Consider the following 72,089-nt stretch of genomic DNA (forward strand, 5'->3'; position numbering starts at 1 on the left):
AGATGATCTTTTAATGACAGGGAACAATGAAAGCTATATTGCATCCATAAAGAAAGAATTAGGAAAAAGTTTTGAAATGACTGATTTGGGCTATGTTCATTACTATCTTGGCATTGAAGTAACCCAACATCCAAAATCCATATTTCTTTCTCAAAAGAAATTGGAGATTTGTTAAACAGATTTGGCATGACAGAGTGCAATCCTCTTTCTACTCCAATGGAACAAAACTTAAAGCTCACATCTATTGAAGGAAAGGAATTTGAGGATACAACAAAGTATAGACAGCTTGTAGGAAGTCTCATCTACCTCACTACTACCAGACCAGACATTTCATTTACTGTTGGAATCCTCTCCAGGTTCATGCAAAATCCTTGTGAGGGACATTGGCCTGCTGAAAAAAGAGTTCTAAGGTACTTGAAGGGAACTCAAGACCTTGGAATCAAGTATACACAGGTGGACGACTTCAGCTTGATTGGATACTCTGATTCAGACTTCGATGGAGACAAAGAAACTAGGGTATCTACTTCAGGATATGCTATGAGTCTTGGATCAGGAGTTGTCTCCTGGAGATCACGCAAACAATCAGTTCCAGCAGATTCCATAACTGAAGCAGAATACGTGGCAGCAGCTGAAGCAACGAAAGAAATTGTGTGGCTCAGGAAAATTCTTGAAGATTTGCAGGTAAAACAAGTACAATCAACTCCACTCATGATTGACAACACCTCTGCAATAAAGTTTGCCAAGAACCCAAAGTTCCATGATCGTACAAAGCACATCAATACTAAATATCATCTGATCCGACATCATGTTGAGGCCAAAACAATCCATCTTCGTCATTGTTCCACAAATGAGCAAATTGCAGACATCTTCACCAAAGCGCTTGGAAGAGAAAAGCTTGAAAGATTCAGAACGATGCTTGGACTCACCAACATCCCTTCATATTAAGGGGGGGAATGTTGACACCTAATCCTCTGCGATTGGGTGAATGTGGAATGTGAACAGTCATCAAGAAGATGAACTGATCAGTCACATTCATGTATATAACAATAGCTACCTAATGAAATAAACGAATCAGTTTTTCTGAGTTTTCTGCCAAACTGGAGTTACTCCTGGCCTGACACTCCACCCAGAATTACAGAAAAAGAACATCCATGTGTCCATATTCAAGAAGAAAGATACGAAGCATTTAGAAAAAAAAAGTAAATTGGAAATATTATGCGTAATGCTTGGGCTGAATAACAGGGTTCTAATGGCACCTATGAATGTCCCAACAACGATCGACCCTCTTACCACAATCCTTATTGCGAAATAGCTCAGTGTTGTGAGTCTGCTAAGCCAGTCAACTCCAGTGATTGGGGTGTAAATTCAATTTTGACCTCTAAACTGAAGGCATCTAAGGAAGCAAAGACAATATTTAACATGAATCAAGTTATAGAACCTAAATATGCGCATGGAGATAAGGTTTCTATTCTGGATGAGGAACGGGCAATCACTGAAATTTGCATGGGGAATGCTTCACATGCTTAGCTAGAATCACAAAGGGATCCAACAAATTCAAGTGATAATAATCAAACAATGGGTCTGCCTAAAATTTATCATGAAAATCATTCTAAAGCTACATTGTTAGAGGAAGCAACCAATAATAGTGAATTCAGCATGCCCACTCGAAATGAGATGGAAGTTGTAACTTTGGATTGTTCACATCATGTAGTTACAGTCAGCATGTGAAAAGGGGATGATACATGGGTTGGAAATTTGAGAAACTTTCATGCAAATCCTAATGTTAACTCTGAAAATTGAGCTGTGAAACCAATCAAGGAAGTCCCAGTTGGTGAACCACAAACTGGTGGGTCAAGGAAGAGAGTATTAACCAGACATGGTGTACATGATTGTGACAGGAATGTGCCTGATGGTGTTTAGTTGTCCTCACCGGATTTAAGTGGTTCTTTGGTTCGCTTCACAAGGCCAATGATTTTTGGAGTGCGATTGTTAAAGGTAAGATTGGTGCCCTCTTGCTGTATATATGTAGATACGTTTTGAGAACCACCAAACAACCTCTTCTTCTGACAGCTCTCGAGGACAAATTAATGAAGTATACATCAAAATAAACTGAGAAACCTTAGCAATTTCCTATTTTCTGTCACGGAACTCCTGGAAATTTCTAGTTTTCTGTCACAGAACTCCTGGCAGTAAAAACCCAAAATCATTAACAAAAAATTATTAAAAACTAAAAACAGTCGTTTCAAGACTACCCATTCCATTTTGAAAATTACTTGCACAGTGCCCAACAGATTTCATCCAAGATCCTGCATAAACTGAGAAACCTCAACAATTTCTAGTTTTTTGTCTTGGAACTCCTGGCAATTTCCAGGTTTTTGTCACAGAACTCTTCACAGTAAAAACCCAAAATCACCCCTAGCAGTAAAAACCCAAAAGAATTAAAAAAATATCATTAAAAATTAAAAACAATCGTTTCAAGATTACCCACTCCATTTTGAAATTTACCTGCACAGTGCCTAACAAATTTCATTCAAGATCCTGCATAAAATGAGAAACCTCAGGGATTTCCAGTTTTCTGTCAAGGAACTCCCAGCAATTTCCAGTTTTCTGTCACTGAACTCCTCGTAGTAAAAACCCAAAATCATTAAAAACAAATCATTAAAAACTAAAAACAATTGTTTCCTCCATGGGAGAGCCATCGGTTACTTGCAGCAGGATTCCATTGAGTTAGGGATTCAACAGCTTGAGGACTCGTAATTCTCATTTGCAGTGTGACCTAACTCAAACGACTTGGCTTCGGTCCCCTCCCTTTGTCAACTCCTCTACAGAGAGCAACTCGCATATACACTTATTATTTATAGTCTGTGGTCACTCTATGTCTTTATGGTGCTTACTTCCTAGAGTGAACTTAAGGGATCAAGCCTGGAAGGATGTCTAGTTTAGTGCGGAATGAAAGGATCGTAGAACAATGTTTCAGAAAATCTACAAAGTAGTTATTTAAATGGTTTCAAGGAGGTACAATAGGTATAGTTTCAGTTATAACGAGAACTTTAATCTAATGGTCAGAAACATTTTAATCGTCTAACATCAAATCAGACGGATCATAGTAATACAGGTAAGGTAAGAGGGGATTTGATTTCAAAGGGGAACGCCTTACGGCGTAATTACAAATGAGATCCAAAACCAAAGTCCATTCCCCTACAAGAGCAAAGGAATAAAAATAAGAATAGAGCAATCCTACAGAGTGCAGAAAGCTCAGCAAACAAGTTGATAGAGGAGCCAAAAACTAGCAACAGAATAGAGGATTATAGCTTAGAAAACCCCACACCATTACTCTGGTCATTTGAGAATTTTCAAAAAACAAATAGCCCAGATAGAGAGAGGGGTCGAGCTTAGAGAGAGCATCAGCCACCGAATTTTTCTCCCTAAATACATGCTGAAAAGAAACTTCCGAGATAAAAGAGATAATGTTCTTGATCAACAACATCCAATTATAGAGAGCAAAAACATCAAGGGAACAACAACCCTGCACCCACTTGATCATGGTGGAGAGCAAGAACATCAAGAAAGCAACGACCCTACACCCACTTGATCATGGTGAGGGAATCACCGATGATAAAAATCTTGTCTAACCCAAGCCAATGGTTATTGCATTCTTGTCATTGCATTGTGGCAATACAAAAATGAGGAGGATTAAAATCCATTGAGAAAATAAAATTCCTTTTCTATTTCTACATGCACAACCAGACAATATTCAGGAAACCTAAAGCGTGAAGCATATGCCAAAATTTTGCACTCGGAAGAATTTTATGTTTGTGGGGGAATTTTTGTTGCTCAAGCCATTCTCCTAACATGTTTTAAGATCTTGTGAGGGTAATAAAATTGTCAATTTGTATCTCTATATATTGTCTTTTTGGACTGCATAATAATGTGATTAAGCATTTTATTTTTTACTTTGTAAATTTGTAACTATTTCTATAACCTTACAATTCTTATTTTATTTTCAAAATTCTATACATATTCACTGTTATATAGTCATGTTTTATATTATTTATTCAATTGTATTACTAATATATTAGATTAATTTATTTCATTATTTAACATGTATTAGTATTTGTTTAGTTATTAAATTGTAATTGTTTTGAGAATCTTGTATAGAAGAGATGTTGTAATGTATTTCTTGTACACGTTTTGACTTTGTCAATTTCATAAAAATAAAAATAAAACAAAATAAATTAATTAATAAGATGTTTTCATGTGATATAAAGATTAAGTCTTTATACTATAAGTTTTGACAACCCATAATTTATGAGAGATTTTTCGGCATAAATCACATGATATTTCATTTGTCGACACGTTTTGAACCAACCGGTGTGGTTCATCATCAAGACAAGTTGAAAAATCATATCTAGGTTGCATGTTAAATAGACAGAGCAAAACCTCCAACGGCTATAATTTTTGACGAGGCAAACGACTATATTGACTAGCTAACGGCTATATTTGACTAGGAAACGGCTAGTTGGACCGGTCTCAGGGAAAAAGTAGCATAACTGTATTTAATTAAAAATAAAAAATTAAAATAAGTTAAAGTTATGGATTTAAATAATTATTAAACTAATAGTTAGTTATACTATTATTAAATTAAAAATTAATTAGAAATATGAATTTACATAAAAAGTATTAACAATTCAATATTTATTTTAATAATAATAATAATAATAATAAAATATTAAAATAAATTAATTTAGGTATTATATAGTAAGAATAAATATTTATTTAATTGTTAAATTGTTTACTTCTATATTAGTGAGAGTGGACGCTCCATTAATCAGAGGATTAATGAGCACGTAGCTGATCTTAAACATAAGAGAACCAAGTCTTCCGCTTTAGCAGAGCATGCAGAGAAAACCAAACATCATGTTTGTATCGAGGAGACCAGTGTTCTTGCTAGAGTTTCGTAGTTCCATCACCGTAAATATAGGGAAGCCCTTGAGATAGAAAAAATGCCAAGCAATCTCAATAGAGAAGACGACTGGAAGATCAGTAGTTGCTGGATCCCAGCCCTCACTTCCTAGTCGTGTTCTTCACTTCCTCCCCTCCTTTTTAATTTAGGTGTTAATTTATTTTAATATTTTATTATTTTATATATATATATATATATATATATATATATATATATATATTAAAAATTAAAATAAATATTGAATTGTTAATACTTTTATGTAAATTCATATTTCCCATTAACTTTTAATTTAATAATAGTATAACTAACTATTAATATAATAATTATTTAAATCCATAACTTTAACTTATTTTGATTTTTGATTTTTAATTAAATACAGTTATGCTCCTTTTTCCCGGAGACCGGTCTAACTAGCTGTTTCCTAGTCAAATGTAGCTGTTAGCTAGTCAACATAGCCGTTTGCCTGGTCAAAAATTATAGCGGTTGGAGGTTCCGCTCTGTCTATTTAACATGCAACCTAGATCTGATTCTTCAACTTGTCTTGATGATGAACCACACAGGTTGGTTCGAAACGCGTTGACAAATGAGATATCATGCGATTTACGACAAAAAAACTCTCATAAACTTGATATGGATCACAGAAGCCTCAATTCAACAACCCATAATTTTTTTCACGATATATTTTTTTAATCTAGTCTATTTAAAAACAAAATTCCAATTAATTTTATGTTTTTCCAAAGAGAAATTAGTAAACTTTCTTCAAGCGTAGGCTTAATTTCGCCTGCGCATCAGTTGCCTTGACTTGAGTAAGTTCTTGGAATTTATTTTCAAGATTGGCAAAACTACCCAATTTGAGCCTTCATTTTGTGGAAAAATGGAGGCGGCCCGTCAAAGGGCAGAAACCTCTGTCGCATGGTCGTATGGACAACCTCTCCACAGTAAATTTAGCGAACTCGGTCATGAATTGCGGCAGCACGGGAGGCTTGTCCTCTTACTGGCCCTCGCGAGTGGCCAAATGCAGATTTTGTCTTAGCTTAACCTTGCCAGAGCCAAAGAACCCTAATATCGAAATGTCATTTAAAAAAAATTGGAATTAGTATCAAAATTCCATATTGCGGAGAATCTTGGATTAATGCATGTCATAAAATTCTGAAAACTGGCCAAACGCTCAAACAATGTAATATATCACAAAATTGATGAATTGAAATAATATTTCAGTGGGAAAGAAAACTTTGCTTGTGAACATTTAAGTCCATCTTCAAACACGGACAAAACTTGCAAGAACTGTATGCTCACAATCAAATTGAGATTTCATACTAAATTTGTACGGAAGTGTTCACTAATACGGAGGAATTGTGTTAAAAGTCGTTGGAAGTCTAGTAAAAAAATTCAAAAAATCTTGCTTTTTTTTTTTATGGCAGAAATAGATTCAGCACCATCAAAAACCTGAGGCACCTAAAATCTTGAAGTTTGACAATTGTAACCTAGATTTACAAAAATCCCTACGAATTTTTGAAAATCTTATCAGAATTTTTATAATTCTATAATTTTCAGCGCAACAAAACAACCAAATTTCTTTAAAAATAACATGCACTTGACCTAAAAAGGTGATAAAAAAGGATGAAAATGAGGTAAAAATAATAATCTTTTCCTAATTTCTGGCAGGCTGACACCAGAATGACTAAACAACAAGCCGAAAATGAAAATTTGTTAACAAAATATGCGTTTGGCTACATAAAACCTGAAAAGGGGATAGAAGTAGTCAAGCTTTTCCAAGTTAAGACAAAATTTCACCAAAGCAGTTCAAAATGTGCATATGATCACAAATTCGACGAAAATGTGAATGAACCAACTAAAAATACACGTGGAATTTGCAAATTTAATAGAAACTTTTATCGACCAGGTGAAATTAGAATTCTATAGAGTAGCCTTTCGAACTTAAAAAGCATTTCCTTGTATCTCACAGGTGAGGAGGAAACCCTGTGATAAACTAAGGAAATTCAGCCTCTCCTTCTATTCATTAAAGCATATCACCTTTCCTTTCTTTTTGTTATTCCTACTGCCAATACAAACACAGACACACATGGAAAAAAAAAGCATCCACTCCACCTAAAACTCCACACAAACAGGAAAAAAACGCATCCATTGCACCTGAAATTCCACTATGAAAGAGTGTTGGTGTTAGAAAACCATTCAACTCAAAACCGCTAGGAAACAGAGGTTTGGGTCATAGCAAATGAATGGAAGGTGAAGCAAAATCAGTTGAGGTAAGCGGAGAATATTTAGGGCCGACAGAACACCAGTGAGATTACTTGCAAATTAATTCCAAAAACCAAAATTCTAGAGGTTGGAGTTGGTGATGGATTCCCTTTCATATTGCTTTCCATGGTCTTTTTCACTGGTCTTTTGAAAAAATCAGTAGAGAGGACAAAACAAACCTTTGGTCGTAAGAGAATATAAGTGCACATGGGAAAAACTCTAGAAGTGGAGTTGGTGATGGACTCGCTTTCATATTGCTTTCCATGGTCTTTTGAAAAAATCAACAGAGAGGGCAAAACAAACCTTTGGTCATAAAAGAGTATAAGTGCACATGGGCAAAACTCCAGAGGCCAAAGCTAGTGATGGACTCGCTTTCATATTGCTTTCCATGGTCTTTTGAAAAAATCAGCAAAGAGGGAAAAACAAACATTTAGTCATAACAAAATATAAGTGCACATGGGCAATACAGATTAGTCAAATGATGATATAACAAAATCAATTACCACAACAAAATCAAAGTTCACATCCAAGTTGGTTCACTATACCAATTTAGGTTCACATCCCCGTGGTTCATTGTATCAATTTAGTAATAGTTATATGAAATTAATGCAAATAATTGAGTTATAGCAAAACATGGCATACCATTAAATTACATAGTTACCAAATTTCCCTAAATCTACATGGCTCTACTTATGATGGGTGGAAAAAGATGTCAAGGTCTGAACATATATGGATTATTGTGTGCACTTAAAAAACTAAGAAAAGAAATAGAAATAGAAGTAATTGGAAAAGTTGGAAAATTTTCATATTTTGATTTTATTTTTGTTTTTATTTTGACAAATTTTAAATAAATAGGTTTAGAACAATGATTTTTGTATTTATCTATTAGATAAGAATTCTGGACAAATAAGTTTTGAAACCAAAGGCCGTGTTAGATTTAAGTTTTTGGAGGGAAAAGAAAGTATGAATATTTTTTTGTAACATGTATCTCTAAAACTATTATATTATGTAGAGTTATTATAAATTGTTGAAAATTTAAAATGAGTTAGAAAGAAAATCATCATCGTTAAAGGAAAGAAAGTATATATATCCAAATATTTAAGATATATATTATCGATTTTTTATTTTTTATTTTTTTTTGTTAGTGTTTGTATATAATCTTGCTATTTATTTAAGTATTGTAATGTTTTATTTGGTTGCTGAGGGTTTAGACTCTGCATTTAAGGAGGGCACCTTATTTGGGTCTTGTTTTATGCTGGTTCTAGCAAGGTGTTGACGTTTTTTGTTATATATTTGCATTTTACAAAGCTTGAGCTTGTCCTCGAATTGGTGCTTATATACTCTAATTCATCTCTTAGGATAGCTAGTTTAGAGGTATTTCTTATCCATGCCCTGTTATGGTTTGTGGATGTTGGTATCTAAGCTATTTCTCAATCTGGTTTTGAAGCGGAGGGTTTTCTAGCTTTATTTGTAGATGATTGGCTTTTATTTTGGGTTTTGTGTCGATTTATCTGGTTGTTCGCTTTAAGACTCTCTGGGCTAGAGAATTGGGTAAGTCTCAATTCATTTGTGGCTCAAATTTGTTTCCTTCAGTTTGCCAACATCCTTTTTACGTTGTCAATTGTCTTTGGGGTTGTGCTTGTTATTGTAGCCTGTGTGGGTACCCTCAGTGCCCAACTCTCAGTATGGGGGTGGGTTTATTGGTATGTTATGTCAATTGACTGTGGTGAATTTCAAATCCTTCTTGAAATTGGGCCTTTTCTGTGGAATTTGAGGACGACCTAGTTGTTTTTCAATCTAGTCTTGAAGGAGTGGTGACTCATTCGCTTGCTTGCTTTTTTAGGTGGGGTACTCTAAGCAGTTGTCTACATTATTCTCTTGCATCCTCTATCATGCCTCCTCAATAAAAAAAGGTTAGTCAACGAGGTGATGGTGGGAATGTTGGTATAAAATGTGGTTGACCTTTTGCTTTTAACACAATAACAACTTTCTTTGACATTGTTCCCCTTGAGGTGCATAAAGAGATTCTGATGCTAGAGTCTCAAGAGTATGGAGAATGTCCATATCATTAGGATTCAAAAGTGGTGGGTGATGGTCTAAAAAGGGTTCCAAACCCAGGCAAATTTTGGAAGAGGTGATAGCATTTTTTGTATTCTCTCTCTTTGCATCAACATATGGATACTCTCTTTCACTTAGTTCTCAAGGATAACAAAGTTGAAAATTTGAATGCCTTTTATGGTTTGGAGGATATTAAGCACATTTTACGCTTAGTTCTCAATGATAACAAACTTGACAATTTTAATGTCTTTTGTGGGTTGGAGGATATTAAGCACATTTTACGGCTCAATGACATTGATGCTCATGGAGACCCTATTGACCCTCCAATTAATAGTGATCTTAACCTAATTGTTATCTCTTCTGACCAAGATTAGAAACTCATGCTTCAGTGTTGGTTTATATGGTTGAACACACGTTAATGTTCTTGATGTTATTTTGGCTCTCAACAATGGGCATGGCTCATGATATGAAGATGTATTGGTGGTTTCCCAATTTCGCTCTAGTTTTGATATGCACATAATATTGTAGTGCCTCTCTTTGTTTTCTTTCAGTGGCTCAAAGTTGTACATTGCTACTCTCGCTTGTCAACTCTTTGCTTCGTTCCAACGTTGAAAATTGTTTTCTTCTATTGCTGAAATATGTTCTTTTTCGTGTCAATTGGTATCAACAGTTGACCTTGTGCTATATGTAACAAGATGTTTGTGGTGGTGCAATTTACTAGGTCAACCTTTGTTAGATAGTTCATTTTGCAAGTAATTATCTCTATCTTCTACCTGTGAAAATTTTTGATTCTGGTTATTACTACCTTTCTTGAATGGCTCTTTTGTTGTTGGCTAAATTGTTATTGTGATATGTGCTGCTCAGAGGTTGGATTTTGTTCATATGTCTTCTTCTTTCTCAACTCCTGAAAGCTTGGTATTTAGATTTGGTTTGTGATCTGGAGTCAGGTTCTACGAAACTCTTGGTTCTTTGCCTTTTTTGATATTAGCTTTCAGAGTCGCGTGGATATAGATAGTACCTAATATATAATCTCTTTTTTAAATAGCAATACAAATCGCTATAGTTCACCAAAAAAAGCCAAAAAGTTTTAATGAAAATATATTTTTAGAAATTTATTTATAAATATGATGGAACATTTTTCAACTATGGTGTGATGGTAATAAAACTGTCAATTTGTATCTTTATACATTGCCCTTTTGCACGGCCTAATAATGTGATTAAGCATTTACTTTTTTAATTTGTAATTTTTTTCTATGATTACAAATTTTTATTTTCAAAATTCTACACGTGTTCAATATTATATTGTCATGTTTTATATTATTTATTTAATTGCATTATTAATATATCAGGTTAATTTATTTTATGGTTTAATATGTATTAGAATTTGTTTTGTTACTAGATTCTAACTATGTTGAGAGTCTAGTATGGAAAATATGTTGTAATGTCTTTTTTTACATATTTTAACTCTATTAAATTACATTAAACAAAAAAAATATTAATAAGATGTTCTTATGTGATGTAAAGATTAAGTCTTGATACTATGAGTTTTGACAACCCATAATTTTTCTCATAGTATTTTTCTTTAATATAGTCTATTTAAAAACATAAATTCCAATTAATTTGACATTTTGTTCTATTTAAAGATGCATGCACTTTACCTTAAAAAATTATAGAAAAAAAGATGAAAAAGAAGTAACAATAATAATTGTTTCCTAATTTTTAGTAGGCTTACACCAGAACGACTAAACAACGGCGCTGAAAATGAAAAATTGTTGACAAAATCTGCGTTTGGCCACATAAAACTAGAAAAGGGATAGAAATTGCCAAGCTTTTCCAAGTTAAGACAAAATTTCACCAAAGTATTTCAAAATGCACATATGATCACAAATTCAACGGAAATGTGAACGAACCAACTAAAAATACACGCGAAATTTGCAAATTTAGTAGAAACTTTTATCGATCAAGTGAAATTAGCATTCTATAGAGTAGCCTTTCGAACTTAAAAAGCATTTCCTTGTATCTCAAAAGTGAGGAGGAAACCCTGTGATAAAATAAGGAAATCCAATCTCTCCTTCTATTCATTAAACCATTTCGCCCTTCTTCTCCTATTGCTATTCCTACTGTCAATACAAACACAGACACAAAATGGAAAAAAAAACACATCCACTCCACCTAAAACTCCACACAAATGGGAAAATCGCATCCACTGCACCTGAAATTCCACCATAAAAGAGTGTTGGTGTTAGAAAACCATTCAACTCAAAACCGCTTGGGAGAAACAGAGGTTAGGGTCACAACAAACGAATGGAAGGTGGAGGAAAATCAGTTGAGGTAAGCAAAGAATAGTTGGGGCAGACAGAACAATCGGTGAGATTACTTGCAAAGGGTGGACATAATATCGGTGAGATTATTTGCAAATCGATTCCAAAAACCAAAACTTCATAGGACGGATTTGGTGATGGACTCGCTTTTATATTGCTTTTTATGGTCTTTTTCAATGGTCTTTTGAAAAAATCAATAGAAAGGCCAAACAAACCTTTGGTTATAAGAGAATATAAGTGCCCATGGGAAAAAATTCAAACACTGGAGTTGGTGATGGACTCACTTTCATATTGCTTTTCATGGTCTTTTAAAAAAATCAGCAAAGAGGGCAAAACAAACATTTGGTCATAAGTGAATATAAGTGCACATGGGTAAAACTCCTGAGGCTAGAGTTGGTGATGGACTAGCTTTCATATTGCTTTCCATGGTTTTTTTCAACAGTGTTTTGAAAAAATCAGCAGAGAAGGCAAAACAAAACTTTGGTCATAAGAGAATATAAGTGCACATGGGCAATACAAATTAGTCAAATGGTCGTATAACAAAATCAATTACCACAACAAAATCAAGGTTCACATCCAGGTTGGTTCACTATATCAATTTAGGTTCACTGTATCAATTTAGTACTAGTTATATGAAATTAATGCAAATAATTGAGTTATAAAGAAACATGCCATAGCATTAAATTATATAGTTACCAAATTCACCTGAATCTACATGGCTCTATTTATAATGGGCCGGCATTGAAGAAAGAAAGAAGAAAGAAAATATTTTAACATCCACAATAACGAAAGATAGCATATAGTGATGTCAAGGTCTAAACATATATAGATCACTATGTGCACTTTAAAAACTAATAAAAAAATTAGAAATAGAAATAATTGGAAATTTTGAAAAAAAATCACATTTTAATTTCACTTTTGCTTGTATTTTGACAAATTTTAAATAAATAAGTTTAGAATAATAATTTTTGTATTTATCTATTAGATAAGAATTTTGGACGAATAAGTTTTGAAACCAAAGGCCTTGTTAGATTTAAGTTTTGAGGGAAAAGAAAGTGTGGGTATTATTTTTTGGTGAAGTGCATCTTTGAAGCTATTATATTATGTAGAGTTACTAGAAATTGTTGAAAATTTAAAATGAATTAGAAAGAAAATCATTATTATTAGAGGAAAGAAAGTATATATATCCAAATATTTAAGATGTATATTATCGATTTTTTTTATAGTGTTGTATATCTGAATTGGAACTTGGTAACTATGTTAGATTGAGATTCCAACCCAAATGTAAAGAAAGACAACAATTGTTCCCACCACACAACCTACACTTACTTAACAACATCAAATAATCAATTACTTCCAAGAAACGCCCCCTTCAAATTTAACAAAGTATTACATTGTGAAATTATGTTACATATATTTAATTTACAAAATGGATTATTTTATCTTTCATCTTTATTAAATGTGTAGTTAATTAATAAATGCAAATGTTTATAGATGAATAAGTACATATGTTGTATTTAGAATGATAACAATAAATGAGAATACAATTTTTTATTTAATTTTTATCACAAAATTAATTTTTAATTTGTTTTTTTTTATCAAATCAAAAATATAATTAATTTTCTAAAATATAATTAGTATTTAAAATTAAATTACATTATTTTTAAGATTTATTTTAATTTTAGATTTACTAAACCCTAAGAAATGAAATTTTTTGAAATACAAATCTTATGGGATAAGTAAATAAAATCACTTATATTAAAACTGGAAAAAAAATAATATAAAAACCATCCTACTCAAAAAAAGACCATTATTAATAATTATTAATTTGGTATAGGAAGACACTATCTTTTTTTCAAAATTGCTGTTGTATCTGTAGATTTCACTTTTATAAATGAAAAAGCTGCCCATAGTTGGTCCATATTCGCTATCCCGGTGGTTAGCAGTGGCGACAGCTTAAGCTACGTCCCGAGTTCGAATGGGTCCGGCCATGCTCACAAAACCCAACAAGCGGTACTTAATAGTACCCAACAATTTTCTCCATCTGCCATGATTTTAGGATTATTTTAAAGTGGATTTATTTCTCAAAATATAAGTTCTTTAGATGGTATTTGGTTTCGAAGTGGCTTTATTTCTCAAAATATCTTTAGATGGTATTTGGTTTAGTTTATATTTATGCGGTTTCAAATGAGTGACTCCATCTGCCATGATTTTAGGATTATTTCGAAGTGGATTTATTTTTCAAAATATAAGCTTTTCCTATAAGTCAAACGAGTGATTTTGATTTTTTTTTTTTTAAATATTAAAAAAAAAACATTTTAATGTGTATTGTAAGTTATTTTAATTTTTAATAGCAGTTGTTATTTTTTTAATTCGCAAAATGTTGAATTTTATTAATAAATAAAAAATTTCAAGCATTTCGAGGGATCAAATTATTTTAAAAGAGGGTTTGTACTTTCATAGATTTGAACTTTCTTATTTGTAATAGTATATGGAAGAAATAGCCATATAAAAATAAGGTTAAAGTATTTGTGATTAATTAGGCATTTAACTATGAGGGTTCGAGTTACAGGACAAGAGTAACGAGGTCACGGGCTGGCTCAGACTGTCGGCTGAGCTCACAGACCTGCTAGGACAGGATCTCGCAGGTTGCCGGCACGGGTCGGGTTAGGAAATAGAAAAGTCAGTAAGGAAAAACAGAGAGTTTCCGCCCTGAACGCAATGGGAGAGCCAAGGGGGGGGGGAGAGATCCCCTCCTTCAAAAATGTGGTTATGGGCGAAACTAGTACGGATGGAGAGCACCATACGGAAAGGGTAAACCAAATCCCAGTCATGGGTAATTTATGGCAAAAACGAATGAGAGGAAAATGCCTACCGAGGGCTGAGAAACAGCCTAGGTATGTCGTTCCCCATAACAAGCTGGAAGAATATAATTGCTATATGAAGGACCATGCTTTAATCTGCCGATTTGTTGGATACTGGCCGTCTGAGCGAGAACTCTACAGATGGATCGATCAACGCTGGCGACCTAAGGGGCAGATAGATCTCAAGCTTGGTGCACAAGGGTTCTTCACAGCAATATTTTCGAATTTGGAAGATAAGAACAGAATCTTTGAAGAGGGTCCCTATTTCCTGAATAATGCAGGATTATTCATGAAGTTTTGGGAGGAGAGATATAACCCTGAAAAGGAGAAAATGCTTGATGCACCAGTCTGGGTCAGGTTATTTGGTCTTCCTGATGAGTTCTGGGAGCCGGGGATCTTGGAAGGTATCGGCAACTCGATCGGAAGCTTTGTCAAAACTGCAGAGGCCACGAAAAGAGGTAAGTATAATGCCTATGCGAGAATCTGCGTTTACATAAATTTGGCTAATCCCCTTCCAGAAACTGTTGAGGTGGAATACCATGACGAAGTTTGGAAACAGCCAATTGATTATGAACATATCCCCTTCCGATGCCGAATATGTCACGAGTATGGTCATCTGTATCGGCAATGCCCCCTTAACAGAGAGGCAGAGAGCAAAAAAAGTCAGGCGAACCAACCGAATACCACTGGGAGGACGGAGGATCCAGAAAGAGGGTTTCAACAGGTGGTCAGGAAGCGGAGACCAAATAGAGAAGGACCAAAGACTCAATCCCAAAAGCAAACCAACCAAGCAAGAACCCAGAACAAATATCAAGTACTACAGAGCGAAGGTGAAGAGTATGAAGTAAACTTGGAAGATGATGAGGAAACAAACAATAGCCCAATGGAAGTACAAGGAGAGGAAAAAGGGAAAGGAATATCTGTTAGCAAAGTCAACAAAGGGGAAACAGAGGAAGAGGCAACTGAAACAGATCTAGTGGCTCATATGGAAGTGGAAGACCAGCCCGAAACGGAAGCAGAGGAAGAAATAATCATGCGAAGACTGATCCAGGAATGGAAGAACCTAGACAGTAGATTTATACCTGAAGACCAAAGGCAGCTATACAAGGAGGTATTCCAGAAATACAAAGAGAAAAAAGGAGAACCCCCGGATACATCAGTAATGTTGGAAAAGGGGCAAGGGACGGAAGGCAAAGGAACAGATACCTTGGGTAAAAACAGCAGAAAGAGAGGTCGGAGACCTATGAATGAAACGATCCAGGCGGTGGGAGAGATCTTGATAAACTCAGGTAAGGTAATACCTCTGTCGGAGGTATTCTTCCCCTCCTATAAAAAGTTTTAAATGATAGTGGTCAGCTGGAATATTAGGGGTCTGAATAGTAAAGGCAAACAAAGGTATATGAAGGATAAGCTGCAAAAAGAAAAACCTAGTATTCTGATTTTACAGGAAACAAAGATTTTGATTCACCAACTAGAGGAAATAATACAAAGAAGCAGACTACCCTACCAGGTGATGGGGCAAGATGCAACAGGCTTTGCAGGAGGACTCGCAATCCTATGGAACCCAAATGACATTGTTATAGACAACTGGGTGAGTATGCGTGGAATCCTTTCGGGGCTGGGAAGGGTTGTAGGAACTAAACACCAGGTAGTTATCTCAGGAGTTTATGGCCCCTCGTCTCCTGGGCATAAGGATCAGTTTATTAAGGACGTTAAGGCAATCCGCAATCTGTACCCTGAAGCTGCTTGGATTATTGGTGGCGATTTCAATATGATCAGATCCTTAGAAGAGAAAAAAGGAGGGATTAGGAGACAAGACCACCTTATGGACAGATTCAATGAGATGATAGAAGAACTCCGGTTAGTGGATATTCAAACCATTAACGGAGTATATACTTGGAACAACAGACGGGGTGGCAAAAATCAAATTGCCACCAGGCTAGATAGATTCCTAGTGTCCGAAGCCATAATGAATAAAGATGTCTTTGTGGAAGCCAAGATCATTCCAGCTCTGGGATCGGATCACTGGCCGATTCGCTTAGAGATCGACATCAAAAAAATTCAGGGCAAGAGGCCATTTCGATTTGAAGCTTTCTGGCTAAGGGACCCTGAGTTTATCAAGAGAGTGGAGAAATGGTGGACACAAAGTAATATTCAGGGCAGATGCAGAATGCAAACATTTCAGTTAAAACTGAGAGAGCTGAAAGGCAAAATCAAGAAATGGAACAAGGAGGAATTTGGAAACATTCTGGAGGACAAACAAAAACTGGAAGGGGAAATGACTGATCTCCAACAGAAAATAATTTTGGAGGGAAGAACTGAAGAAAGCATCCTCAAAGAAGGGATAATCCTTGGCCAACTGGAGGAGAGGAGGAAGCAAGAGGAGATCCTATGGCGCCAAAAATCTAGGATAAAATGGCTGAGGGAAGGAGAACGCAATACTAAATTCTTTCATCAAGCCATGGTTAAACACAGGCAGGGAAACAGAATACTATCACTCAAGGACAGGAATGGAGACAGAGTAGTTGAACAGAATGAAATTGAACAAGTGTTGATAGCCCATCACAAAGAAATTTTAACTGAACCCCCTGGTGATAGAACGAGGGCCATACAAGAGATATGCTCTGCAATCCCTAGATTGGTCACAGAGGACCAAAATAAAGCTCTTATGAGAGCAGTGACCCTAGAGGAACTGGAAGACGTAGTGAAGGCTATGAAGAAAGGGACAGCCCCTGGACCGGATGGCTTCACGGTGGATTTTTACCAGGCTGGATGGCACTTCCTGGGACAGGAAATTTTGGAGCTTGTTGAAGAATCAAGAATAAATCAAAAGGTATGGCCAGCTCTTAACTCTACCTTTTATGCTCTCATTCCTAAGGGAAACAACCTAGAGGAGGCTAATGGCTTCAGACCAATAGCTTTATGCAATGTCATATACAAAATCATCACGTCCGTGATTGCTAAACGCTTAAAACCCCTCTTAGACAACCTCATTTCGGCCGAACAAACGGGTTTTGTAGAAGGTAGGCAGATCCTTGATGGCCTGGTGGTAACTCAGGAGGTGATTCACTCCTTGAAACTCAAAAAACAAAAAGGTATGATGATAAAACTTGATTTATCCAAAGCTTATGATAAACTAAATTGGAATTACCTAGCTACAGTCCTGGAACGATTTGGTTTTCATCAAAGATGGATTGCATGGATTAATAATCTAATATCCACTCCTCATTTTTCTATCCTGGTAAATGGAAGTCCCTCAAAAACTTTTAATGCTTCTAGAGGGATCCGCCAAGGTGACCCGCTGTCTCCTTTTTTATTTATCCTAGCTGCTGAAGGACTAGGGAGATTCATTAAACAAGAAAGAATAGCAAATAGAATTAAAGGATTGAAAATCTGGGGAAACCATTTGCCTCTGACCCACCAACAATTTGTTGATGACATTATGTTGTTTGGGGAGCCCACGGTAAGAGAAGTCCAAAATTTAAAGAGGATCCTGGATCTGTTTTCAGCTGCCTCGGGTCTAGAAATAAACAGAGATAAATCCTGCATCTTCATTTTCAACACTCTAGAACAAGTCAAAGCTCATCTTATCAGAACTTTGGGATTCAAGAGAGGGGATCTACCCACTAAATATTTGGGTAATATTCTTGATTTCACTTCAAAAAAATTGAAAAACTGGCAAGGATTGCTGGACAAGCTCAATAGAAAGATTGCCAATTGGTCGTTCAGAGTCCTGAATATTGCTGGTAGAATTATCCTGGCTAAGTCGGTACTTCAGGCTATCCCTATCTATCCTTTATCGATTATGGCTGCCCCTGCTGGGGTTTGTGCTAAAATCAGAGAAATCATCCGCAAATTTATATGGAGTGGAACTGATCAAAAGAAAAAATGGGCTTTGGTCTCATGGAATCAACTCACTGAAAGAAAAGAACAAGGAGGGTTGGGATTAAGGGACCCGGAAATCCTGAACAAGGTCCTGGGAGCCAAGCTATGGTGGAGATGGCTTAGTGGAGGAAGTGATCTATGGAAAATTATCTGGAGGATCAAATACAGAATGCCCAACACACAGGTTGACATTCTAAGAACACAAGAAACCCCCCGTGGATCTAACATTTGGGAATTAGCCTCTCAGAACAGAGATTTGATTGCAAAACACACTTTCTGGGAAATCAGAGGAGGAGCAGAGGCAAACTTCTGGGAAGATAGCTGGCAGCAACGAGAAAGACTGAACAGCGTCCAAGCACTTTCCCAAGTCTATGAAAACAATGCTAGGATTAGACGGAAAGTAAAGGATTATTGGAAAGCAAATGACACTCCGGATGGATGGAGGGTATGGGAGGAGCCGATAAAATGGGATCAGAGTCTAAATCCTGATATTCAAGAAGCTTACCGGAAGGAAATGGAATCAAGGAAGCTCAGAGTCCGCGAAGGGCAAGATATCCTTCGATGGGGGAGTTCAATGAAGGGAATCTTTTCTACCAAGGAGGCCTATTTTCTAATGGGGTCTCAAAACGAAGGAGACAGAAATTGGGAATGGAAACTTATATGGGAATCCAACTGGTGGCCTAAGGTGGCTATTTTCATCTGGCTTGCCACAAAGAATAAAATTTTGACTTGGGATCGTATCCAAAAAAAGGGGTTCTAGGGACCCTCACAATGCTACCTATGCAAAAATGATGAGGAGAAGAGAGACCATCTTCTAATTCGTTGCCCATACACTGAGAGCTTATGGATCTTGGCCAAACAATTGTTCAATAAACCAGGGCTTATCATGAGAGAATTTAAAGATGCTATCTATCAGTGGAATAAGGAAACCTTCAATTGCCGAGTTGTTCAGAGGGCTTGGAATCTGACTTCTTCTTTCATTCTCTGGACGGTCTGGAAAGAACGGAATAGGAGAATATTTCAGAGTCGGGCTAATTCTCCAGAAGTTGTCTGGGCGCAGGTGGTAGACTACACGAGGGAGACCATTCTAGTAGAGAAATGGGACAGTGAGGATTGGAAAACTACTGCGGAAGAACAGGCCATCCTGAATAAACTAAACTTAAAATTGGATATGGTGCATTACAAATGCTCGGCCAACAATGACATGAGAACTCAGAGTCCAGAGATTTTCTCATACCCTCGGGATCAATTTATCAAGCTTAACTTTGACGGGGCTTCGAAGGGTAATCCGGGAGACGCTGGTTTTGGAGGGATCTTTAGAGACAGCAACAATCAAGTCAGGTGGATCTATGCCGAATGGGGAGGCCAAATGACTAATAATGAGGCTGAATTCTGGGCCCTGCACCAAGGTTTAAGAATTGCTATCAGGAATGGATACACCAACCTAGAAATCACTGGGGATTCGCAACTGGCTGTGGACACGGTGAGGAGACTCAACAATGGGCAAGGTTGGGAGAAAGTAACCAAAAGTTGGCGGACGGCAGGAATCATCCAAGAAATATCCGGCTTGATTAAACGCATCGACTACAGCATCACGAGTCATGTGCGGCGAAAAGGGAATCAGGTGGCATACTGGTTAGCGAATTGCGGCTGTAAGGGACGTGGCAGTTCCATTGATAGGCAATGGAGAACCATTGAAGGCAACGAGGAGTGGAAGGAGTTGGCAGACCTCATCAAGACGGATCATGCTCAAGCCACGAAGGATAAGGTGCGATCCAGCAGAGCGGATTAATAGGGAAGCGTGGAGAGGCAGATGGAAGATCAGGATGGAATCGGGTCTTAATAAAATCATCATGCCGGTCAGTAGGACGAAGGATGGCGATTGGGGGGATGGTACTACGGTGGCTGGAGAAATAGTGGGGAAGGAATTCATCCATCGCGAGATTATAATTACCCGAACTATGACGGGAGATGGAGGCGGTTCATCAGGTCTCACAACAGATGGCGTGAATTATGACAAGATGGCAGGCAGTAGTGGGTCACCGGTGAGGGACGGGCGGAACTCGGTTTCCGGGATCTCCTGCACCCCCGCGGCCTTCAATACCCCCTATAAGAGCAGCAGGAGGACGGTACAGGACTTACGCGAGATTGCTAGTTGGGTAGAAGGGGAGGAATTAATTGAGAAGAATAGAACAGTAGCGCACGGGCCTAGAAACCAGGGCTTGAAGAGGAGAGATTCCCTGGATTTTATGGAGACCAGACAGAAACAAAGAATGATGAAGGAGCATCAGACTGCAGGGAAGGATACCGGCGATGGAAAGGGCAAGAACCGCATTCAGGAAGAGCCTTCCTTCTCGGTATGGGAGATTCAGGAGGATTCTGAGGAAACCCTCATCCCGGTTGGGACGAAGGAAAGCGGATGCCAACCAGAACACCTGTTCGTAGACAGAACCGAGCAGAAGATAAGGAAATCGGCGGACACAGAGGATATGAGGCTGCAGCGTTACGGGTTAAGGAAACGGGCCACGGCTGAAGGCAAAGATAATGACAGAGCCAGCAAGAGAGCCTGGGGGCGTGCGAAACATGGAGAGGAGGCAGGGGAAACGTCCAGGAGGGGTCCGGGTAGGAGCAGGAAGATGAAAGAGACTGTTACGGATAGGGTGCGCAAAGCTGAACAGGCCTTTCTGCGCTTCTCCAACCAGGCGGTCCGTAGGGTAATGCAAAAGCTCGAAGAAGAAGCCACACAAGACCAGTCTGATGAGGAAGTTGAGGACTGGACCTTTTTGCTTCACGACCCAGGCCAAACCAGAGGGCGCATGTCCCTTTACAAACAGTCCCTCCACCTCTACTGGGTGATGAAGGGAATTTTGGCCAAGGCGCTGCTACAAGTTTCGAAGGAAATGGTGAACCTGGCAAAAGGAGGCCCGGACATCCGCCTGGAACTGAGTTTCCTGAGAGTTGCGATGCTGAAACAAGAGGAAGCTATGATGAGGATGGAGGAGCAGTTGACCACCATCCAGCACATTCTAATACCGGAGCAGCAGGAGCAAGTGACAGAGGCGATGCAACAACCTGCGAGGGGCAACGATTAACTTAAGATATGTTTAGAACTAGTAATAAATTTTGTAGCTATAGTTTTGTTCACGTCAAAGATAGGAGAATGCAGAACAGTCAAAGCAGTGGTTTTTGGAATAGTTTTAGAAAGCTTCAGGATTGTACAGTTTATTTAGCAAACTCCATTAGACTTTGGACATACTTTTTTTGGGCCGCTATCAAGAATTATAGATGGCATTTAGACCCGGTTTCCCGTATAGGGCGGGCGTATACTGTTTCATGAACTGATGTATTGTTCTTTTTGATCGAAGTAATAGAATGAGAACCACCTTAGCCTACAAAAAAAAAAAATTAGGCATTTAACTATTAAAACAATAATTATCAGCGTATTATAGTTTATCATGTTACTAACAAGGCTTTGAACTTGGGTGGGGAAGATAATAGTGATTCTACCCAACTAGGTAAGATAACCTTAATTGACAAATTTTTAATATATGTGTGTGTGCGCGTGCACCATGTGTCAACTCCATACTAAACATAAAAGGAATTACACCATCTTAAGCAACACACTAATAGAATGTTTTAACCATAAATTTTTTTTTCATTTGATTTATGTTATATATATACATAGTCTCTATCCTTATAAATAAATAGATATTTACATTAATTAATTTTTTTGTTATTAATCCTCTTCTTCTTTTGTAAATTTGGCATTGGTGAGGCAACATCATGGTCATGTCCAAAAATAACACCTAAATGGGGTAGAGAATTGAACACATCTAGGAGTGTCTTAACAAGGCACTTGAATCTAAGACCATGTGGACTTTATTGATCTTTTTTAAAGTGTTACATGAAAACTCCATAATATTAACCATTGAAGGAATTACAATGAAATTAAAGACACCTATCTTAAACAATACACTAACAAAATGTTCTAACCATCATAATTTTTTTAATTTTCATTGTTTTTGAGCTGAGAGGCTCATTCTACAACCTCGTATGCTCATTCTACAACCCAATATGATGTGTAACATTATCTGTCGGTCATCAAAGTTGAAATTTTACTAATGTAGGGCCAAATAATAAAAAAATAAATTAATAAACTATAAAATATATTTAAATAATATCGATTCATAAAAAAATTGCACATGAAGAAATAGGATCCCTCTCTACTCATGTTAGATCCGTATCTAAGATGGATCTATGTTGGTATATAATATAATCCCTCTCTCTATCTATACACATACCTCTTTCATCTTGAGTAATATACTAATAAAAGAACTTTTTTATTTATTTTTATTTGCTTTATATAATATGTACTTTATGTTTACTTTGAATCTTTTATGTTACTAATATATATATTTTTAAATGTTACATGTAAACTCCATACTAAACATTGAAGAAATGACCAAATATCTCTAGTACATTGAATTAGAAAACGCCCATCAATGGAATAAGAAAACCTCTATCTCTATGTATATAGATATATTTGATATTGAAATATTTTGAAAAGCAAGAAAACTTTCGGTAAAAATCACATCATTGGAGCTTTAACGACGCGTTTCGAACCATCCAATGTGGTTCATCATTAGGACAAGATGAAGAACCAGATCGCATCAACTTAAATAGATGAAGATAACAAAATTTAGTCGTTATAATATAAAAGTTAGAGTTGACTAAATAAATATTGTTTATTAATAAATAATATTTTAATATAAAGAAATAATTGTCAGAATATAGTTGTTAATATTGAATTAAGGAAAATAATTGATCAAAAGTAAAAATTTAATGAAATGAATATCTAAAATAAAAATAATATTTAGGTCAAGTTTAAATAATCAAAACAATAAACAATTAATAAAATAAAAATAATGATGATTAATGTTCACCAAGACCAATGTAGTCTATCAGACCTCAAGAAAAGAAAAAGAGTCTAATTTTGACTCTTCAAAATCTTGTTTCTATGATAAAAAAGAAGGGAAAGAAGGGCTCCAAGATCGCTATAGTTGGGTTTGCTTAATAAGTCAAGAATATTGGAAGTGTGGTAGATGTTAGGGAATTGAGAGTGGATGTGAGTAAGATTCGTGCAGTCTAAAAGGAAGTTTTTTTCATCTTCCACCTTCTTAGGATCGCAAATCTAACAGATTTTATCGTCTCAGGGAATCTTAGGAGTAGACCACCACCCGATTTAACTTCGAAGCTCATGAGAATTAGTTCTTATCCTAGCGATGTTCTTTTTTTTTTAGTGTTAATCAACATAGAGAGATAGTTATGGTTATCGAGGGTGGGGTTGATCACCTCCTTATAGTATCTTAGATTCCTTTTACCCTCCAGCTCATCATCATCCCACAACTTGTCCTTAAAATTGGAGGTAATAGTATCTTTGATACTATCCTTGCTTCCCATGACGATCTCCTCCTTAATCCCCCAATGGTTGAGCCAAGACTAGGCACCCTTATGTTACCCGAGCTTAAGGCGAAGGTGTGGGCTTTGACTAAAGTTAGAAGCAATTTTTGGGAGCCTATTGGATTCCATGTTGTAAAGCTCCTTCTTATACATCAGAAACCTAAACATAGTTGTACTTTCAACGGGGGACAAGCCAACTTCTATCAAAAGGATAGGATAGGGAGTATTTCCCTTGATCCAGAGGTTGTAGGTTATGGATTGCTTTTGAATCATCTCAATATTTATCCATGACTCTCTGGATATACTGCAACCCCAAACTTCACATCCGTATAAGACAACATGGGTGACGAGAGTCTCAAAGAGGAACCTTTTTTTACTCCAAATGCAAATATCGACCGACTTACAATTGTTTTCAAGCTCATCATAAGCTTTCCAGCCTCCAATAATATTGTTCTTGATGTTATAATTCTAGTTTAGCTGATGAGAAAAGTCAATACCCAAATATTTATAAGAAGAAACCCGCTCTAAGTAATGGTTATCATATATGAAACTACCATGGGTGATATTTTTGGATTTGATGATCATGACTTTAGTCTTGTTGGTATTGACTGTCATACCCATCTTGGAGCAGTAGACATGAATATTCTTAAGCTACTTGTCTAGGTCATCATGGATTTTTGCAAGAAAAACGATATCATCAGCATAAAGGAGAAGAGTAATGATTATACGAGCAAGCTCGGTGCCCTTGCAACCTGCAGTTTCCAGATACTCTTCTAGCTTATCGATGTAAATTCCAAAAGTGGTAGGGGATAGGGGCACCCTTGCTTGACCCCAATATTGCATTTAATATCTTTAGACCATCCTTCGTTGGTATTAAGCTTGGCAATGAGAGTGTTGTAGAGGTGGACCACAACAATCCTTAGTTCAAGAGGAACCATGATCTCTTCGAGTCTCTCTCAGAGCTTATCTCGAGGAACAATGTCAAAAGATTTTCTAAAGTCCGCAAAAAAACAAAGGGGATCATCTTTATTGTTGTGACATTCCTTTGCAATGATACTGAGAGTGATAAGGTGGTCGATAGTAGAGTGATGTCTCCTAAAAATAGCTTGCCCTTTAGCTCTTTTACCGTGGTTTTCAAGCCAAAGTCTAAACTTATTTTCCAAAATGAGCCCATATAACTTGGCTAGGATGTGGCTAATCATAATGGTCTTGTAGTTAGAGGGAACACCGTTGTCCACATTTTTAAAGATAGGCACAATAAGGCTTTGCGTCCAAATCTTATGGAAGCCATGCTTTACCGCCAAATTGAGAAGCTCGTGGAGATGAGGAATGAGGATAGATCTTCCCATTTTAAAGATCTCAGCTTGGTATCCTTCAATATCTTTAGCTTTCCCATTAGCAAGTATATTAATCCCAGACATAATGTCTTCCAGAGAAACTATATCTTCCTTAATATGAGTGTTTAAGATGGTGCCCATGGTGTCCGCAGAGTCATACAACTTCTTAAGATAGTTGTCCCAATTTTATAAGGGGATATAATGATTATATTTAGTTTTATGAACAAGCACATTCTGCCAAAAAATTATGGGCGCAACTTTAGAAAGGTGGAGAAAATGCTCTTGTCTCTTATTGATATATGATCTATTATTTCTCTTGATGAGAGCTTTGTATATACTTATATTTTAGAGCTTAATGATTTCATTGGGAGCGCCTATGATTGCTTTCTTGGAAATTTTACAGTCTTTGTCATACTAAGGATTGGAAGTTCTATTATTCTGCTTATATGAAGTCTCATTAGAGAACTTTATAATGGTAGTGGAAAGGATAGTATTAAAATTGTAATAAATTTGATCAGTGTTTTTATTATAAGTTAGGGAGACTAAATCCCTTAAGAAAATGTTGATATTACTCCTATCAAAGCGAATGTGTCTTTTGCTTTGATTGGTCTCCTGCATGTGGGTGGTATGCATAACAAGATTGAGGGATAAAGACAAAGGTATGTGGTCAGAATCAGGCTTGTATCCGTTAAGAAGCTCAAAGTTTGTAATACGGTTGAGGATATGGGTGTCAGAAATTTCATAATCCACGACACTGCTACCCAGCCCATGGAAACAAGTCATCTGACCAGAGATAGGCCACTTGTTAATACCATTACAAATGATTAGGTCTTGGGAACTACAAAGTTTGAGGAGATTGGTGCCGAATAATTTCTCAATTATGTCTTTAGAGTTTAAGTGACCATATTCATCAAGCCACAAGGGGTTGGGGTTAGTGTTGTGACTTAACATAATAGCTTGGTTAGTAGTAGTTCTAGCATTAAAGTCCCCAAGCAAAAGGATATTACCTTTATTGCTTAGGCTGTAGATGTCTTTTTCTAAGGTATTAAAAGGACAAATCTTATCTAAGTTATTTTTCTTATAGGATGTAGAGTTGATAGGAGAAAAATAACAGATTGCAAGAAAGATCCTGTTGGTGGTAGAATCAAAGATCTTGGTCCAAATCTATCGATTGAAGGGGTTGATTTTATGAAGATGGATGTGAGCGGAAACAATGTTCCTTATAGAATACTTTCGATGAGTTAAATAAGAAGATCAATGAAGCACTAGTTCTGTTATTACCAAAATTGCAACAACCCTTTGAAGTGGAGACAGATGTGAGTGGGTATGTTATGGGAGTTATCTTGATGCAAGGAGGAAGGTTCGTTTGCTATCATTCTAAAGTATTTCATGGGGTAGTTCCTAACTACCCTACCTATGATAAGTAGCTTTATGCCATGGTGGAAGCTGTGAAGTGGTGGAAGCACTATCTGATGGGAAAGGAGACAATAATCCACACAGATCACCACCCGTTACAGTACATGTAGGCCCAGAATAAGCTACAACATACCAAGAATTACAAGTGGATGGGGTTTTTACAGCAGTTTCATTTGGTGATCAAGTAAAAGAAGGGCAGCACAAACAAGTTGGCCGATATGCTTTCAAGGCCACCCACATCAAAGATTACAACTTTGGGGACTCTTATGCACATGGAGCCATTCACCAATGATGCATACAGAGAGGCATATTCAGAAGAGAGAACTTCAAGGAGGTGTAACAGCAGTTGCAGAGTCAGAGTCATGTACACGATGGTGAAAGCACCATTGACTACCATCTCCAGGATGGGCTACTCTACATGCTAGATAGGTTATGTGTTCCTAAAGGTGAGTGTTTGAAGCTGATTAAAGAGGCTCACACCTCCAAGGTTGCAAGGCACTTTGGTGTAGGGAAGACCATGGCTAACTTGCATATGTATGTGTATTAGCCCAAGATGCAAGAAAAAGTAGCTAGGTTCATAAGAGGATGCATGTTTTGTTGTACCAGCAAGCCTAGCAATAGGAAACAGGGTTTGTATCATCCCTTACCTGTACCTACTCGTCCTTGGGAAAGCATTTCCATGGAATTTGTTGGAGGTTTACTGACAATGAGGAAGGGACATGACTACATGCTCATGGTAGTTGACAAGTTTAGCAAGATGTGTGTTTTGATGCCATGTAAAAAGACCATGAGTAGACAAGAAGTAGGAAACTTGTTCTTTGGAGATGTCTGGGTACACTTTTGGATATAAGGAGCATCATTTCAGACATGTATACAATATTTCTCAGTGCATTATGGACTACATTGTGGGAGAAGATGGACACGAAGTTGAAGAGATCTAAAACATTCCATCCACAGACAGATGGGCAGATAGAAGTAGTTAATAGGACTTTGGTACAACTTTTGAGGGGTTACAACTAGAAGCATCTGAAGACCTCGGATGAAAATCTGGTATATATACAACATTATTATAATAGAGTGGTCCACACTTCTACAAGAAAGTCCCCATTTGAAACTTGTTTTGGATATTTTCCACCTTCACCTTTGGATATTGCATATGGGAAACAAGGAGTGAGGGAAGACATTACTCGAGATGCTTTGAGGGCTAAAAAATCTATAGAGAAGATCATGCAGGTCCATCTACAAGTACATGAAACACTGCATAATTCGTAAGTGAAGTATAAGCCAAGGCATGATCAACACAAAACAGAGAAATCATTCAAGGTGGGAGACAGAGTATGGCTACAGTTGAACAAGGAGAGGCTGCAGGGGCCTTGTAAGAAAATCAAGGTTCTAAGATATGTTCCCTTTGAGATACTAGAAAAGGTGGGTGATAATGCCTATCGACTCAGTTTACCACCATATATGTGCATTTACTTAGTTGTAAATGTAGAGAATTTGAAACTCTATGAGCCTTCCATGCTAGATTAGGAACATGAACATGTCCTACCTTCTTTGGAGAATTTGGCACCAGACACTCAAGCATAGTTGACAAAAGATACAATTTTTCATAAGAGGTCTAGAACTACAAGACAAGGGAAACAAGTCCTTTGGAATATTGGGTTGAAGGGACAACTTCCATGCAAAGCTAAATGGTACAACAAAGAGAAGGTGGAGGAAAAACTTCCTCACCTCATTTAGTAAAATCTTTTGGGGACCAAAAGCCTCCCAAAATGGGGAGGTGTGATATGAATTGGATCATTATATTGTTTTTTATCAATCTCGATGCATTTGGAGTGGAAAAAGTGGAGGAATCATCTCACAAGACCATTTTTACGACGGGACCTAGTTTGGCGAAACAGGGTCCGAAACCTTTCGGGAGAACTTTGAGGCATTAAATGACTTTTTTTGGGGGTAAAACTTTACCTCAAAAATGAAACACCTTTTCGTGTTGTTCTATACACAGAGAGATTTCCAACAATGCAATAATCGCATCAATCGAAGTCTGTATGCAAAAGCTATGCCACTTAGAAGTTGAACTTCTTGTTTTCACACCTATAGTTCAGGAGGATGGCGCATCAGCCCCCATTATTCATGGAAAATGGGCTAGCCACATGTTTGTGATGTAAAAGACTCTAGAAGAGTATATTTTGTAACTCTAGTTAAGAATTGATGTAGTCAAACTTAACCACTAGTAGGCTATCGGGTTGTGTTATAACCGGACCACTAGGAGGAAGAGGCATTCCATTCTTTCGAGATAATTTTGTTCCATAGTTGAGAAAAGATAGCTAGGAGAGATAGGAGGTAGAGCACACAGAGAGGATATGTGCACTATAGCAGTTCACAGGCCACAAACATTACTTCTTTGTATCTGCAGCCATATTTCTAGACAGAGAAAGAAAGCAAAGCGGCCTCACCTTCCAGTTGGGTTTTCTCCAGAAAGGTTTCCCAAAGAGCATATCTTGTGTATTATGTGTGCGTGAGCTTATTTTTTCGTTCTCTACTTTTCTGCTTAATTTACTTTTACATGCATGCACTAATTACAATTACTTTTACATATCTAGAAATTAAATAAAACTGTAATAGTGTAGAATTTCATATTGTTAATATAATATTATCAGATTTGTTATGACGAACTATCCAATGGAATATCCATGACAGTTTACCGATCAATAACATAATCATAACTGGTATATAAAAATAGTACATAAGCATATAACCATGCAACTGTCATTCTGTCTAGGGTCCAGCCATCAATGCATGACTTAAAAAACAACACACACCATGACCTCATGCATGAAAACCACCATCATTACATCATTATACACTTGACCACATGCAAACATGAACATGCATAAGAGATGCATAACCATCCACATATATGCATAAACATAGACGACCAAGCATGAATGAATAATATTTGAAATCAAACCTACAAGAATGATACATGCAACCAAGCATACTTCAACGATACATGTAAGCGACATAAATCAACATAAATCGACATGTAAGCAATCATACACTCACAATGATGCGCTCCCCAAGAACACCTCAAATTTAACATGACGACATCACTACCACCATGAACAACATCATGCAAATGCAACAAGCACATGGAATGCAAGTGTGAGAGACACACATGCAACTGACATGCATGCATGACCAACACATAGTCCATCCAATCCGAGGGGTGAACCATGCTCTAATACCACTCTATAACACCCTCCTCCCACATTTACCCAAGCAACCGACCAACTGGGGTAAACATGCGATGAGAGGCCACTATGATATGGTTTGACCTCCTAAGTCACATTAAGGAAGTGGAACCGATGGAAACACACCATACAGACATACAATATCATCAACCGAACCCTCAGAGGATAAGTCAGCCACTCAGATAGCCTGTCCCTAGGTCCCAATTTTGTTTTAGGTCTCCTGGGCCATAGTCGTTGTCATTCTATGGGCAAGGGAGTGGCCATCAACCTAAAGTCGCTCTCACAGGCCTATCTGCCAGCAACTGTGGATCATAATTTTCAGTGATCTGCTAACGTCCCCAAGATTTAAGCCACCTTTTTAGGCTCAGAGCCCAGGTCACTGCCCAGAAGCGATCCATCTCTTCAAATCAGTAAGATAACATGGAAATGACAGTTCTAAAGCAAATACTTTTTCAAGACCTTGACTGGACCCCTACTACCCATGCCATCCATTTCGTCACACATATTGCAAATGTGTAATCTACAGGGTATTTCATAGTTCTAACCATAAGGGTATCATTCTTAGCTGAGAATCACTAAGAACCATTAATGCCTCAATGGATCAACTTCCATTCCATCCATTATGTCATAGATACATGGATCATTCAATTACAAGTAAAAATATGATGAGAGCCACCCATGGATGCTATTATAAAACACATACATAATCAACATAATAGCAACAAAAAATACTCATGAAGGTACAGTCATATAGACCACATATAATCCATCAAAATGCTCATAGAAATACAAGCATAAATAACCATTCATTAATGATTCCAAATCCAAACTCGGGATGGGACTTCCACGTTCCACCTGACCGTAGAATAGTTGAGCCAAATCTCTCTTCATCCATTCACCTCGGTGCCATATTCCAGGCATGAATGTGGGATCTCATAGAACACATCAATCAAAACTCTTCTAGGGTTGCCGAAGGACATCCACCTCAACCCATCAAACAATGATTCCACCTCACAGTTGGACATCACAAAATCATCATCAGATTGGTCTCCATCCAATCCTTGCAAGGCTTCCAGAGTGTTTGTTCCAACCAAGGCTTCCAGGACTAGTAACTCAACCCAAGTTTTCGTCGGGCTTCCGAAGTTTTTTTCCAACCAAGGCTTCCAGTACTAGTAACTCAACCCACCAAGGGATTCTAGAGCGTTTGTCCAACCAAGGCTTCTAGGACTAGTAACTCAACCCAAGCTGTTACAGGGCTTCCAGAGTGTTTGTCCAACCAGGGCTTCCAGGAATTGTTTACCCCAAAAGTCGCTGGAATTCGAGCAAAAAAACTTCAAAAAATCTTGCACCATTTTGATAATGGAAATGGATTTAGCACCATCAAAAACCTCTCTGGGCATCCAAAATCTTAAAGTTTGACAACTGTAACCTGGATTTACAAAAATCCCTGTGAAATTTTCTGAAAATATTGCCAAAATTTCTATGATTTTCAAGGCAAAAACACAGTCTATTTACTCTGTAACAACCAAATTTCTTTTGCACTGCGCGCAGCTCTGCTTGACCTAGCTGCGCGCCCTCCTCCCCGAGCTGCCTCCTGCGGCTGCCCCGCCTGGCAGCCCCCTGCTGCTGGGTTCGTCTGGCCCTGCCCCCTCCCCCAGAGATCCCTCCTCGCACCAGCCTGACCTCCTTGCTGTGCGTTCTGTGCAGTAGCGACTGGGCATGGCTCCCCCTGGGGGCCCTGATCCTCTGGAACCTCCTCTAGCCCCTCCCCCGGAAGTAACAGCATTCAAAGCAATGATTGTTGCGAGTGGCAAGAGAGCGCCCTCTGTCAACCAGCAGAAGTTCGTCAAGAAGCTGGACTCCATCCCCTCGGTAGCACTCCCTGAAGAAGAAACCTGCAAAGCAGCCTTGAAACTTGCTGAGAGAGGCCTCATAGGATAGTCCACGGGCCTCTGGCCATCGCCCAAGTCAGTGGAGGACTGGACACAAAGGAACTGGAAGCCGTTAATCAAAGAAGGCGTAAAAAGCTACTTCGTAGGCAAAGGTTTTTTCATCTTTGTTTTTGAAAGTGCAGAGGACAGAAGCCTAATATTCAGAAATGGACCTTATTTTATGGGCCCCCAAGGTCTATACTTAAATAAATGGTCACCAGACTTTGATCCAACCCAGGATGTCCCTTCAGCTGTACCGGTGTGGGTGCAGCTACCTCACCTTCCCTTACACTGTTGGAATCAGAAGTCACTCCAGATCATCGGCAATGGACTAGGGAAATACATAGACCAGGCGGCAAGGAAAGACCAATACTCATGTGCACGTATCTGTGTCGAAGTCGATCTGGAAGAGGGCTTGCCGGAAGCCATAAAACTCACAGTCGTAGGCTGGACGCATATCCAAGAGCTGGACTATGAACAACTGCCATTTAAATGCAGACACTGCCATGAATACGGGCATTTTGCCAAATATTGTAAGAAGAAGTCTGAAGAGCAATCAGACAAACAGAATGGCGAGCAATGGATCCAAGTACAAAAACCCACTAATCAGAAGAAAGGAAACGGGAAAGGCACCCAGAAAGAGACTCCAAGCAGCTCCAACCCCACTCAAGAAAAGAACTTAAATGACAAAGGAAAGATCCAGAACAAGACAGTCACAGCAACCCCAGAAAATGTGGACCAGATCGACCCTCCCAGCAACAACACAGAAGATGCAGAAACGGAACACATGGAAGCCCCCCAAAGAAGCCCCTCCAACCCTTCATACGCAGAAGTAGCAAGGAAAAAACCAGCCGAAAGCTCTGATTCCTCGGATGAGGAAACCTTCGAGCAACCTACAAGAAAAGTCGGAAGGAAATCTCGCAGAGAAGCAAGGGAAGAGGAGGCGGAAAGGCTCAAAACTCAAGGGAGCCAGCCTACAATAGAAATGTCAATCGGGAGAAACCACAGGAACAGGCCCCCAAAGGGGGGATCCCACCCCACCCCTGGTAAATAATGCGCCTCATCTCTTGGAACTGTAGAGGTCTGGGAAACCCCTCGAAAGCAGAAGCGGTCAAGGATCTACTTAAAATAGAACCCTCAGACATTCTAATGCTCCAAGAGACCAAAATAGAGGGGAAAGCCCTGCTAGACATCAGTAAGAAGAAATGGAAGAAAAGCACAGGAATAGCAGTAAGCGCAAGAGGATCATCTGGAGGGCTGGCAACTCTCTGGACAGAAGACCTCTTCCAGCTGAACAAATACCATGAGACCCAGCATTGGATCTACACGGAACTTACGCACTGCACAAGTAAGTTAACCTTCTCTCTTTTCAACCTCTATGTACCTGTTTTGTACTCAGAAAAAAGGGACTGCTGGAAATCCCTCACCGAATTCCTTGAGCAGCACTCTCCCAATAACATTATTCTTGCTGGGGATCTAAATATAGTTTTAACAGCAAAAGAAAAAAAGGGAGGCACTAACAACAGAGACCCCATGCTCCCCATAGTGGAAGACCTCACCCAGCAGTGGGATCTCCTTGATTTCGCTCCGGTCAAAGGGTCCTTCACTTGGTCCAACAACAGAGTTGGTGAGGATCATATCGCTGCTCGACTGGATCGTTTTCTAGTCCAAGGCACTCTGATGATGCATAAGAAGATAATCACCACCAAAATATTGCCCAAGCTGACTTCAGATCATAAGCCCATCCAGCTAATCCTGGAAGAAGAAGAAAACCTCGGCCCAATCCCCTTTCGATTCAGCTCTCTTTGGATAGAAAGGGAAGGCTTTATAGAAACAGTGAAAACCACATGGGAAAAACCTGTCACAGGATCCTCCAGCTATGTATGGGAACAAAAGCTCAAAGCCACAAAGCAAGCCTTGAAGGATTGGATTAAAAAACCTGTCCAAAATCCAACCAATGAGAGAAAAGAAAATGTACAGCTCTTGGAGGCCCTGCAAGCAGAAATGGAAGAAGGAGAAATAACCCCAATGCTCCTTGACAAAGAAGTCAAAAATCAATGCTCAACATATCGATCTTTCCGGAGGGAGGAAGAATACTGGCGAACTAAGTCCCGAAGTTTGTGGCTGAAAGCAGGCGACTGGAACACCACGTTCTTTCACCGCCAATATCAAGCAAGACTCTCCAGAAACCATATCTCTGAAATAACAACTACTGAGGGGCAGATCTGAAAAGGGTTCAGTCAGATAAAAGAAGCAGTCGTTGACCATTTCAGACAGCTCTACACTACAGACAATCACACAAATGAGGAGAAAATAGCTGACCTCCTTTCCAACATCCCTCACCTGGTCAGCCCTGAAGACAACTTCGCCCTTATCAGCCCCATCACCGAAGAAGAAGTCAGCAATGCCATCTGGTCTATGGATCCGGACAAGGCCTCGGGGCCAGACGGATTCACCAACCACTTTTACAAGTGCTGCTGGGACATTATAAAAATCGATCTGCTAAAAATGGTGAAAGGTTTCATGGGAAAAGCCAAGGTAGGGGGAGGAACCAACTCCACTTACCTCGCCCTCATCCCTAAAGATACCAACCCAGAAACTTTCTCCAGATTCAGGCCAATTTCGCTTTGTAATGTCTCATACAAAATTCTGGCGAAGCTGCTAGCCAATAGGATCAAGCCACTTCTTAACAAGCTGATATCTAACAATCAAGGTGGCTTTGTAGAAGGCAGGCATATTTTTGACAAGGTCATCCAGGTGCAGGAGATTATCCACTCAAGCAACCAGCGCAAAGAAAAAGGCATGCTGATAAAACTGGACATGGCCAATACCTTTGACTGTGTCATCCGTCCCTTCCTCTATAAAGTCCTCCTCTCCTTCGGCTTCTCCCCGCACTTTGTCAATCTTATCTCTGCCTGTACCCACAACCCCTGGATAGCCCCTCTAGTTAATGGTCGTCCCTCCTCCTTTTTTCAAGCCCAGAGAGACCTCAGGCAAGGATGCCCACTCTCTCCCTTTCTTTATATCCTGCTGGCAGACTCCCTCAGTAGAAAGCTTGCTGCAAAAAAGGCCTCAGGCTCCCTCCCTGGCCTCAAACCCTCTCTATCCTCCCCTGCCCTTAACCATGCTCTTTTCGCGGATGACTCCCTCCTCTTAGGAGGAGCCACAGTCAGAATAGCCAAATCCTTTGATTCTGTTCTCAATTGCTATTGTAGGGTCTCGGGTGCTTCTATCAACAGGAATAAAAGTGAGGTCTATGGATGGAACATTGGGCAGCAGGAACTCTCAAGCATCTCCAACATGTTAGGCTTCAAAAGCCACGCTCAATGGGAAAAGTTCAATTACCTTGGCCTCCCCATTACAAATGGTGTCAACAAGAGGTCGTTGTGGACTGGAATCATCAGCAAAATAAAAACTAAAATCACAGGATGGGGAGGACACTGGCTCACAAAAGCAGGCAAACTCATCCTGATTAAGACCGTCTTATCGGCACTCCCTATCTATCAAGCAACCTTCCTCTTCGCTCCCAAAAGCGTAACAGATCAAATCTCCAAAATCATCAGGGAATTCCTCTGGAAGGGTGGGAAAGGAAATCAAAACAAGCTCCATTTAGTGAAATGGGACGTGGTCAAGCGGCCATTCTCTGAAGGAGGCCTCCAGATTCGCGACCCAGCTTCAGCAAACTTGGCATTGGGAGGCAAGATAATTTGGAAACTCTTCAAAGAGCCCAATCATCCCGTCAGCGACACTCTGAAAACTAAATACGCGCACAACATCCATCTCAGAAACATTTAGATAGCGCATCCAAATCAATGCTCCCAGGTTTGGAAACTCTGCAGCAAAACTATGACTTTCTTCATGCGCAGTGTGTACAGGATCCCAGGAAGCGGTAAACACACGAATCTATGGCAAGACAGAATCATGAATCATGAGCCCCTTGCGGAAAATGCTGAAATCTCAGAATTAAAAAACTGGCTAGAACGCGCAGGTGTAAAAAGTCTCTACGAATTGTCAAATTGGGACTGTCATGATAATTGGAAAAGTTGGGATTTCTTTGGGATTCCTGAGCGCTTAAATCAGCAGAAAAGTGTCTTAGAAGACCTGTTAGAAGACGCAGCCCCAGTGAACAGAAAGCTAAAAGATAGCTGGGGATGGGGGCGCTCAGGTAATTACACAACAGCCGCAGCCTACAGTTCCCTTCAAACCAATAGAAACAGCAGTAAACCGCCAGAATTTTGGAAGAAAGTATGGGAACCATTAGCTCTCCCCAAAGTTAACTTTTTCTTCTGGACGCTGGTCCATAACAAGTTGCTAACTGGAGACAATTTGATGAAGAAAAGCATAGCAAGGCCGCATAGATGCGAGCTGTGCAGAAGGAGCTCAGAAACAGCCCAACATCTCTTTATGGAATGCCAATTTTCCAAAGAAGTTTGGGGTCTCATTCTTCAAGAGCTGCATACCCCAAGCCCCTCTTATAACTCTGTTGCTGACCTTTTCGACTCATGGGAGCAAAGCTACCCCAGCAAAATTCCAAGCAAGGCCATCTGGAGAAAAGTCTGGAATGCAATCCCCAAGTTTGTTTGCTGGCAGATCTGGCTGACCCGAAACGACTTGACATTCAATGGAAAGCAGCAAACTCCTCTCAAGGCAGCGGAAAAGGCCAAATCCCTCCTACTTGAAGCAGTCCAACAGCAACACTTTCCAGAAGACTCCTTGCTCCTCCCTGAAGAAGAGAGGTGGTTGGGCCCCCTATCCCCTCAACCTTGGAAACAGATAGCAGCTCGACATTCAGTGAATCCGGATTGGCGCAGAAGGGACTCTGAATCTAACTTTCATGAATGGTGGCGGCAACAAAAAATAACCACGATTTTTTTTTACGGAGCCTCCAAAGGCAACCCCGGGACAGCAGGAGCCGGAGGGGTCATCTATGCCCCGGATGGCACTAAAAGGGACAGCTTTAGCTGGGGTATCGAGCAGAAAACCAACAATCAGGCAGAGATCCAAGCCCTCCTGACAGCTTGTCAAATAGCTAGAGACGGAGGCGACAAAGAAATCCAAGCATTTGGAGACTTAGAGATCTTAATAAAGAATTTAAATACAGGCAACCTATTCAACAACGCTAGCCTCAATAAATCTCTAAATAGACTAAAGAGCGTCCTGCTCGACTTTGCCTCTTACAAATTCTTTCACATTCTTAGAAGCCTGAACAGTGAAGCAGACTTGATGGCAAACAAAGGCTGCAAGCTGGGGAAAGGACAACTCCTCATAAATGGCGAAAGCTCTTATCATCCTTGTAACCCATGAGGTCCTGATTGTAGAATCAGCATAAGAAACAAAAATGGATGCAATGTAAAAATGGCTGCGCTGGCGTGAGCCCAATCTATTTCTCATACTAATAAAACATACCTGTTTTGGTGAAAAAAAAACAACCAAATTTCTTTAAAAATGCATGCACTTGACCTTAGAAGGTGATAAAAGAAGGATGAAAATGAGGTAACAATACTAATATTTTCCTAATTTTTGGTAGGCTGACACCAAAACAACTAAACACCAAGCCGAAAATGAATATTTTTTGACAAACTCTGCGTCTGGCCACATAAAACCTGAAAAGGGGATAGAAATAGTCAAGCTTTTCCAAGTTAATGCAAAATGTGCATATGATCACAAATTCAACAAAAATGTGAATGAACCAACTAAAAATACACGTGAAATTTGCAAATTTAGTAGAAACTTTTATCGATCAGGTGAAATTAGCATTCTATAGAGTAGCCTTTAGAACTTAAAAAACATTTCCTTGTATCTCAAAAGTGGGGAGGAAACCCTCTAATAAACTAAGGAAATTCAGCCCCTCCTTTTCATTAAACCATATCGCCTTTCTTCTCCCATTGTTATTCCTACTACCAATACAAACACAGAGACAAATGGAAAAAAAAAAAGCATCCACTCCACCTAAAACTCCACACAAACAAGAAAAAACGCATCCATTGCACTTGAAATTCCACCATGAAAGAATGTTAGTATTAGGAAATCATTCAACTCAAAACCACTTGGGGACACAGAGGTTAGGGTAAGATAAAATGAATGGAAGGTGGAGGAAATCAGTTGAGGTAAGCGGAGAATAGTTAGGGTGGATAGAATACCACTGAGATTACTTGCAAATGGATTCCAAAAACTAAAACTCCGGAGACCGGAGTTGATGATGGACTAGTTTTCATATTTCTTTCCATGGTCTTTTTCAATGATCTTTTGAAAAAATCAATAGAGAGGGCAAAACAAACCTTTGGTAATAAGAGAATATAAATGCACATGGGAAAAACTCCAGAGGCCGGAGTTGGTGATGGACTTGCTTTCATATTGCTTTCCATGGTCTTTTGAAAAAATCAACAGAGAGGACAAAACAAACCTTTGGTCATAAGAGAATATAAGTGCACATGGGCAAAACTTCAAATGCCAAAGTTAGTGATGGACTTGCTTTCATATTGCTTTCCATGGTCTTTTGAAAAAATCAGCAAAGAGGACACAACAAAGATTTGGTCATAAGAAAATACAAGTGCACATGGGCAATAAAAATTAGTCAAATGGTGGTATAGCAAAATCAATTACCACAACAAAATCAAAGTTCACATCCATGTTGGTTCACTATATCAATTTAGGTTCACATCCCGTTGGTTCATTGTATCAATTTAGTACTAGTTATATGAAATTAATGCAAATAATTGAGTTATAGAGAAACATGTCATATCATTAAATTACATAGTTGCCAAATTTCTCTATATCTACATGGCTCTACTTATGATGGGGGCATAAGATGTCAAGGTCTGAACATATATAGATTACTGCACTTAAAAAACTAAGAAAAGAAATAGAAATAGAAGTAATTGGAAAATTTGGAAAATTTTCATATTTTGATTTTACTATTGTTTTTATTTTGATAAATTTTAAATAAATAGGTTTAGAACAATGATTTTTGTATTTATCTATTAGATAAGGATTTTAGACAAATAAGTTTTGAAACCAAAGGCCATGTTAGATTTAAGTTTTTGGAGGAAAAAGAAAGTGTGGGTATTTTTTTTGGTAAAATGTTTCTCTAAAACTATTATATTATGTAGAGTTATTAGAAGTTGTTGAAAACTTAAAATGAATTAGAAAGAAAATCATCATTGTTAGAGGAAAGAAAGTATATATATCCAAATATTTAAAATGTATATTATCGATTTTTTTATAATGTTGTATATCTGAATTGGAAGTTGGTAACTATGTTAGATTGAGATTCCAACCCAAGTGTAAAGAAAAGCAATAAATTGTCCTCACCACACAACCTACACTTGATTAACAACATCAAATAATTAATTACTTCCAAGAAACACCCCCTTCAAATTTAACAAAGTATAATAACATTGAGAAATTATCTTACATATTTTTAATTCACAAAATGGGTTATGTTATCTTTCATCTTTACAAAATGTATAGTTAATTAATAAATTTAATCCACATAATAGGTTATGTTATCTTTCATTTACTAAATATGTAGTTAATTAATAAATCCAAATATCGGTAAATGAATGAGTACCTACATTGTGTTTGGAATGATAACAATGAATTAGGCATAAATTTTTATAAAAAAATTGATTTTTGATTCGTTATTTTTTTTAATCAATTAAAAAAATCTAATTAATTTTTTAAAATGTACTTTAATATTTATTTAGAATTATATTACATTAGTTTTAAGATTTATTATAATTTTGGATATAATAAACCTTAAAAAATGACCTTTTTGAAATACAAATCTAGTAAACAAAATCAACTGAAAACAAAAAAATATTATAAAACTCATCATATTTTAAGTAACCATTATTAATAATTATTAAACCAATTAATAATTCGATTTAAGATGACATTATCTTTTTTTCGAGGATTGCTGTTGTATCTTTACATTTCACTTTTATAAATAAAAGTGCAATAAATAGCTGGCCCAGATTCGCTATCCTTGTGGTTAGTAGTGGCGACCGCTTACGCTACATCCCGAGTTCGAATGGCCCGGCCATGGTCACAAAACCCAATTTAGCGGTACTTTAATAGTACCCACTATTTTTCTCCATCCGCCATGATTTTAGGATTAATTCGAAGTGGATTTATTTTTCAAAATATAAGTTTTTTTTATATAAGTTCTTTATGTGGTAGCTAGTTTAGTGTATATCTATGAAGTTACAAAATATTTTGAAAAACATTTAAATAATAAAAATGTGGATGATTTTAGGATTAATTCGAAGTGGATTTATTTTTCAAAATATAAGTTTTTTTTATATAAGTTCTTTATGTGGTAGCTAGTTTAGTGTATATCTATGGAGTTACAAAATATTTTGAAAAACATTTAATTTATTATTTAGTAAGTTATTTTATTTTTTAATAAAAATGTTATACAAGAGTAGTTTTATTTTTAGGATTAATTTGAAGTGGATTTATTTTTCAAAATATAAGTCTTTTTTTTCTTAAGATAGTAGTTGGTTTAGTTTATATTTATGAAGTTTCAAATGAGTAATTTTGATTTTTTAAGAGTGGTTTTATTTTTTAATTCGTAAAAAGTTGAGTTCTATTAATTAAAAAAAAATTAAAATATTTCGAGAAATTAAATAACTTTAAAAGAGGGTTTGCATCTCCTAGATTTGATCCCTCTTATTTATAATAGTATACGAAGGAAATAGTCATATAAAAATAAGATTAAAGTATTTGTAATTATAATGGATTGTAGATTTTTGTGGTTTGGTTTTTTAGAATCTAAACTCGGATAATCCACAGTTTTCATTTTTGCTTTGTTAACGTTTCGAGTCTAGACCAAGACTCATCATCAGAACTTGATTTACAAAGGAGAGAGACAGTAGTGATAAATAAGGTTGTGGTTGAGATGTCAAGTATGTGAGCCGACCAATCTAATGATTTGAATTAACTAGATTTTTAATATTTTAATATATATTTTATAATTTTTAATTTTAAGGATCTTTTTAATTTTATTTATTATTCATGGATAATTATTATAGTTTTATATTAATTGCTTTTAAGTGAATTGTTTATGTAATAAGTTTCTTATTATATTTTATTTTATTTAATGATGATTTCTCATAATGATTTTGTTTTAATTAATTGTTATTAATGTTGTGTTCTAAGCTTATTTGTTATTAATTAGGCACTTAACTATTAAAACAATAATTATCATGGTATTATAGTTCATCATGTTACTAACAAGGATTTGAACTTGGGTGGGGAAGATAACAGTGATTCTACCCAATTAGGTGAGATAACCCCAATTGACAAATTTTTAATATATTTGTGTGTGTGCGCGCCATGTGTCAACTCCATACTAAACATAAAAGGAATTACACCATCTTAAGCAACACACTAATAAAATGTACTTTCAATTTTTGGGAGCCTATTGGGTTCCATGCTGTAAAGCTTCTTCTTATACATCAAAAATCTAAACATAATTGTACTTTCAATGGGGGACACGCCAACTTCGATCAAGAGGATAGGATAAGGAGTATTTCCCTTGATCTTGAGGTTGTAGGATAGGCCAACTTAGAGAGAGCTCCAACACTGAACTGACATAATGTTACCAATTGATCCTCAGAAGCCTTTTTATGGATGTGGTCTCTATTTTCTTCATTTTCCTCCTCACATGCAACTTGTGACCTTTCACCTTCCTTTTCTCCTAATTTCCATTATTTTCATAAATAAATATGCCAAAAATTCATTTTTTCCTTTTAATGACTTAGCCATTGCCATTGCCAATTTCCTTAGCCATAAACAACCAAATGAACACTCCCTAAGATGTCTTGCCCAACATTCAGCTTGGAAAAAGTGTCCCATCATCCGTGGTTATGGTTTTTTTTTAACTTTTATTACATGGAATTTTCACCAGGGTTGTTACACTCCCACTTAGGTTCAATTTTTGCATATGGTAGGTTGAGCTCATAATGAACATTTCTTATAATGGCTTCGAGCCAAGTTTTCTGAGCAATGCCTCCAGGATTTTCATGACTCCCAATTGATAAGAACATCAACTATATTTTGATTGAAATTTGTGGCATGGCAATAATGAGCCTAGAGCTAATTTTTGGCATATAACAATCACCTTAAATTTGTATTTTGAGCCAATATTCATTCCTCTATACATTTTCTTGTAAACAATTGTTACAAAAATTATTGTATATATATATATATATATATATATTGTAAGAAAATTGTTATAAAATGGAAGTGAGAGAAAGAGTATCCCCAATTACACTTCTCATGTTCCACTCTAAACACACATATAAAAGATGTTGGTTGTTTATATGGGCATTTAATAATGAACCAACCTTCCATAAATATTAGCCTCACAATTAACCAGGTTAATTTTATCCAAAGAACATCATGACCAAATGAAGGATTGGTACATTAGAATGCATATGTCTACATTCATATATTGATATGGATGTAGATACACTAAGTTGTGATATATTTAATGTATTTTACTCACACCTATATCATATGGATTATTTTATCATGTTTTAACCTACTAAGATGTAATATGCAATAAGACATGCATTGTCACATAACCACAAGTAGGATTTATATTCCAATACTCCCCCATACTATAAACTTATTGCATCGTTGTCATCTCTCTCTCTCTCTCACAAAGTCTACAGTGGTTCACTTGGGCATCTACATCACATACATTAGTCATCAATTTGTGATGGCCATATAAAAGGATCACCATCCACCGAGTTACATGAGTAATTGGTTGTTTTAATGGCCAACCCAATAGGAAATCCTTTCTAGTACATTGTTCATCAACTCTCTATAATTATGCAATATTTTGATCACTAACTCACCTCACATACATTCACTCTAAGATTAAATCATCTCCAACACTCTGTAATTAAAGATCTTAAAAATTTTAAACTTTTATTCATGATCCCGATTAAGCTCTGAAAAAGGTACTAGCTACATTATTTTATTAGTTCAAGTGGTTCATTTTACAAATCTAACTTGGAAAATCTTGTGCCAACTAATTTACTATATCATTTATAAGATATCCACTTAGCTCACAACCATTACGCTAACAACGTACTTGAATATAAGGTCTTATAGACACATGGGAAAAAAAAGCCTAAAAACTCAAGTAAGTGGCCATGTCAACAAACTTCATCATTGTGTGAGGGGTCCAACCCATATAGTACCTATTAGATGTGCAGCAAGATTTGGCAAGATAATAGTACCCACTCTTCCTTGATAGAGTTAAAAATAATAACATTAAGATAGATAAAGTGCAATTTTGTGCTTAAAAAAATACTACCTACTTTAACTTCCTACTAATAAATGATGTTTAAATAGAAAACTATTGAATGAATTTTTAGGACCATTGTCTTCCTAACAATGTCTAGAAGACCTCAAACATTTAATGATGCACACTCCAATAAAACCTCAAAAATGGAAATCCATCTCCTCACCCACCAAACCCACAAATGAATTATAAGGTTTGGAGAAATAATACTCCTCTGCAGTAACAAGTAATGCCCATGAACCTATAATGTTCTTCTTTGGTTTTTGTTGCAAGTCCTTGGACATTTCATTGCCTTGAGGGTTCTAAATTAGAGGTAGATATTCGGCCCTTCATATTTAGAATAAATTTAATGGGTAATTAATATTTACAATTTACAATCCATATAAAATTTATGTGACATCCGAGGGCGCTTAAGTTTTTCAAGGTGTTGGTTAATCAATTCAAACTTATAAAAACTGGTAAGTTTTAGCCCAAAGTCTAGGATGTAATCAAGGGACAATTTTATAGTCTAGGGCTAATTAAATTAGAATAAACAAAATCATAATTAAAATTGAAGTAAATAATGAAAACAAATGCGCATAAAACAATTAGATCAAACAATGTTTTTATTATCAAGTGGAAGAGTTGTACATTGCTCTGTGAAGTCCTTAGTGGTAACTGTTATGGTAACTTGTGCATTCCAAGTGCTTCGTTCATTGTAAATATGATGGTAAATTGTGCACTTTAGATGCTTTCAATGTTTTAAGTCTTTTTCTTGAGTGGATCCGGTTTGACATTTATTATGTCTTGTCCCTTCATCTTCCATTTCTGGCATTGCCCCTCTTATGAGACCCTCCAAAAGTCCTTGATGAAATTCTAGTTGTGACTATTTCCGTGCATATCTCTCAATTTCCATATCATAACCCCATCCACTAACTTTCCTAATTATGTTAGCGATATGAGTTCATCATTGTCCCTTAGTAAGAGTCCATTTAGGTCCTATCATGACCTTCTCAGTTGTTCCATGTTCACCTTCCCTAATTTGTTCCCCAACATGTCTATTAGAAGTAGTCCACTTCACAACCCTCAAGACACCTTGTCCTAGATTAATTTCTTCTCAAGGTGGCCATGTCCCCTTTGATTTACACTCTTCCATTTCCTTTTATTACTTCTATTCTTTTGTCACCTTGGATCCATTGCCACATATCTCACACCATGTTTTCCAAGAACAATCTTGATATAAATGTTTTAGTGTCTCTTTCTAATCACTTAATTACATTTGTCCACATGATTTTAACTAGTGTCCACTTTCTTATGTCCTATGTTTACTCTCCCATAACGTCTTTCTAAAATCTTCTCATCTACCCTTGAAACCATAGTTACACCATTTTTTACAAGAACAATTCTGATGCTTGAAACCATATTTACACCACTTTTTACAAGGACAATTTTGATGCAAATATTTTAGTGTCTCTTTCCAATCACTTGATTACATTTGTCCACATAGTCATGACTAGTGTTCATTTTTTATATTCAATGATTACTCTCTTCTAGTGTTCCTCTTATGTCTTTTTCTCTACCTTAACCTTGTGTATCGATTTCCCATCAAAAATTTGTTTAATAACATATATATACATAATAAGCTCACCATTAATCATATCATTATAATTTAATGAATTTAAAAATATTATTCATTATAACTTAGCAAAATTTAAAATTATTATTCATTATAACTTAGAAAAATTTAAAATTATTATACATTAAAATAAGGAGTAGTCTACCGAGGCGGAGGAATGCCCTGGTTTCCGTTGCCGCCCAGAAAGAAAAACCACCGACTACGGCCGCCGGCAATTCCGCCACCCTCTGCGAGCTCCGCCCAGCTCGGCATTAATGTCGACCACTGACAGGTTCCTGACATACAGCCCAATTTCCACGGCAACGCCTAACCAGCCATACATAGGGTATTTAATGCCCGGGGATATGCATGCAGCTTAGCCCGATAACACGCGAAAACCCAAAAATTATTTAATGCCGAAACTCCCCGCTCCCGTGTTATCAGGTTAACCAGTGTGCATATCCCCAGACATTAAATACTCTACGTATGGCTGGTTAGGCGTTGCCGATTTCCACCGCGTCGAAGTTAATTCACCATGGAATTTGAATTACCCAATTCGCCCCTGCGTTCTGGACAACTCACTCACCAATTCGACCGGCATTCTGGAAAACTCACTCCGCTTTCTAACCTATGCTTTCTACGCTCCAGGGATCAGTTGCGTGCTCAACGTTTGGGGTTTGTTGGTGATTGCTGCTGGGATCGAATTCAGAGAGTGGCCTTGTTTGCTTTCTACGCTCCAGGGATCAGTTGCGTGCTCAACGTTTGCTTTCTACGTTCCAGGGATCAGTTGCGTGCTCAACGTTTGGGGTTTGTTGGTGATTGCTGCTGGATCGAATTCAGAGAGTGGCCTTGTTTGCTGAGATTTGTTGTGTCCGCAGTTAAAAAGGTCAGAGAGTGTTCCTGCAAACTATGTTTCTTAATAAACTAGATGAAAACTCAAGTTTAAAATTTGCCATCGCTCTAAGCGTTTGTAGTGTAAGTTAACTCGAAAAAATTGGGTTGGACAGATCGCATAATTGGACATGGGTAATGATCCTGATTATCACAAACCGTACTCACCTAACCCTAACCGTGCCCTCCATCCCCATTGAGACACTGAACTTAAAACAAGTTTATTTTAGTGTCTGGGAGAGCTTTTCTCTGTAATTATATTTTTAGATAATGCTTCGTTGAAGATTCCAAGACCGATTCCCGTGATCGATTCAGAAAGAGTACGAACTCAGCGAAGAAATAGGAGATTATATACAGGAACTCTGCGAAATGACAAACTTTCCCACATAACCTGCACAAACCCCAGTACTGGGACTAATGTTTGAGTTAATTATTAAGATACGATTTGTCTTTAGCTGAGAAAAACAGTAGTTACAGAAGAAAAATTGCAGTTCGTGCCTATTGGCAACAGGCACTCCGCTTTGAGCTTTGGGTTGGACAGAACACAGGAATGAAATGGAAGCCAAAGAAGCTTTGAAGTGCATGGAATTCACAGTGTGTTATAAAATGAATTATATATGTACAATTGAGCGAACCATAAATGTATTAGGTTGATGAGATGAAAGAGTATGTAGATCAGGAGAGTTATGTTTATGACTTTATACCTCTATCAGTAGCTTAAAAGGCCTTTTAGGGGTGACCCTGACTGTATTATGTCGATGAGAAGAAAGAGTATATAAATCAGAAGAGACATGTTTATACCTCTGTCAGTAGCCTGAAAGGCCTTTTAGGGGTGGCCCTGACTTGTTTCTTGCGTTGTTCTGCCCGGTTCTTCCATGTTGGTGATCCTCTTTCAATGGAACCAAAACTCTGAGAAGAACGCAAAACCAAACAATTTTGTCAGTCCATATTGATAGAAAGTTCATTAAACCAGTGTAAATGAAATAAGAAAACTCAGTTCCTTCTAGACACAATTTATTAAGCAGAAGCATCCAGAGACTCGACTCTATAAATATACAGAAATATGTCCATAAAAAATAGTAGGGAGATCATAGATGAATTCGCTCATACTTTTTTGCTTCTTCTTCGGCTTCCAGAACTGCAAAGGAAAAAGAAAAATAATGATTCAGCACGCTTCATTAAAAGAGCTAAAGCGATCAATCATATTTTCCAAAAGAAGACATAAAAAGCGCTGATTGCCTCAAGGAAAACACAAAATATGTCCTCAGCACTGATTCTTAAAATACCAGGACTATTTGGGTTTCTCTCCAAACACTAATGATCATGATTAACTATTCTTCAATTAGGATTTCAGACAGGGTTCTCACAGAAACAAATAGAATGGCCTTTCTCATCAACAAGTTAAAGATCAGTACCTAGGATACTCTCAGACAGAGCAGCCTGCATAAAGAACTCTGAAAAGAGAGGAAGCAAACCAACAATGTGGTTACTAAACTTTAAGAAAGTGGACAAGAACATGCTTTGGAACTGAAGGTCAGCAGGGTCAAGATTAACAAAAGGGAATCAGTGAAAAACAAACCCATTTCATTAACAACGTTGTCTCAGAGGTTGCCAAATGAGAACAATTAGCAGACAGAAGAAGGGTAACAATAATCTCATCACTTTCAAAAAACAACCAGAAAGAATCCTTTACCTGTTATTACCATAAAGGCCCACAAGCAACAAACAGGATTCCAGTAGTCTCCAATTATAAAAGTTGGAAAATGAAGATGAATGAAAAGTGTTCTTATCTATCAGAGTGAGGAAGACTTCAGATCTTATGTAGGATATGTTCAACCTATAGGCTGGTCAGAGAAAATGATGGGATTCAAGAGGGACATAATAATTAACATCAAAGAACCAAGAGAAGAAAAAAGAAGCAAAAACAGTCATCTCGAATAGAGCCAATTCAATTTTGTTGAAGTAGGGTTTATCCTGCATAAATCAGGCAATTCTTATTCAGCATTATTGCCAACTAACTATTTTCTAATTTCATCAGGCCCTAGACTGGTTGTTTTGAAGAGGCTGAACAACTTAGTCCGGTTTCTGTCTTGGACTCCCCTTTTGAGGATACTCCAGGCTTTGAAAATACATATGCTACTATCCAGAGTAAGTTCTAAAGCCATCCTCAATCTTTTGTCTCGTTTTACTTTCCATGCACATTTTGTTTATTGTTTTTATGGGTGTTGTTTTTAGTTCCCTCCAATTTTGCCAGTTTAAGTATGATAAGTTTTGTTTTGATGGCAGGGGCCAAACGACAGCTACTTAAAAAAAATTCTGCATATGAACAGCTTGCTTACATGGACCCTCTTCTTTTGGAAAAGAGAGTAGCATCATGGAAGGATTCATCTGAAGATGAAAGTGGCAATTGTACAGAGGAGGACGAGTCACAGAGCATGGGTATAGATGTTGATTCTACTGATATATCATCATCAGCTCAGACAAGCCCCTGTACAAGTCACGATAACGAAATGGATTGGGAAGAAGATGTGGGGACAGAATATCATATGAAACAAGATGTCCATTTCTCTCAAACAATTCCAGAGAGTCTTCCTCCTGCATCCCCATTAACTTCATTATGGGGTTCTCATCATCCTTCCTTAGTTGCAGCAAGGCAGGCGCACAAGCTTCTGTTTCATAGGGTGAATGAAGAGTTACAGTCAAGCGGAAAATGCCATGGCTGTGGGTTTATGGCAGGGGTAGAGCCATGGCTGAGAGAACAGCAACAGTAGGCTCAAGAGCAATTGGTAAAGAAGATTATATGTGGACAAATATCTCCTTCTTCTGCATGGAAAGAAGAGATTGATACCGATAGTCATGCAGACAGGATTGTTGAGCTAGACTTTAAAAGGGGGAGACAAGAGTGGAAAATATTCAGAGAGGAAGCAGAGGAAGTAGGAGTTAACATAGAGCTAGCAATTTTTGGAGTGCTAGTGGAAGAGGTGTTGCTTGACCTTGTTCAATTGTAGCCCTTTTCTCTTACTCCGCTCTGCTCACCTGCTGCTTCCATACTAGAGATAAGGTAGAAATGGTCTATAGATAGAGATATTCAGAGTAGCAGTCACTCTCTGCTGCTTATGATGAGGATTCAAATTTTCAATAATAGAAAGATGGCACCATCTCGTGCCTGTAGCTCTGAGATAGTACTTTTGAATCATCTCTACTAGAGATGGCCATATCTTGTATTGCCAAGAAAGCATCTCTAAGATAGATGACAACATGTTTCTTCTGTTTTTTTTCCCTTGCTTTAATTAGATAATACTGCCATAAATTAAGGACTTCAGGCTTCTTATCGATGTAAATGGATTTTTTAAGGGTTAAATTTAGCGGATTAACTGATTTTTTTTTATAAATATCCTTGTAAAAAAATGTGTCATTTTCAGAACCATCCATTAATTTCACATAAAAGATATCATCTATATTGCAATTCTCAAAAAAACAGTTTCAATCAGTTTTCAAAGCTTGTGAGTATGGCAGGAAGCCAAATGAAGTTCATTTGAAGTCTGACAATATATTGCAGAAGAGAAATCTTTATTTCCAACCTTTGAGAATTTTATCCACATGGTTTCTTGGTGACTCCAACATTCTCTCAGATGTTTTTGGCAAATGAACAAATGTATGTTTTAGAATGGTCTTTTCAATGATGAAAATGACTTGTCGATAAGCCCTCAAATACATTTCAAGGCAACTGCCATATTTGGCCCACATATACCTCCCTACATGAATATTTCTCACCAGCAAACAAATGCGGACTTGATTGATAAACTCCAGATGACACAAGTATGAATGAATAGTCCCAATGCTAGCATACAATAAGTTAATTCTGTGCACTTTTCAGGTGCTTTTGTGCTGACTTAGAACACTTCCTATTTTTTCTTTCACAGAAAAAGCTTGATGACACTGAGGAAGTCTTGAAAGATTTTCAAGAGAAACACAGTCAAGCTAACTGCACAATCAAGGAAAAGGAGTTCATTATCTCAAATTTGTTACAATCAGGTAGGTTCTCAGCTGTCACAAGTTTAAAGTACCCCGAGACAGTTAAGGTGGTCTAACCACCTCACTAACCTAATCAATAATTAACTATATTGTCATGTTATTATAATCATGCTCACTTAATACATAATGTTTATATTATTAACGCCATTAACAATGAACCTCATTGTTTGCTTCTCCATTACCTCCTTTCAAACAACAGTTATAATAAAGCTCCTAAACCCAGAACCGCGATCACCTTGAATCTGCTTGCACATTTTATTTTGACCTCTACGCCCCGTCAACTCAGGAAAGCAAAGATATTCCCAAGCTAATCATATTCACTAATGGGGCCTTGGCCTTGAGCTTGCTGTAGGAAACTTTACATGGTTACATAACTTTACTAAAACGACATTTACAATACATTAAGTTGACCCTTTATAAGGTCCACATGACATAGCACTTAGGCACAATATTCATAATCACAGTCCATGTACAAAAATAGAGGTAACACAAAGCTTGGACTGCAACAACTTATCAATGCCCACCAGAAAATGGGAATCCAATTCCAGGGATTTCATCAGTTGTTTGCACACTACATAGAAAAAAACATGACTATTTTTGTTGTTTGCAAATTCTAAAAAAATGACAGTTTTTATTCCTTGTAAAATTAGATGTTCCGAAAGATGCATACATGGCTTATCTTCATCTTTGTCATCATGTTGCTGCATGTAAACCCATCTTCACATTTTTTAATCAAACAGAACAGACTATGTAATCCATGAATTCACTTGGTCTCTGAATATGAGGAGGTCCATCTACCATTTAAGACTGGTGCCATAGGTTGTTTCTGATGAAGCAAGAAGTACAGCTACTTCTTACCGCAGTTCAGTAGCTGCTTACAAAAGGATCAGTGCCACTCTCTGTAAACAGGGCATCTGAACGTTGATCCTAAACAAATCCTCCAAGGGGATCATCTTTTGGAGATCCAGATAGTCAATCTATCTGAAGAAAGGAGAGCTTTCTCAAGAGCTAGCACCCTCCAATCAAACCATGATCTGGAATATGAATCCTGCAAGTCCTTCCAAAATAAGATGCCCTGCCTGCTTAGCCTGCTAGCTTGATACTGAGGAATCTCCAGAAAGCATTGGCCATGACCCTTCCAGCACCAGCTTGGTTGTATCACCAAATCCCAATGGCATCCAGTGCCGGTATAAATCCAATACACACATTTGGCAACACATTTCCAAGTGGACCAGATGCTTTTTAACATAGAAGAACCTCTAAATTGGAAAAGGTGTGGAGAAGAGATAATCTCAATCAAATCTGCCAAGTGGCTGAACCTTCCAAGCACATCACAATCATTTTGCTGCCAAAATCTTGCAGGCTTGCCCTGAACCACCATATCAATCAGCCACAAGCCACCCTCCTCCTTAGGCAAAATGCAGACATCTCATGGGACCATCAATAACCCATGGTCTATAATATTTGTTCACACCAACCAAACCTCAGTTAATTTGATTAGAGAGTGCCTGGACATACTATGTGTTGCTTCTGGTGCAGTTGTCAGTGATCAGAAAACTGACCTTCGGTTGTTGGGCTTGGATCACACCCCAAACTAGATTCCTCCTGGTTGGAACTGTATCTGGCCTGGGATCATTCTGGTACAAGTCTTTCTCTAGCTGCCATGTGGGAATGGAGTTTACAAAGTTGCAGACGATGCTCCACTGCTGCCAATTCAAGGAACCTCCTCTGGTGGGTAAGTTGACAGGCATTTCTCAAAGTAGTCCACCCCTTTTTAATGTTTTCATTAATTTCACTTATCGCATTTATCAATGTTAATTATAATCCTCACCTTCTTCAAAAAATTCAATACATGCATCATCATACATTATATCTTCAGATCTTGGATACTTCCAATGTTACTGTAGGCTCCACAGATACTTAAAAGTTATTATCGTATTAATTCACAACCTGCATTATGTATTGTTAACTTCACATCAGAGTACCACTGCACAACTGTCATTGTGTCAAACCTAATTCAAACACCTTAATAAGCAGTACAATAATCTTTGCTCAAAGCATTGTCCTAATCTAATAAACCTTAAATTAAAGTTTCAAACCTAAATATCATCAATTTTCTTTGTTAATGAACTAGGATAGTATTCAGTCGATACAACTGCTGTGATATCCTCATCAATGATTGTATTATCAAATTTCAATCAAAGGCAAACTCTGTGAAACATGGTGTGAAAATAATTGTATTTGCATCTGCAGCTTCGATCTCTCTTGGGTCTGTGGCTCCGAATATCGCTCGGGCACGCAACTTGTTATTTCTGTGGCTTTGAGTCTTGCTTGGCGTGCCAATCTTATGAACTCTGCTACAATTCAATTCATTCAAATCTTAGATTTTCGACTACTCCGAGATCATGGTGATAGGGTCAATATGGATCATGCAACTGATTATATTCGAGAGTTCAACCACTGATAGTACGGACTCACAACATCTGGATGTCTTACATAGATCGGTTTCGGATTCAGTCTCACAACAGCAACAGCTAAGAAGTATGGAAGAACAATTGCAGCTTTTTGTTTCTACTAAAAAGCAGTTAACACAAGACTGTAAACAAGAATTTGACTTTTGGTTTTGGCTCCATTTCCTTGTTAATATAAGCAGTCCTCATTTACAATGTCATTTTATAACATACTGCCGAAGGTTACAGAAGGACTAACAGAGAGAGTGGGGAAATTGAAGACAACATACAGTTCTGGCATCAAAGATACGCATAATCTAGCCCCTGCACTTGATGAAACGTCCCTGTCAAGTTTTGAGAAGCTCAACTTAACAGTATCTAAACAGTCTTCAGCTCTAGATGATGTAAGATTCTGCTTTGTCACAATTCACAAAGTAGTGAAGTGAAGAGTGGATTTATATATATTTTACTTGTGTGCAGGTTTTGGCCATTGCTGTTTCAGAGGCTGATGCAATGCTCTAACCAACTCAGACTCTGTAATCAATATTACCAGCTATGTGTACTCTAATAGAGTAATCCTTTGCCACAAAATGTTGTTGCTTTGATTTCCTTCATCTAAGGTCTCTTTCAAGCTACCCTTCAATATCATTTTAATTTTACTGAAAACATGGAACATGCTTATCATTTGGGTTACTAACTATATCTATTTCATGTATTTTAATTGATACACAGTCACCGGGCAATTCCTCTGCCTGGGTAGACTACTCCATTTGGAATTTAAAGCAATGGTCAATACCCGTTTTACAGTAGGGTTAGGGTTTACTGTTACAGACTGACAATCTCTTAAAATAGGGCTGATTATTCACATTTATATCAAACCCTGCCCTCAGACTTCTCCTCCATCTAAATGACATGGCCAATTTGGAATTTAAAGCAATGGTCAATTCCCGTTTTACAGTAGGGTTAGGGTTTACTGTTACAGACTGACAATCTCTTAAAATATGGCTGATTCTTCACATTTATATCAAACACTGTCCTCACTTTTCCACCAAAATGCCATGGCCAGTTTGGAATTTAAAGCCATGGTCAATTCATATATTAGCAAGTCTTTTCCTGAAAAAATATGCAAAATAAGGTCAGACAGGTAACATGTACTCGCAGTAACTGAGTCAAATCATCACCAAATGACTGATTGGGTCAAATATTACTTAGAGAAACACAAAAAGATGAAACAGATTTTGTATCCCCGAACTTTTTTTTATATTTCTTAATATAACGAACGATAACAAAAAGGAACACAGGTATCCTGATGTAGTATACACATAAAATTATATATCCGTCCTTCAAAATAAGGGTTGTCTGTTTTTTATCTATGGCTGTTGAGCCATTAGAGTGCCTACATACAGTAATAACAGCAGTACAGAAACATATTCAACATCATATCTCTTTATGCCTGGGCTTACAAAACTAGTTGGAGAAGATGGGTGGCTTGCTGCCTTTGATGATTCGGAGCTGCAAGAACTGACACCATGAGGAATTATTATACCAGAGCCTTCATAGCAAAGCCCCGGGCTATTATTCCACAGGGCCAGGCGCCTTCCCAATCTCCTGCAAAAGATCTCAGGAAAAACCACTGTGCCTGATAAATTATTTCCATTGAGATATAATGTATTCAAGGAAGGAATCTCCGCCAAATTCGATGGGATTTCCCCGGTGAAACGATTGCCATTGAGAGCAATATATCGCAATTGCTTGGATGAACCCAGAGACTCTGGTATTCTTCCCTCGTATCTTGAGGTCGAGAGATCGAAACTCATTAGCTTTGGCAGCTTATCCCATGCTAGAGAAATATTGCCCCCAATAGGATTGGTTCCTAGATAAAGCTCCTGCAAATTACTCATGTCCGTCAATGTCTGTGGAAGATTGCCATGAAGCCCATTGTTGCGAAGATCCAACAGCGTCACATTTTTCAAATCGCCCAACTCCAGCGGAATCTTCCCTCTGATAAAATTATCGCTCAAATCCATCTTCATGAGAGATTTTAAGCCCCCAATTTCAGAAGGCAAAGTACCATTCAACTTATTGAAACTCAGGTCCAGGATTAGCAGATTCTCCAAGTTGCCAATCGAAGTTGGAATTTGGCCACAGAACTGATTCCGACTGACAAGGAGCTTTTTCAGTTTATACAATCTCCCCAGCTCCTCTGGCAATGGACCCTTCATGTTATTTTCTTTCACAACCAGATTTTCTAAGTTTCCCAGCTCACATAGCTCAGACGGGAGCTCTCCAACCAGGGCCTCATTGCTGCGAAATGTGAGGCTCTGGATAGAGTTGCTCAGATTTTTCCACCCTGGAATGGTCGAATTGGTGAGGGAGCAGCCCTCAGATTTTTCCACCCTGGAATGGTCGAATTGGTGAGGGAGCAGCCCGTGGGTTTTTGGAGTAATTCAAATTCCATGCTGAATTAACTTCCCGCACGGCAAGACGCGATGGAAATCAGGCTGTATGTCAGGGTCGTCGAGATTAATGCGGAGCTGGGCGGAGCTCGCGGAGGGTGGAGGAATTGCCGGCAGCTAAAGCCAGTGGCAACGGAAATCGGGCTATTCCTCGGCCTGGGTAAACTACTCCTTAAAATAACACTCCATTATCATATAATCTTTATTATGTTTTAAATTAATCATCTTTTGCTAAAGAATGAAGTTGAATTATCCCTCTAATCTTTATTTAACCTAATAAAAGAACCTTACACCTCAATCAGTTCTCTTTAACTCAAATAAGTAAATAACATGACCTTAAACATACATAACATGACCCTGAAACATACACCTTACTAGAAGATGAGATTCCCTTATCCTTATAAATGACACGGCCCATTCCCTTGTCCTTATAAATGAAATGGTTGAAGTATGAAGCATACACCTTACTAGAATGGCACGAGATAGGTAATGGGATTTGGGTTTTACACCTGATTGCCATTTATTATAAATGGAGAGTGGGTGTTATAGGGTGGCAAAGGTACGTTAAGTAGAGAAGTGGAGGTGAGGGCTCTTTCCTCAACCTCCTGTATATGATCTTGATATTTAAGTATTGTAATGTACTGTTTGGTTGATGAGGGTTTGGATTCTATATCTTTGTATATGATCTTGATATTTGAGTATTGTAATGTATTGTTTCGTTGATGAGGGTTTGGACGCTATATGTGAGGAGAGAATTTATTTATTTATTTATTTAGTGTGGTATTGGCGTTTTTTGTTTTCTATTTGCATTCTACAAAGTTCAGGTTTGTTTTCGAATTGGTGGTTATATACTCGCCTCTTGTGGATAACAAGTTTAGAGGTATTTCTTATCCCTGTCTTTTTTTGGTTTGTGGATGTTGGTATCCAAGCCATTTCTCATTCTGGTTTTGAAGTAGAGGTTTTTCTAGCTTTATTTGTAAAGGGTTGGCTTTTATTTTGGGTTTTGTGTCGACTTATCTCATTGGTCGCTTTAAGACTCTTTGGGCTAGTGAATTGGGTAAGTCTCAAGTCATTTGTGGCTCAAATTTTTGAAGCAAAGGTTTTTCTAGCTTTATTTGTAAAGGGTTGGCTTTTATTTTGGGTGTTGTGTCGATTTATCTGGTTGGTCGGTTTAAGACTCTCTGAGCTAGTGAATTGGGTAAGTCTCAAGTCATTTGTGGCTCAAATTTGTTTCCTTCAGTTTGCCTACATCCTTTTTACGTTGTCAATTGTCTTTAGGCTTTTGCCTGTTATTGTAGCCTGTGTGGATACCCTTAGTGCTTGACTCTCAGTCTGGGGTTGGGTTTATTGGTATGTTATGTCAATTGATTGTGGTGAATTTCAAATCCTTTTTGAAATTGGGCCTCTTCTGTGGAATTTGGGGGACGACCTAGTTGTTTCTCGGTCTAGTCTTGAAGGAGTAGTGACTCGTTCGCTTGCTTGTTTTTTTGGGTGGAGTACTCTAAGCAGTTGTCTACATTATTCTCTTGCATCCTCGATCATGCCTCCTCAATAAAGAATGGCGAGTCAATGAGGTGGTGGTGGGAATGTTGGTATAAAATGTGGTTTACCTTTTGCTTTTAACACAATATCAACTTTCTTTGACGTTGTTCCCATTGAGGTGCATAAAGAAATGTTGATGCTAGAGTTTCAAGAGTCTGGAGAACATCCATACCATTTGGATTCAAAAGTGGTGGGTGATGGTCTAAAACGGGTTCCAGCCCTGGGTAAATTTTGGAAGAGGTGATAGCATTTTTTTTATTCTCTCTCTTTACATCAAAAGATGGACACTCTCTTTCACTTAGTTCTCAAGGATAACAAAGTTGACAATTTTAATGTCTTTTATGGGTTGGAGAATATTAAGCACATTTTACGGAATCACAAGTTTAGTCTTAATGACATTGATGCTTGCCTGAATCGTGTAGAAAGTGTGGAGAATTACCTAGTGTTAGACTCAACCTTGAGGGATCTCTCTAATCCTCCTAAAGACCCTATTGACCCTCTAGTTAGTAGTGATCTTAACTTGACTTTTATCTCTTCTGACCAAGATTAGAAACTCGTGCTTCAATTTTGGTTTCTATGGTTCAACACACTTTAACGTTGCTGATGTTTTTTTGGCTCTTAACAATAGGGATGGCTCATGATATGAAGATGTATTGGTGGTTTCCTTGGTTTAGCTCTTGTTTTGATATGCACAGTATTTTGCAGTGCCTCTCTTTATTTTTTTTCAGTGGCTCAAAGTTGTACATTGTTGCTCTTGCTTGTCAACTCTTGGCTTTGTTCCAAAGTTGGAAGTTGTTTCCTTCTATTATTGAAAGATGTTTTTTTCGGCGTTAATTGGTTTCAACGGTTTACCTTGTGCTATATGTAACAAGATGTTTGTGGTGGTGCAATTTACAAGGTCAACCTTTGCCAAACGGTTCATTTTGCAAGTACATATCTTTGTCTTCTATCTGTAGAAAATTAGGATTCTAGTTATTATTACCTTTCTTGGTTGACTCTTTTGTCGTTGGCTAAATTGTTATTGAGTTGAGAGGCTCATTCTACAACCCAGTATGATGTGTAACGATGTCCGTCCGTCATCAAAATTTAATTGAAATTTTGCTCATGTTGGCCAAAATAAAAATTATGAAAAATCTAAAAATAAAAATAATAATAACTATACAAAACATTTAAATAATGGCGGGTCATAAACAAATTTACACGTGAATAAATTGGATTCCTCTGGACTCATGTTAGATCTGTATTTAAGATGAATCTATGCTGATTATTGTAACCACAATCCCTTGGTCATCTCAGATTATGTGTTGGCTGAGGCTGTATTTTTGCCCATATATCTTTGTCTCTCTCGGTATTCAGATTTGTTTTGTGATCTGGAATCCGGCTGTACAAAACTCTTTATGCTTCTTTGTCTTTTTTGATATTAGCTTTCACAACCATAAAGATATGGATGGTACTTAATATATACTTTTTTAAAATAACAATATAAATCGTTATAGTTAAAAAAACCAATTTTTTTTAATGAAAATATATTTTTTAAAATTTATTTATAAATATGACCATAAAATTAAAGAAGGTAGGTAAGCTCGTTCTTATATTTAAAGTGTAATTTATAATAATAATAAAAAACAAGGAGTATGTTACATTTTATTTAAGTAATTATAACAAATTTTAGCATGAAGGTTAAACTATTTTTGTGTTAAATTAAAACTTACACTTTACAACTTTGATTAAAATTAGGCTAATATGTAGGTTAAAATATTTTACTTGTAAAATAAACTTGAACACTTTAAAACAATCATATTTTTTGTTATTATGAAAGTTGATAAAGTCTTAACTTAACTTGACTCTTCGTCAATTTATTGAATGGAATATTAATTTTATTTTTCTTCTGATTAACTTGGTCCCTATCAGGATAGGGATAGGAGAATGGAACAAATGGAGACCACAATGTAGGAATTTACAGGGTAAGTTCCTCAGACAGAACACCAAAAGGACACCGCTCACAACCAGATCGCAGATCAATACACTAGTATTTTGACGTGGTTAAAACCCTCAAAGAGGGAAACAGTCCACGGCCTGAGCCAACGCGGCCACTTCAGGCAATTTATTAATAAAAGAATGAAAATTTACATATGTTTCTCTCATGCACGGATTACCCTACAAATGACCCTCCATGCGCTTTAAATAGAATTCATGGACCAATCGGGTGTCAAGCCACGGATCAAGTGTCGGTAATACCGAGGAGAGAATGAACCGTCAGATCACTACATATCGTGACCGTCAGATTGTAAGTTACAAAATGTACAACGGTAAAGAAACACACTTTACCTAACTCTATACCTAACTCTACACTAGACCAAGTTGTACTTAACTATTTCCTATGTGTCGGAATATCCTAACATCCCCCCTTAAGAACAACTTGGAATAGGATTGAAGGATTTACAAATATGACAAAATAGGAGAAGGAAGGAGGCACTAGAGCCTATCCCCCCTTAGTGACAACTTCCTGAACTCCAACCATAAATCGAAGTTTAGTGAACTTCGCCTCTGTGAGAGCCTTTGTGAAGATGTCTGCAACTTGATCATCTGTTGAACAATATTGCACTTCAAGAACATGGTCGTGAATGAGCTTTCTGATGAAGTGCATGTGCAGTTCAATGTGTTTGCTGCGCTGATGTTGGACTGGATCTTTGCATAGTTGAATGGCACTTTGATTATCACACCAAAGTGTAGTCGGATGTTGCTGCTGAAAGTCAAACTCTGACAGGATCTGACGAAGCCACAAGGCTTCCTTACTAGCTTCTACGGCACCACGATACTCTGCTTCTGCTGATGAAAGAGAAATGGCAGCTTGTTTCTTACAAGCCCATGTAATAGGTCCTGAACCAAGAGTGAACACATAACCGGCAGTAGACTTCCGATCATCAGGGTCACCAGCCCAATCGGAATCAGGAAACCAACCAATAGAGGAGTTGCTTCGGCACTGTAATGAATCCCAAACTGAACTGTACCTCGAACATAACAAAGTATTCTTTTAGCTGCTTTCCAATGACTTTCACGGGGGTTTTGCATGAACCGAGCAACAAGGCCAACAACAAAGGAAAGGTCAGGACGAGTATGGGTTAGATACAAAAATTTTCCTACAAGTTGACGATATAAGGTAGCATCAACTTCAGGAGAATTACAAGTGACTGAAAGTTTGACTCCAGACTGAAAGGGAGAAGGGGCTGGCTTACAGTCTTCCATGTGAAAATGACGTAGAATATCACAAGCATACTTGGACTGGGAAAAGGAAATACCCTCCTTGGATTGCAAGACTTGAAGACCGAGAAAATAGTGTAAGTGTCCTAAGTCTGTCATTTCAAATTTCCTTTTAAGGTAGACTTCTCATGGTTTATAAGGTTGGGATCACTGCCAGTAAGGATAAGATCATCAACATAAAGAACAAGGATGATAAGAGAGTTGCCCACTTTCTTGGTGTAGACAGTATTGTCAGAATGACACCTAGAAAAGCCAGATTCTAAAAGAAAGCTATCCATTTTGGCATACCAAGCCCGAGGAGCTTGCTTGAGACCATAAAGGGATTTCTTAAGTCGACATACAAGGCTGGAGTCTGTTTGTATGAAGCCAATGGGTTGTTCCATATAGATTTCTTCATGTAAGTCCCCATGCAAGAAGGCAGATTTAACATCCATCTGATGGACTTCCCATTTGAAAGAGGCAGCAAGGGAAAGAACAAGGCGGATAGAGTTCATTTTGGCAACATGGGAGAAAGTTTCGGTGTAGTCAATGCCTTCAACCTGTGAAAAACCTTTAGCAACAAGACGAGCTTTATGTTTATCAACTTTCCCATCTGGTCCATACTTGGTTTTGTAAACCCATTTGCATCTGACAAGTTTTCGTCCCTTTGGTAGAGGAACAAGATCCCATGTATCATTCGCCAATAATGAATGATATTCTTCATTCATAGCTGCTTCCCAATCTGGATGGCCTGAAGCCTCTGCAAAGGTGTCAGGATCATAATTTACTGGAGCTTGAGCCAGTAAAGAAGAGGTTCTCTCGAACTGAGAACGTGTACGTTGTTGATCTGTAGGATCACCGGCAAGATCACCTGCTGCATCTCGAGTAGCACGAACCCATTTTGGAAGCTCAGGAGCTGAAGGAGGATCCTGAGATGGTGGGGGAGGATTGTCATCCTCACTTTCATCATCTGAAGAAGAAATGTTTTCAAAAGTAGAAGAGATAGGGAGAGGTGGCACAACCGCCGGACTAGGCTCGCAGGCCGATATATTTTCATCAAATTTTACATCTCTTCTAATGATAACATTTTTGGACTTAAATGGAATAAGTCTATAGCCTTTGACATCTTCAGAATATCCAACAAAAGTACATTTTTCACTCTTAGGTTCTAAAGCTTTATGCTTTTCATCTGGAATATGGGCCCACGCTTCACTTCCAAAAACACGAAAGTGACTTACATCTGGTTTGATTGAGCTCCATGCTTCTTCTGGAGTGATATTCTTTAAAGCCTTAGTAGGAGTGCGATTTATTATGTAATTTGCACAGTTAATTGCTTCTGCCCAAAAACTAAGACCAAGTCCTTTAGATTGTAGCATACAATTAGCCATTTCCTTTAAGGTGCGATTCTTCCTTTCAGCTACACCATTTTGTTGTGGAGTATATGGAACAGTATGTTGCATTTGAATTCCATTCTCAGTGCAATAGTTGATGAATGTGTTTTTAACATATTCTCCACCATTATCAGATCTTAACTTAAGAATTTGATGTCCAGATTGTTTTTCAACAAAGGCCTTGAAGGCCAAAAAAGTGTTAAATACTTCACTCTTGAGTTTTAAGAAGTATACCCAAGTGCGTCTGGAGAAATCATCAATGAAAGTTAAGAAATACTTGCAGCCAGAGAATGACACAACTGGAAGTGGACCACATAAATCACTATGCACAAGCTGTAAAGGGGCTGAGGCGTGCCAAGAGGCACGTTTTTCAAAACTGTCCCGATGATGTTTTTCGAGTACACATCCGGAACAAACACCATCTCTGCAAGATACCATAGGAAGACCTGTCACCATATTTTCTTTACATAGATGCTGAAGGGAGCGATAGTTTAAGTGACCAAATCGCTCATGCCAAAGTTTGCTCACTTCATCGTTATGAGCAACAAATACTGAGGGAAGATTTGATGACCCAAAGTTGTGAAACTTATACAACCTTGTGGAATCATCAGCAATGCCAGTAGCCAAAATCTGTTTAGGATCTCTTAAGTCCTTGATTACAACATCATGAGGTGAAAATTCAACGATTTTACCTTCACCTGAATGAGTTATCTGATATACAGATAGAAGGTTGCAGGATAAGGTTGGAACACATAATACATCATTAAACTGACCATTGTCTAGATGAACAGTTCCAGTCCCTACAACATTAAGAGATCTATCATCACCAACATATATATTTTTGGTGTTACAATCATTTAAAGAAGAAAACATGGCTTTGTTTTTGGCCATGTGATAAGAAGCTCCAGAATCAATGAGCCACTCATGAGAATGAGAAGAAGAAGATACATTTAATGCATAGCCAGACCGAGATGCTTGACAACCACATGCAGAAAGTGCCATTCCTGAAGATGAAGTTGAAGTTGAAGATTGCCCCAAATGGATGTTATGCTTCTTCATTGCTGCTTCCAAGGCTTCCATCTTCTTAAAACATTTTGATTCTAAGTGGCCATCTCGATTACAAAAATTGCAATGTCTATCAGTCTTCTTCCCTTTGTTTTTATTTGTCTTATCATTTTGTTGAAATGATTTTTCATTTTGGGGCTGAAATTGCTAAGGACCCTTGTTTGGTTTAGGACCATTCTTTTTAGGATATGACTTCTTGGGATTCTTTGAATTTGGTTGCTGCTGGGCGACTAACGCTTTCTTGGAAGAGTTTCCAAGATTAAGAAGACCAAGGTGTAAGAGTTTTTCTTGTTCTCTTATTAAAGAATCACAAAAAGAGTCAAAGGAAGGGGACTTGTAGTCTGTTCCTTGAGAAATGAAGGCTTCTCTTGTAGAATGGAAGGTGGAAACAAACACAGAGTAGGCTGGTCCCAACTTTGTAAGAATGGAATAGATAAGATTACTATCTTCTTTCTTAACTTTAACACCTTCCAAAAGATATCTAAGGGTCTTGAACTTGGACAAGAAATCTTCAATGCAAGAAAAATTATTAGGGTCCAATGTAAGCAACTCATTTTCAAGTTGATGGGCTCTAATTTCATTTTTAATGCCAAAAACTTTATTGATTTGTTTCATTGCTTCATCAGGAGAATCAATTTCTGCAATATGGAATCTAAGATCTGGAGAAATAGACATCCCTATCAGTCCACGTGCTTGATCTTGCCTATTTTCCCATTTAACAGCCTTATCTTCATCCTTCGGTTTCTTTTCTTGGCCTGAGGCTATTCTGAAGAGACCTTTACTTCTAAGTAAATCCTCAATGTAAGCCAACCATTGGAAGTAGTTGGTGTTGTCAAGGGTAACTTGGTATTGACTTTCCATTTCAATGGAAACTGAAGCTAAAGATGCTGAAAATAGGTGTTCCAATGGATAGATCTCGAAAAATTAGGCTGGTTTAAAAAAACGGCTCTGAAAACGGCTTCCGGATGAAGAAGTTATGGCTTTTTGAAAAAAAGTTGTTGAAGTTGCCGACGAAGTGCGGGAATGTGCGGAAATGAAAAAGTCCGCCCCCACAAAATGGAGACTTGAGCCCAAGACCTCTACTCTCTTAAAATAGCTTTGAACCAATTGATCTATACAAAAAATTTGAGAGAGAGAGAGAGAGAGGGGGGGGGGGGGGTGCTTTGGGTTGCGTGCTTGCCTTGAGAAAACTCTTTTTCCCTACAAAACACAAAACACAAAACCCAACACGGACATGCAAAGAAAACGAATCTTATGGCTCGAAGTTAGCTTTAGCCGAAAAACTAAATATTTCCAAAAATGAACCTTGCGGCTCAAAGTTAGCTTTGGCCAGAAACTAAATATTTTTCTCAATGTTTCTGATTTTCCGAGATCACCCTAAGGCGCAGGGAAAAGAGCATACGCATGAGAAAAATCCTTCATTTCTGTTTCTGATTTGCCCAGATCGCACAGAGTCGCAGGGCAAAGAGCATGCGCAGAAATGAAAGGTATAGATCCGGTAATAAAAAGGCTAAATAAACCGAAACCGAAATAAACAGAGAGAAAATAACAGTAAACTGTAAATAAACACTGTATACCTCCAGATCTTAAAAATGACGCAGCTAGGGCTACCGGAAACCTTTTCGCGTGAAACGAAAGGGGTTCCTCACTAGAACATAGGCTCCGAACACAACAGAGCAGTCATCTCGGCCCGAAAGCAGTCGGAAACAGCAGATCTTGGAAACGGCAGTTAGATGCAGTTCTACCGGCTTCAGATTTGGATCACCAACGGACGCGGCCCTCAAATAGCTCTGATACCATGTAGGAATTTACAGGGTAAGTTCCTCAGACAGAACACCAAAAGGACACCGCGCACAACCAGATCGCAGATCAATACACCAGTATTTTGACGTGGTTAAAACCCTCAAAGAGGGAAACAGTCCACGGCCTGAGCCAACGCGGCCACTTCAGGCAATTTATTAATAAAAGAATGAAAATTTACATATGTTTCTCTCATGCACGGATTACCCTACAAATGACCCTCCATGCGCTTTAAATAAAATTCATGGACCAATCGGGTGTCAAGCCACGGATCAAGTGTCGGTAATACCGAGGAGAGAATGAACCGTCGGATCACTACATATCGTGACCGTCGGATTGTAAGTTACAAAATGTACAACGGTAAAGAAACACACTTTACCTAACTCTATACCTAACTCTACACTAGACCAAGTTGTACTTAACTATTTCCTATGTGTCGGAATATCCTAACACGCAATCCTTTACTACAGAGAGCCACTTCCCCTCTTAATCTTGAGCGACCAACACCTGCGGACTTACTTTAAAGCAACAATGTCTTATTTTTTTATTATTGTTTTTAATAGTTTTAGATATTCCTTTTATGCATGATAAGCCGAAGTTTTTATATACATGTCATCTCCCATTTTAAGGTTTGAAATTTTTAAACAAAATTTCTCGATTTTGCCTTTAGTTTGGTTTCCAGACCGACAAGCCAAAGAAAATTGGGAAAAATAAAGTTTTGAAATAAAAAATAATAATAATAATAATTTGTATAATATAAAATAAATTAAGATATAACCATATCTTTTCAAAATTTGGAAATTAGAAAACCAAAAAAATATTTAAATGATTATTGCATTAAAAAAACAAAACTTTCATTCAAAGTGAAAAAGTGTTACAATATCACAGGTCTGTATCAGCCTATACTACTTGATCTATGTAATCATATAGGACAACACTTTTACTTACAAAGGAGATCCAAAACCAGAGTCTATTCCCCTACAAAAGAAAAAAATGAAAATAAAAACAATACAAAGTTTTACAATATCATAGGTCTATGAAAATAAAAACAATACAAAGTTTTACAATATCATAGGTCTATATTTTACTATACTATTGATCTATGTGATCATATTTGTCAGCACTTTTAATTACAAATGAGATCCAAAACCAAAGTCCATTCCCCTGCAAGAGCAGAGGAATATAAATAAGAACAGAGCAATCCTACAGAGTGCAGAAACCTCAGCAAACAAGTTGACAGAGGAGCCAAAAACCAGCAGCAAAATAGAGGATTATAGCTTAGAAACCCCACACCATTACTCTGGCCATTTGAGAACTTTTCAAAAAACAAATAGCCCAAATAGAGAGAGAGGTTGAGCTTAGAGAGAGCATCAGCCACCTAATTTTTTTCCCAAATACATGCTGGAAAGAAACCTCCGAGATAAAAGGGATGATATTTTTGATCAACAACATCCAATTATAGAGAGTAAGAACATCAAGAAAACAATGACCCTGCACCCACTTGATCAGGGTGGAAGGTAAAAACATCAAGAGAACAACGACTCTGCACCTACTTGATCATGGTAATCATGGTGAGGGAATCACCGATGATCAAAATCTTGTCTAACCCAAGCCAATAGTTATTGCATTCTTGTCGTTGCATTGTGGCAATACAAAAATTAGGAGGATTAAATCCATTGAAGAAATTAAAATTCCTTTTCTATTTCTACATGCACAGCCAGACAATATTCAGGAAACCTAAAGTGTGAAGCATATGCCAAAATTTTGCACTCGGAAGAATTTTATGTTTGTGGGGCCATTTTTGTTGCTCAAGCCATTCTCCTAACATGTTTTAATAGAGATCTTGTGATGGTAATAAAACTGTCAATTTGTACCTCTATATATTGTCTTTTTGGAATGCATAATAATGTGATTAAGAATTTTATTTTTTACTTTGTAAATTTGTAATTATTTCCATAACTTTACAATTTTTATTTCATTTTCAAAATTTTATACATATTCGTTATGTTTTATATTATTTATTCAATTGTATTATTAATATATTAGATTAATTTATTTTATGGTTTAATATGTATTAGAATTTGTTTAGTTATTAAATTGTAATTATTTTGAGAGTCTTGTATAGAAGAGATGTTGTAATGTCTTTCTTGTACATGGTTTGACTTTGTCAAATTGCATAACAATAAAAATAAAATAAAATAAATAAATTAATAAGATGTTTTCATGTGATATAAAAATTAAGTTTTTATATTATAGTTTTTGATAACCCATAAATTTAAGAAAGATTTTTCGGCGAAAATCACATGGAATATCATTTGTCGATGCGTTTCGAACCAACTAGTGTGGTTCATCGTCAGGACAAGTTGGTTCGAAACGCGTCGACAAATGATATTCCATGTGATTTTCGCCGAAAAATCTTTCTTAACTTGATAAAGATCACAGAAGCTTAAACTCTATTATTGAAACCCATAAATTTTTTAATATAGTCTATTTAAAAACAAAATTCCAATTAATTTTATGTTTTTCCAAAAAAAAAAATTGACTAAAATAAAAATTCATTATTTTTTCATAATATAATCTATTTAAAAACATAAAATTCTAATTAATTTTAATTTTTTCCAACCAAAAAAAATTGGTAAGGCAGGAGCCAAGTGCAAATGACAGGCATCAATCAATTAATATCTAGCGAAAACAACTTCATTTTCTATGACATGGATAAGGTCATACTGTTGCTCTGCGAGGAGGGCTTTTCCATTTAGTTATGCCATACTTAGGCACCCTCCTCGTGAGTAGTAAACTTTCTTCAAGCGTAGGCTTAACTTCGCCTGCGCATCAGTTGCCTTGACTTGAGTAAGTTCTTGGAATTTATTTTCAAGATTTGCAAAACTACCAAATTTGAGCCTTCATTTCGTGGAAAAATGGAGGAGGCCCGTCAGAGTGCAGAAGCCTCTGTCACATGGTCGTATGGACAACCTCTTCACGGTAAATTTAGCGAACTCGGTCATGAATTGCGGCAAGACGGGAGGCTGGTCGTCTTACTGGCCCTCGCGAGTACCAGTCTTAGCTTAACCTTGCCAGAGCCAAAGAACCCTAATATCGAAATGCCATTCAAAAAAATTGGAATTAGTGAATCAAAATTCCATATTGCGGAGAATCTTGGATTAATGCATGTCAGAAAATTCTGAAAACTAGCCAAATGCTCAGACAATGGAATCTAGCACAAAATTGATGAATTGAAATAATATATCAATGGGAAAGAAAACTTTGCTTGTGAGTATTTAAGTTAATCTTCAAACATGGACAATCCTACTAAATTAATACGGAAGGGGGGTTTATTAGATGGAGGAATTGGGTTAAACGTGGTTGCTTTTTTAGGGTGGAAATAGATTTAGCACCATCAAAAATTTCTGAGATACTTAAAATTTTAAAGTTTGACAATTGTAACCTAGATTTACAAAAATCCTGCAAATTTTTGAAAATCTTACCAGAATTTTTATAATTTTCAAAGGAACAAAACAATCTGGTTAATGTAAGACCCAAATTTCTTTAAAAATTGCATACACTTGACCTGCGAAAGTGATTAAAAAAAAATAATAATAACAATAATAATCTTTTCGTGAGTTCTGGTAGCCTGACACCAGTACGACTAAATAACAAGCCGAAAATGAAAATTTGTCGACAAAATCTGCGTGTGGCCACATAAAACCTGAAAAGGGGATAGAAAATAGTCAAGCTTTTCCAAGTTAAGACAAAATTTCACCAAAGCAATCCAAAATGCGCATATGATCACAAATTCAACGAAAATGTGAACCAACCAACTAAAAATACACGCCAACTAAAAATACACTTGAAATTTGCAAATTTAGTAGAAACTTTGAACGAACCAACTAAAAATATATGCGGAATTTGCAAATTGAGTAGAAACTTTTATTGACCAGTTGAAATTAGCATTCTATAGAGTAGCCTTTTGAACTTAAAAAGCATTTCCTTGTATCTTACCGGTGAGGAGGAAACCCTGTGATAAACTAAGGAAATTCAACCTCTCCTTCTGTTCATTAAAGCATATTGCCTTTCTTCTCCTATTGTTATTCCTATTGCCAATACAAACACAGACACACATGGAAAAAAAGCATCCACTCCACCTAAAACTCTACACAAACGGGAAAAAACGCATCCGCACCTGTTGGTATTAGAAAAACATTCAACTCAAAACTGTTTAAACAGAGGTTAGGAAGGTGAAGCGAAATCAGTTAAGGTAAGCGGAGAATAGTTAGGGCTCACAGAACACCAGTGAGATTACTTGCAAATTAATTCCAAAAACCAAAACTCTAGGGGTTGGAGTTGGTGATGGATTCCCTTTCATATTGTTTTCCATGGTATTTTTCAATGGTCTTTTGAAAAAATCAAAAAAGAGGACAAAACAAACCTTTGGTCATAAGAGAATATAAGTGCACATGGGAAAAACTCTAGAGGTGGAGTTGGTGATGGACTCGCTTTCATATGGCTTTCCATGGTCTTTTGAAAAAACCAACAGAGAGGGCGAAACAAACCTTTGGTCATAAAAGAATATAAGTGCACATGGGCAAAGCTCTATAGACCAGAGTTAGTGATGGACTGGGTTTCATATTGCTTTCCATGGTCTTTTGAAAAAATCAGCAAAGAAGGCAAAGCAAACATTTAGTCATAAGAAAATATAAGTGCACATGGGCAATACAAATTAGTCAAATGATGATATAACAAAATCAATTAGCACAACAAAATCAAAGTTCACATGCAAGTTGGTTCACTATACCAATTTAGTTTCACATCTCGGTGGTTCATTGTATCAATTTAGTACTAGTTATATGAAATTAATGCAAATAATTGAGTTATAGCGAAACATGGCATACCATTAAATTACATAGTTACCAAATTTCCCTGAATCTACATGGCTCTACTTGTGATGGGCAGAATAAGATGTCAAGGTCTGAACATATATGGATTATTGTGTGCACTTAAAAAACTAAGAAAAGAAATAGAAATAGAAGTAATTGGAAAATTTTCATATTTTGATTTTATTTTTGTTTTTATTTTGACAAATTTTAAATAAATAAGTTTAAAACAATGATTTTTGTATTTATCTATTAGATAAGAATTTTGGACAAATAAGTTTTGAAACCAAAGGCCGTGTTAGATTTAAGTTTTTGGAGGGAAAAGAAAGTATGGATATTTTTTTTTGTAAAATGTATCTCTAAAACTATTATATTATGTAGAGTTATTAGAAATTGTTGAAAATTTAAAATGAGTTAGAAAGAAAATCATCATTATTAAAGGAAAGAAAGTATATATCCAAATATTTAAGATATATATTATCGATTTTTTTTTATAGTGTTGTATATCTGAATTGGAACTTGGTAACTATGTTAGATTGAGATTCCAACTTAGGTGTAAAGAAAAGTAACAAATTGTTTCCACCACACAACCTACATTTACTTAACAACATCAAATAATCAATTACTTCCCAAAAAAACAATAACAATAAGTTAAGACACAATTTCTTATTTAATTTTTATAAGAAAGTTGATTTAATCTGAAGTGATGAGTGAATAAAATCACCTATATTAAAATTGAAAAAACAAAAAAAATCAAGTATTATAAAAACCATCTTACTTAAAAAAAACATTATTAATAATTATTATTAATTTGATTTAGGAAGACATTATTTTTTTTTGGCAAGATTGCTAATTATTAATTTGGTCCAAGAAGACATTATCTTTTTTTCAAGATTGCTGTTGTATTCTTACATTTCACTTTTATAAATAAAAATGCAAGAAATACTCGGCCCATATTCGCTATCCTTGTGGTTAGGTGGGGCTATAGCTTAAACCACGTCTCGGATGGTCCGGCCATGCTCACAAAACCCAACATTTTTCTCCATCTGCCATGAATTTAGGATTAATTCGAAGTGGATTTATTTTTCCAAATATAAGTTTTTTTTTAACTTCTTCAAATGGCATTTGGTTTAGTCTATATCTATGAAGTTTCAAATGAGTAACTTTGATCTTTTCGTTACAAAATATTTTTGAAAAAATTCTAATTTATTACTTTACATTTAGTTAACAAAATGTTTTTAATGGTTTATTTATAAATAACAATTGTTTTATTTTTTTAATTCGTAAAAGTTGAATTTTATTAATTTAAAAAAAAATAGAGGGATCAAATTATTTTAAAAGAGGGTTTTCATTTCTAGAGATTTTATCTTTCTTATTTGTAATAGTATATGGAGGAAAGAGCCATATAAAAATAAGGTTAAAGTATTTGTAATTAATTAGTCACTTAACTATTACAACAATAATTATCAAGGTACTATAGTTCATCATGTTACTAACAAGGATTTGAACTTGGATGGGGAAGATAACAGTGATTCTACCCAACTAGGTGAGATAACCCCAATTGACAAATTTTTAATATGTGTGTGTGTGTGCGCCATGTGTCAGCTCCATACTATACATAAAAGGAATTACACCATCTTAAACAACACACTAATAAAATATTTTAACCATATTTTGTTTTCATTTGATTTATATAATATATACATAGTCTCTCTCCTTATAAACTTTTTCCCCAAGGAAAAATCATAATTTTCATTAAGATTTGAAAATTACATGTTGTAGATGCTTTAAAGCATATGTTGTAAGGGTGGATTTCCACTATCAGTATGATACTATAAAAAAATAATATTATCCTAGGTTGGGAGACTGATAAGTTATACATATAGTATGTCTATCAAAAATAAATGTCAAAAAATATATACATGAATAACTGATAAAAATATATGATCGTAGGCATATCTCAGAAAACCATACAATCAGGGCCTGTCTGCCCCGAGTTGTTGTTGGTCATCATAGGGTCTATGAAAATATCTGTAGTGTTCTTGATCAGTCTACTCTCAGATCATCCAGAGCCCCTGTGGCTGGTGCGAGGCCTCCTTGGATAATCAAACCCGGTTGCACTCCCTATATATGTGATGACAAGAGATATAATTAAATTGTGTTTTCAGAAGCATAGTCTCATCCAAAATGTATCGGAGTGTGTGCACGTGACATGCAGATTGTTGGTTAAACCAATTTATGATTAGTTTTGAATCGCCAAAAATATTTATTCGACGGCATCCCTTCTCAAGTGAAAAGTATAGTAAATGTCTGAGTGTAATGAGTTCTGCAAAATTATTGGTTCCATCTCCCAGGCCCATCTAGATTCTATAAGAATGATTTTCAGTGATATGGAGTAACACCCCCCCACCACAGCCTTGCTACTGTGTTGAACCATCAAAGTATGCCTAAGGGATGTTCCTGTCGATAATCTCAGTTGTGATATTGCGAGTAGTGTGAGGGTGATCATCATCCGGTATGTTGTTATATATACTTATAAGGTGTGCAGATGCATGTGTCCAAAGTGGAGCGGAAGCCTAGAAAATAAGTTTGTTTCTCTGCAATGAAATACACCAACATATCAGGGGAGGGAGGTTCCTTAGGCTGGTTAGGTATGTGACAGACCACCACAATTGCCAAGCTTCCATTATATTAGCACCATGCCAACGATTGGGGAGGTGTAGGCTTTCAAGTACATTATGCCATAATGCAATGGTGATAGGACATAATAGAAATAAATGCTCAATAGATTCTGATGCCTGCTTGCATAATATACACCAAGTTGGTCTGAAGCATGATTGCTTCTGAAGATTATCCCATGTATGGGCTTTGTTGCAGAGTATACACCACGTGAAGAGTTTAGTTCTGGGAGGTGCCTTCGGCTTCTAGCGAGTACTCCACCATCAATTAGATGCAGGGGGTATGTGAGTATAATAGATGAGAGAATATCCTTCCTTAGGAGAGTAGGATCCATGCTATGAGTGTGCCCAAATGAGCTCATCCTCTCCCTTAGTAATCCGAACATGTGATTTTGAGAGTGCACTAATATAGGATTCCCAATCTTTGTGCCAGATGTTAGGTATGCCCAATATATCAACAGATTTCCAGGCTTGATAAAAGATAGTAGAATTGTCCAGATCAGCTATATGAGAAATTCAATTGATACCTGCGTTCGAGAGGAAGTGAAGCAGCTCAAGAGGAAGTTGAATAGCATTCCCACATCCCGACCAATGACTTATGCCAATACGTACCAAATTACCATTACCAATACTCCAGGTCAATCCATCATGGATGTATGATAGTCATTTCAGTACTGCTTTCCAAACTGTAGATATATGTGATCTGTTCCATGATGGTCTCCTAATCCAATCAAGTATATGGAGTGGATTAATTTACTTTTGAATGACCACCTCAATCCAAATATTCTTTGAAGTGAGAACATGCAAACCGATTTTGGTTGCTAATGCTTTTACAAAGGCATCTAAATTTTGCATGCCCCATCTACCCCATTTCTTTAGAAGAGCAATGAGGTCCCATATTACCCATGCATATGTGTGGCCTTCTTGTTTCCCTTTCCATGAGAATCTACAACACAAATGTTGAATTATATGCAATATGCTCCTTGGGATCCATGCCAAAGACATCCA

The 72,089-nt window shown here is 37.2% G+C and overlaps 2 protein-coding genes across 3 annotated transcripts; both read left to right on the forward strand.

The window, feature by feature from the left end:
* Positions 1-19,236: 19,236 nt before the first annotated feature.
* On the forward strand, positions 19,237-20,142 carry LOC149157020 (uncharacterized). Its single transcript, XM_089444943.1, has one exon. The coding sequence runs from the start codon at positions 19,237-19,239 to the stop codon at positions 20,140-20,142; it is 906 nt and encodes a 301-aa protein (XP_089301069.1).
* Positions 20,143-45,162: 25,020 nt separating this feature from the next.
* LOC149157021 (uncharacterized) lies at positions 45,163-48,828 on the forward strand. Of its 2 annotated transcripts, none has more exons than XM_089438988.1 (3): positions 45,163-45,548; positions 47,592-47,701; positions 47,840-48,828. In XM_089438988.1, the coding sequence occupies exons 1-2, from the start codon at positions 45,198-45,200 to the stop codon at positions 47,610-47,612; spliced, it is 372 nt and encodes a 123-aa protein (XP_089295114.1). In that variant the 5' UTR covers positions 45,163-45,197; the 3' UTR covers positions 47,613-47,701; positions 47,840-48,828. The 2 variants fall into 2 exon arrangements, with proteins under 2 accessions (XP_089295114.1, XP_089295113.1); XM_089438987.1 differs by having other exon boundaries at positions 45,189-45,548.
* Positions 48,829-72,089: the final 23,261 nt, after the last annotated feature.

Source organism: Pinus tabuliformis, chromosome 9 (assembly GCF_031772625.1).
Source record: "Pinus tabuliformis cultivar Carrire ecotype Pingquan chromosome 9, CPIR1, whole genome shotgun sequence".
Classification (NCBI taxonomy): domain Eukaryota; kingdom Viridiplantae; phylum Streptophyta; class Pinopsida; order Pinales; family Pinaceae; genus Pinus; species Pinus tabuliformis.

Bases quoted from the DNA above. Each gene is read 5' to 3' on its own strand.
- LOC149157020 (XM_089444943.1), top strand. From the start codon at position 19,237: ATGAGAGAATTTAAAGATGCTATCTATCAGTGGAATAAGGAAACCTTC.
- LOC149157021 (XM_089438987.1), top strand. From the start codon at position 47,893: ATGGACCCTCTTCTTTTGGAAAAGAGAGTAGCATCATGGAAGGATTCA.